The 71,816-nt window shown below is 44.5% G+C and overlaps 1 protein-coding gene and 1 non-coding gene across 2 annotated transcripts; one reads left to right on the forward strand and one right to left on the reverse strand.

The window, feature by feature from the left end:
- Window positions 1-6,236: 6,236 nt before the first annotated feature.
- Window positions 6,237-6,298, forward strand: LOC116457148 (U7 small nuclear RNA). Its single transcript, XR_004244920.1, has one exon. It is a non-coding gene; the product is annotated as a U7 small nuclear RNA (small nuclear RNA).
- Window positions 6,299-26,082: 19,784 nt separating this feature from the next.
- On the reverse strand, window positions 26,083-43,746 carry CHRNA9 (cholinergic receptor nicotinic alpha 9 subunit). The gene is made up of 5 exons (XM_032135860.2): window positions 43,548-43,746; window positions 43,107-43,252; window positions 41,712-41,866; window positions 32,293-32,825; window positions 26,083-27,321 (listed from the first exon to the last, which is right to left on the reverse strand). The coding sequence occupies exons 1-5, from the start codon at window positions 43,609-43,611 to the stop codon at window positions 26,780-26,782; spliced, it is 1,440 nt and encodes a 479-aa protein (XP_031991751.1). The 5' UTR covers window positions 43,612-43,746; the 3' UTR covers window positions 26,083-26,779.
- Between the last annotated feature and the right edge of the window lie 28,070 nt (window positions 43,747-71,816).

Below are 71,816 nucleotides of genomic sequence, written 5' to 3' on the forward strand. Positions count from 1 at the left end.
GCTGGGACTATAGTCTCATGCCACTACTCCTGGCTAATTTTCTTTTAAATTTTTTTAAAGGCCAGCCATGGTGGCTCACTCCTGTAATCCCAGCACTTTGGGAGGCCGAGGTGGGCAGGATCACGAGGTCAGGAGATCAAGACCATCCTGGATAACATGGTGAAACCCCGTTTCTACTAAAAATACAAAAAACTAGCCAGGCGTAGTGGCAGGTGCCTGTAGTCCCAGCTACTCGGGAGGCTGAGGCAGGAGAATGGTGTGAACCTGGGAGGCAGAGCTTGCAGTGAGCCGAGATTGTGCTCCTGCACTCCAGCCTGGGCAACAGAGCGAGACTCCGTCTCAAAAAAAAGAAAAAATTTTTTTAGAGATGGGGATTTTGTTATGTTCCTCAGGCTGCTCTTGAACTCATGGCCTCAAGTAATTCTCCCACCTTGGCCTCCCAAAGTACTGGGATTACAGGTATGAGCCACTGCACCCAGTCTTACTTGGGTTTTTATTCTGTATATGTGAGTATTTAAAAATTATTTTTAACTTTAATTTTTTTATTTTTGTAGGTACATAGTAGGCATATATATTTATGAGGGTACATGAAATATTCTGATATAGGCATGTAATTTACAATAATCACATTAGGGTAAATGGGATATCCATCACCGCAAGCATTTATCCTTTCTTTGTGTTACAAGCAATCCAATTATACTCTTTTGGCTGTTTTCAAATGTACAATAAATTGATGTATTATCAAATACTAGATCTTATTAATTCTATGTAACTATATTTGTGTATCCATTAACCACCCCACTTCCCTCTTCCTTCTATCCCCACTACCCTTCCCAGCCTCTGGGAATCATCACTCTACTCTCTATCTCCCTGAGTTCAATTGTTTTAATTTTTTTTTTTTTTTTGAGACAGAGTCTCGCTCTGTTGCCCAGGCTGGAGTGCAGTGGCATGATCTCAGCTCGCTGCAACCTCTGCCTCCCAGGTTCAAACCATTCTCCTGCCTTAGCCTCCTGAGTAGCCAGGATTACAGGTGCCTGCCACCACACCCGGTTAATTTTTTGTATTTTTAGTAGAGACGGGGTTTCACCATGTTAGCCAGGATGGTCTCAGTCTCCTGACCTTGTGATCCGCCCACCTTGGCCTCCCAAAGTGCTGGGATTACAGGCGTGAGCCACTGCGCCCAGCCTGATGTTTCTCTGTGGCTTTTTCTGTCTGGATGATCTGTCCAATGCTGAAGGTGGAGTGCCGAAATCTCCAGCTATTATTGTATTGGGACCTATTTCTCTCTTTAGGTCTGATAATAATTTGCTTTATATCTGAGTGCTCCAGTTTTGGGTGCATATATAATTATTATATCCGCTTGCTGAACTGACCCTTTAATCGTTATATAACAAACTTCTTTGTCTCTTTGAATAGTTTTGTCTTGAAATCTACTTTGTCTGGTGTAAGTGTAGCCACTCCTGCTCTTTTTGGTTTTCATTTGCGTAGAATATCTTTTTCCATTCCTTTATTTTCAGTCTACATGTGTCATTATAGGTGAAGTGTGTTTCTTACAGGCAACACATCGTTGGGTCTTGTTTTTGTTTTAATCTCTGCAGCCACTCTATGTCTTTTGATTAAAGAGTTTAGTCCATTTACTGTCAATGTTACTATTGATAAGTAAGGACTTACTCTTGTCATTTTGCTGTTTTCTGGTTGTCCTGTGGTTTCTTTTCTTCCTTCTTTCCATTCTTCCTGTCTACTTTTTGGTGAAGGTGATTTTCTCAAGTGGTATGTTTTAGTTTATTGGGTTTTTTTTTTTTTCTGTTTGTTTTTGTTTTTGTTGCTCAGGCTGGAGTGCAGTGGCACAATCTCGGCTCACTGCAACCTCCACCTCCCAGGTTCAAGCAATTCTTGTGCCTCAGCCTCCCAAGTAGCTGGGATTACAGGCACCTACCACCACGCCTGGCTAATTTTTGTATTTTTAGTAGAGACAGGGTTTCACCATGTTGGCCAGGCTGGTCTTGAACTTCTGACCTCAAGTGATCCACCCGTCTCAGCCTCCGAAAGTGCTGGAATTACAGGCATGAGCCAACGCTCCAGGCCTATTGCTTTTTATTGTATGTTTTTTGATTTGAGGTTACCATGAGGCTTGCAAATAAATAATATCTTATAACCCATTATTTTAAACTGATGACAACTTAACACTGACTGCATAAACAAACTATTTATACTCTATCCCCCACTTTTTTTGTTTGTTTGTTTGTTTGTTTGTTTTGTTTTTGAGACAGAGTCTCGCTCTTTCACCCGGGCTGGAGTGCAGTGGCGCGATCTCGGCTCACTGCAGGCTCCGCCCCCCGGGGTTCACGCCATTCTCCTGCCTCAGCCTCCCGCGTAGCTGGGACTACAGGCGCCTGCCACCTCGCCCGGCTAATTTTTTTGTATTTTTAGTAGAGACGGGGTTTCACCGTGTTAGCCAGGATGGTCTCGATCTCCTGACCTCATGATCCGCCCGCCTCGGCCTCCCAAAGTGCTGGGATTACAGGCGTGAGCCACCACGCCTGGCCTCCCCCACTTTTTAACTTTTTGTTCCTTCTATTTATATCTTGTTATACTGTCTAATTCTTGAAAAGTTGTTGTAGTTATTATTTTTTATGGGTTCACCTGTCAGTCTTTCTACTCAAGATAGGAGTAGTTTTTACACACCACAATTACAGTGTTATACTGTTTTTCTGTGTACTTGCTATTACCAGTGAGTTTTCTACTTTTAGATGATTTCTTATTCTCATGAACATCATCCTTTTCTTTCATATTGAAGAATTCCTTGTAGCATGTCTTGTAGGACAGGTTTGGTGTTGATGAAATTCCTCAGCTTTTGTTTGTCTAGGAAAATCGTTATTTGTTCTTCATGTTTAAAGGATATTTTTTCTGGATATACTATTCCAGGATAAAAGTTTTTGTTTTTGTTTTTCCCTTCAGCACTTTATTTATTTATTTATTTATTTACTTTTTTTTTTTTTTTTTTTTTTTGAGACAGAGTCTTGCTCTGTCACCCAGACTGAAGTGCAATGGCACGATCTCAGGTCACTGCAATCTCTGCCTCCTGGGTTCAAGTGGTTCTCCTGCCTCAGCCTTCCAAGTATCTGGTATTACAAGTATGCACACCACACCTGGCTGATTTTTGTATTTTTAGTAAAGACAGGGTTTCACCATGTTGGCCAGGCTGGTCTCGAACACCCGACCTCAGGTGATTTGCCCGTCTCAGCCTCCCAAAGTGTTGGGATTACAGGTGTGAGCCACCATGCCTGGCCAGCCCAAGAGTTCTTTAGGCAGCTTGTGGTGAATGCTGCAAGTCCTGAGTCTCTCCTTTCAGTTCAGTGGGTTCCCCTCTGGCCCAAGGCAGGTCCGTAAGTGCTACCCAGGAGCCAAGGCCTGGAACTGGGGCCTAGAAGCACCTACTTGGTGCTCTATTCTACTGTGGCCGAGCTGGTACTTAAGCTTCAAGACAAAGTCACTTTTACATTTCCCTCTCCTTTCCTGAAGCAGAAGGGGTCTCTCCCTGTGGCCACCACAGTTGGGAATGAGCTGGGTCTCACCTGAAGCCAGAATGGCTCTGAGTCTCCCCGCAGGCTTGTGATGAGTCCTGTCTGGCTACCATTGCTGAGTACTCAGGGCCCAAGGGCTCTGTAGCCAGCAGGTGATGAATTCTGCCAGAATTGAGTCCTTCCATTCAAGGTAGTGGGTTCCCTTCTGGCCCAGGGTGTGTCTAGAAATGTTGTCCGGGGGCTAGGGCCTGGAATGGCGGCCTCAGGACTCTGCCTGGTGTCCTACTGGACTGTGGCTGAGCTGGTATCCAACTGGCGAGATGAAGTCCTCTTTACTCTCCCCTCTCCTCAAGCAAGGGGAAGGATCCCTCTTGAATCTGTGAGCTGTGCTACTGGGGTTGAGGGAGGGGTGATGGAAGCGTTACCTTGGCTGCCCCAGCTGGTGTCTCACTAGGTCACGTGCATCCCAAGTTCACTGGTTCCAAGCCCTGCACAGCAGGAGGACTTGCCCAGGAATTGCAGTCCCTGTGGCCTGCACTGCAAGTTTATTTAGGACCCCAGGGCACTTTAGCCCAGGGTGGCAGGGTTTGCTGGAGCTCAGGTTCCTGCCGCTGGGATAGATGATTTGCCTCTGCCTAGGGCTAGTCTAAATGCTCCCCTGCGGGCACCAGCAGAGTTCTGCCCCTTGTTTCTTTTTGCTGTGACAGGGCAGCAATGAGTGCCAATGCAATGTCCCATAATCACTGCCCTGTCTTCCCCCAAGCACAGATTCTCTGCACCAAGCAGCTGCTGCCAGCGGATGGGGGTGTGTGGTGTAAGTGATTCAAGAATGTCTTTCCTACCCTCTTCAGTGCCTCTTTCCTTAACATGATGTGATTTCCTTAACATATGATTGCTCACCTGATTTTTGGGTCTTATGAAGGTACTTTTCTGTGTGGATAGTTGTTCAATTTGGTGTTCCTGCCAAGGGGATGATCACTGGAAGCTTCTTTTTGGCCACTTTGCTGCAAGGTTCATTTTGTGAGTACATTTTTAGGCACTTAAGAATGCTTCAGAGATCATGATGATGATGATGACGGTAGTGATGTCATTGCTTTGTGCAGCAGTGCCCAACATTGACTGAACATTCCATTCACTGTGCCCAGCCACTGGACACACATGTTATTCTTGTTAGCCCTCACAGCTAGCCTATGGGAGTAGACACCACTATTATACCCATTGTACAGATTAAGGAGATTTATGGGAGGAGGCTTGATTTGGGTCACTTAATTTGTAAATGTCAGAGCCACATCTAGAGGTCTGTCTGACTCTGAAGATGATGTTCTTAAACCTTCCCCAGTCTTTTCAATGTGTGTGTGCTAAGCATGCCTAACATTTTACTCTTCCAGGCTCACCCATTCCTTTATTTATTTTATTTTTTTTGAGACGGAGTCTCGCTCTGTCACCCAGGCTGGAGGGCAGTGGCGCAGTCTCGGCTCACTGCAAGCTCCGCCTCCGGGGTTCATGCCATTCTCCTGCCTCAGCCTCTCCGAGTAGCTGGGACTACAGGTGCCCGCCACCACGCCCGGCTAATTTTTTGCATTTTTAGTAGAGACGGGGTTTCACCGAGGTCTCCATCTCCTGACCTCGTGATCCGCCCGCCTCAGCCTCCCAAAGTGCTGGGATTACAAGCGTGAGCCACCGCGCCCGGCCTCCATTCCTTTAATAACATAATAATAATAGTAATATCTTGAAACCACATTCTATATATTTGCCGGAAATCTATTTTCCTAACACAGATTTCTCGAGCTCTTGGGGAATGCTGAATTACTGTGACTCCTTGTATAAATGGTGGTTCCCCGTTGCTTCGTGGATTGGTCTTGCCTTCTCATAACTTTTCTCCAGGTGGCAGATTACCCTAAATGCCCCTAGCACTGCATCTTTTCAATGTGTGTGCCCAGCTTCACTCTTCCCTCTCACCTTCATGACTCTGCTATACACAGAGGTGAGTATCAACCTTTCAACCTGTGCTGAGTCATTTATTTCAGCTTTGCTGAAGGCTTAGGAGGAACAGGAAGAGATTCCTCAATGGCACAGGAGAGCTTGAAATTGGCTATCAGGCTTCTCTGATGTGAAGTCTAGTGATGAGACAGTATAGGGGGATGCATTCAAGAATAGAGGCTGCCAGGCTCCTGGAATAAAGCCTGTTCTTGGTAGCGAGACCATACTTGTCATTCACAGCTGGCCTCTGTTCTGACTGGTTAGAGTTCATACTGGTGTCTGTTCTGATTGGTCAGGCTTTTTTCTTTTTGCTGTGTGTATGTGTGTGTGTCTATTCTGTTTCCTAGCAACATCTTGCTAGTTTTAAATGTTTTGAATATTGCTCTCTTACTCAGTATGTAAATTTTAGAACATTGCTTAAACATTTTTGTGCCTGAGTTTCCTCGTCTTGTTGCCAAAGGCCAGGAGGCCCTGTGGGACTGGAGTACAGGAGGCTACTAATTTGGCGACTGGCATAGGAGGATGGATGGGAGGCAGCATAGGAAATTAGACAGCCCTGTACATTGCTGCTGAAATAGACCATCAGCCATATAACCCAAGGCCAATCCAGTGGGACTGGGCCCTGGATGGCACCAATAAAAAAATCCTAAACGCACATGACTGTTTGCTGACAATTACAATTTCATGAGGGTAAAATCCATGTGTGGTTTCCGCTATAAAAACTCACACTCTTTGTGTTACAGCTGTTTTAGAATTTGTCTAGCAGGCTTTCCTGTTCTTACCAGAAAGTCCCCCCCAAAATTCTTTAAAAATAAATAAATAAATAAATTGCACTCCGTATAGAAAAACAACTTACTGTCACCTGTCCCAAGTGAGTGAGTTTCAGATGAATGAGCATCAGAGGAGTCTCTGGAAATAAAATACCAGGAGATTTCTTGGGAAATTGACAGAATTTTTAAAAGCTGCTGTTTTAAGACCAACCTTACCTCAGAAAAAGTACTCACAGTAAATTTAACTACATAAAAAATATAAATTATTTTGTTGTAAAAAATCATGAAAAGGCTAACCACAAACCGAAAATATTATGTTATAAAATATGGCAGAGAGAGGGTTTAATCTTTTTAATACATAACTCATACTAGTTAGTAATGTTCGAAGGAGAGGCAGTAGCAATATAGAGAAAGCATTATCTTTGGACCCTAACTTTTTTTTTTTTTTAAGAGACAGGGTCTTGCTCTGCTATCCAGCCTGGAGTGCAGTGGTGCAACTAAACTCCTGGATTCAATCAATGCTCCCGCCTCAGCCTCCCAAATAGGATTAACAGGCACATGCCACCACGCTTGGCCAATTTTCTACATTTTTTTGTAGAGATGGGGTCTCACTTTGTTGCCCAGGCTAATCTCTGACTGTTGGCGTCAAGCGATCCTCCCATCTCAGTCTCCCAAAATGCTAGGATTACAGGCGTGAACCACCATGCTTAGCTTGGACCCTAACTTTTAAAATAACTGAAGAACATGAATAGACAAAACCTAGAGTAAAATTACTGAAACATTTTTGGAAGAAGTGGTCTGCATCATTGATAACTAAATAAATTTAAATTTGCCTGTCAAATCATATATTCATTTATGCAAAAAAACTTCAAAGAATTTATTAAAGAACTTCAGCATTAACAAGGAGTGAAGTGAGAAGCCACGGAGGGTTTTTGAGAGACGATGGTGTAATCTAATGTGTTGGTTTGCTCTGGCTGCCATAACAAAATACCACATGCTGGGTGGCTTAAACAAGAGATATTTATTTTTTCACAGTTCTGAAATCAAGGTTTCAGAAGGGTCCATTTCTCTGAGGCCTCTCTCTTTGACTTGCAGACTTTATGTGCTTTGTGCAAGACACTGTTCAGACCCTGGGACATCTGCAGTGAAAAAGCAGACACAAATCCCACCCTCTTGGACAGGTCATTCTAGTGCAAGAGGCAGACAGTGAAAAATAAATAGTAAAATACATTGTATGTTAGACGGGTGATCGGTGCTAAAAAAAAATAATAATAACCAGCCTGGACAACATAGTGAAACCCCATCTTTACAAAAAAGAATTAGCCGGGCATGGTGGCACAGGCCTGTAGTCTCAGCTACTTAGGGGCTGAGGTGGGAAGATCACTTGAGCCCAAAAGGTCGAGGCTGCAGTGAGCCATGATTGTGCCACTGGGCCCAATCCAGCCTGGGCAACAAAGTGAGATCCTGCCTCAAAAAAAAAAAAAAAAAAAAAAAAGCCAGAGAGAGGAAGGCATTAGGGTTGGGGAATGGGGGTGCTCTTTTAGATAGGGTGCCCAGGAATGAGTGAGTGCCTGAAAGAGGTGAGAGAGTGAACCAGGTGGGTATTTGGGAAAATGGCTTCTCAGCAGAGACGCCAGTGCAAAGGCCCTGAGGCAAACATGTGGAGGTTGTGTAAACCAAAAAGTATCTGAGATGGGTCTCAGTCATTTAGAAATTTATTTTGCCAGGATTAAGGACACGCCTGAAAAAAAGGAACACAAAATCACAGGCACAGTCTGTGGTCCATGCCTTTTTCCAGAGATGATTTTGAGGGCTTCCTATTTAAAGGGAAAAAGTGGGCTGGAGGGGAAAGAGGATGAGTATGGTCATGTTACTGAAGCCATATGTTGCAAGAGAAAAGAAGGCAGGGGAATGGCCATTGTGTATTCATCTCGCCCTCAGTAAATTGGCACTTCAAGGTAAAGTGAGCATACCTGTGGAGATACCTGGCCTTTTATCTGTCGCTATCTGCTTAGGAACAACAGGAAAGGCAGCTTCTTGCATGATTCAACTTTCAGTTTAATTTTTTTCTTTTGGTAGAGTGAGTTGGCGTCCTAAGTTTTATTTTCCTTTCACAGTTGCATGGCTAGCACCGAATGATCCAGAGCAGCAGGAGATAAGGTTAGGGGAAGGGAGTGGGGCTAGAAGGCCTAGCACCCTGAAGGTCATTCAACTTTAACTTCAAAGAACTTATTAAAGAACTTCAAGTTTAGCAAGGAATAAAATGGGAAACCACTGAGGGTTTTTGAGAGAGGATGGTGTAATCTAATGTAGTAGTTTGCTCTGGCTGCCATAACAAAATACCACATGCTGCGTGGCTTAAACAACAGAAATGTATTTTTCTCGCAGTTCTAAAGTCTAAGATCAAGATGTCAGAAGGGTCCATTTCTTCTGAGGCCTCTCTCTTTGACTTGCAGACTTTATTTGCCTCCTTGCTGTTCCCTTGAATGGCCTTTCCTCAGTGCACATGAATCCCTGGTGTCCCTTCCTCTTCTTATAAGGACACAAGTCCTGTTGGATTAGGGCCCAACTGCTAGGACCTCATTTAATTTTTTTTTTTTTTTTTGAGACAGAATCTCACTCTGTCACCCAGACTGGAGTGCAGTGGCGTGATCTTGGCTCATTGCTACTTCCGCCTTCAGGGTTCAAGCGATTCTCCTGCCTCGGCCTCCTGAGTAGCTGGGACTACAGGTGCCCGCCACCACACCTGGCTATTTTTTTTTTTTTTTTTTTTTTTTTAGTAGAGACAGGGTTTCACCATGTTGGTCAGGCTGGTCTCAAACTCCTGACCTCAAGGGATCCACCTGCCTCTGCCTCCCAAAGTGCTGGTATTACAGGCATGAGCCACCACACCTGGCCCATTTTAACCATTTTTAAGTGTACAATTCAGTAGCATTAGGTACATTCACATGGTTGTGCAGCTGTCACCACCATCCATCTCCAGAACTGTTTTCATCTTTTCAAGCTGAAACTCTGCACCCATTAAGCACTAACTCCCCATCCTCCATTCCCCCAAATCCCAGCAACAACCACTTTACTTTCTGTCTCTATGAAGTTTACTCTAGGTACCACACATAAGTGGAATCATGCAGTATTTATCCTTTCAATGAATTACCTCTTAAATTAAAAACAAATTAGTATTTAAAAAGTAAGATTAAACTAATGAGAACCAATTCAGCCTTGTTAAATCCCATGATGCACAACAATAAACAGTTCAGACGTGATTTAAGCAGCTCACTGGATGTCTCAACATGACAAGACTTAGCGATGTCTTGGCAAAGACTTACTTTTTTACTTCTTACCATTCCCAGGTTTCCTCAAACCAGTTTGGGTGGGAGTAGAGCAGAAGCTAGAGAACAGGAAGAAGGTTTAGGGATGTCAAAACATCATTCCAGGTGTGCCCGCCACCTCACCCCACTAGCCTTTGCCTGGGAAATGTTTATAGCAGAACAAGAACGGCAATGAAACTACTAACGATTAATTATACCAGCTGTCATCTATTAAACACCTTCGGTGGGCTAGGTCCCATTTAAAGTCCATTATGTGTATTATCTCATTCAATCCTCATAGCAGTTCTATGAGTTAGATTTAACTATTAGCCTCATTGGGCAGGTGGGGAAATTGAGGCAGGGGGAAGTTGGATAACTTGCTCAAGTTCACACAGAGAGTGGGAAGGCAAGATGATTTGAACGCTTGGCGGTCTGGTTTATTGCCCATGTTCCTCACCAGTAATTCTCAAACCTGAGTACATGTCAGAATCCCAGGAGGGCCTGTGAAAGCTCTCCCCTCCAGGGTCTCTGACGCAGCGGTCTGGGGTGGAGCCCCAGAATGTGCAGCAGAGCATTCTCGCTGTGCTGATGCTGCTGGTCCAGGGACCACACATTCAAAACCACTGCTCCTAACAAAGGTAACTACCATGTCTTGAGGACCTACTACAAATCAAGAACAGAAGGACTCTGAGAGAGGTTGCTTCCATTTTGCAACGAGGATTTGAGAATTAACAAGACTGAGGACTCGTTCAAGTTCACAGCCTGTATTCCAGGCCAGCTTCCTGAATGCCAAAGCCCCTGTCTCTTGCACCCCATTGCCACACTGATAGAACGAGGCTAGGTGCTCTAGGCAGGGTAGTAATAGGGCACCTCTCTAAAGCAGTGTTCAGTAAATATTTGTTGTTTATTTTAGTGGAGGCAAGAGAAATTGAATTTCTGTTAAGAAAATTATACATCTCACACATGTATCTTTATGTTCAAAAATAGAATTAGCTGGGAGCGGTGGCACATGCTTGTAGTCCCAGCTACTTGGGAGGCTGAGCAGGGGAGGAATGCTTGAGCCCAGGAGTTTGAGGCCAGCCTGGACAGCATAGTGAGACCCCGTCTGTTAAAAAAAAAAAAAAGACAATAGAACTACTCACCAGCATTCAGCCTAACTTGTTAACCTCTGTAGCAGTGTCTTTTGCTTTATTTCTGTCACTCATAGTTGAGTAGCATTTGGCCATTCACAGTCATTAAGTTTCAAAGTTTTGTTCAACATTTACTAAGTTTGCTTTGTCCTTTCTGATTCTGATGTTGGCATAATAGCTCCTTTTTCTTTTTTTTTCTTTTAGACAGATTCTCTCTCTGCCTCCCAGGCTCGAGTGTAGTGGCGCGATCTTGGCTCATTGCAACATCTGCCTCCTGGGTCCAAGAAATTCTGATGCCTCAACCTCCCAAGAAGCTGGGATTACAGGCGCCCACCACCATGCCCAGCTAATTTTTGTATTTTTTGTAAAGGCGGAGGTTCGCCATGTTTGCCAGGCAGGTCTCAAACTCCTGGCCTCAAGCAATCTGCCTACCTCAGCTTCCCAAAGTGCTGGGATTACAGGCGTGAGCCACTGTACCCGCCAACATCTCCTTAATTTCTAAAGTTCTTTTTCTGCCTTCTGTGCTATTTTACAGTTTATCAAACCAGACAAATTCTGAGAAAAACTAGTAAAGGATTTAAGTTTGAGACTTTCAGCCAGCTCTAGGAACCAGCCTTATGTTACTGTTGGCCGCTTGACCTCAGAGATGATGATGGGGCCTATAATTGTGCTACTTGCAGCATACATGGACCTAGAGAAGAGTTTTTACTCCCCATTCAAGGTTGATGTCTACTTTGGCAAGATAGGGACAAATTTCTATTTGTCCTGTTACATAAAGAGTCAGGTACAGAGACCTGAATTAAATGGTCCCCTATTTTCTGCTTTTTTTTTTTCGGTGTTATTGCGGTCCATTCCGTTGCTACCCATCCAAAGTCTTCCTTGCCTACAGAACCCTGCTGTTATTCAGGTACTGTGAGTGCAGCAATGTGATAAGGGAAAGCAGAACCCTTCCCCAACTCCAGGGAATCAATTTGATTGTTCTCAAGCGAGTCATGGTAGTCTACACCTTTGTCAGTGATTGATCTAGGAGTGCACATGTGACCAAACTCTGGCCAATGAGATATAGAAGGAATACTGCTGGGGCCTCTGGGGAAGACTTTGTGCCCTGATAAAAGTAACAACAGTTATTCTACTTCTTTTTTTTTTGAGATGGAGTCTCTCTCTGTCGCCCAGGCTGGAGTGCAGTGGCGCGATCTCAGCTCACTTCAAGCTCCGCCTCTGGGGTTCACACCATTCTCCTGCCTCAGCCTCCCGAGCAGCTGGGACTACAGGTGCCCGCCACCACGCCTGGCTAATTTTTTGTATTTTTAATATAGACGGGGTTTCACTGTGTTAGCCAGGATGATCTCAATCTCCTGACCTCGTGATCCGCCCGCCTCGGCCTTCCAAAGTACTAGGATTACAGGCGTGAGCCACCGTGCCCGGCCCTATTCTACTTCTTAATTTTTCCTTATTGCTGATCTTTTTTTTTATAGCACTTGTTTCTTTTGCAGAACATTTTTCAGGATACTGTAAGTTACTACCTAATTCTCCTAGAAAAGGATTGAAACAAATGTTAGAACTGGTTCCCGTGAAAAGAAAAAACTCCTGTAGCTTTGACCCTATAGCAGTTGCCCAAGATGGGACCAGAATTGGAATGCTCAGAGTCCATTCTTGGGGACAAAGAACACCTGGATGTCAGCCATCTCTCTCCTACGAGCTGGTCTCTGGACTTTGGCCCAGTTATCTAATGTGAGAATCTCAATTGCTATATGTTCTACAGCTATATTACCTATGAAGGCTCAGATAGTCTTACAGCTTAAATTACTTCCTGCAAAACCACCCATTCAGAATTCAATATAGCTGGTGCAGAACAAGACAAATCCCTTTCTGTCGGTAGGGATTTTCTGGGTTACAGGGACACCTGTGGGCTGTATCTGAGCCTTTGCAACTGTCCAATTATTACCAGTCATGTACCACTTATTAATTGAATTAATTAACAAAACATGGATGATGGCATCAACTTTGGTCTGGAATTCATTTCAACCTGGCCCAAGACTCTCATGGGTAGAGATAGACAGCCCTGCTTCAAATCTCCAAGATCAGAAACCAAGGCCATTTACTCACTTTGGGTTTCTGTATCAACCTTCGAACCTTGGGGCCTGCAATAGAGTCACTATTCTGTAAATGACTAAACCCAGAGGGCTCTAACCATAGTCTTTGGGCCAGAGACGGAGTAAAGAAAATCCTTTTTTGGTTTGTAGCCAGAAAGGGGACCCTCCCACCTCCCAGCCAGTATTTGTCAAAATGCTGTGTTTCCAGACCCAAAGAAGAATCAGCCTTTCATTCTTTCTATGAAAATATGGAATTGTTTTACAGTTCACATTTCTGAATTACACCATTGTCTCTTCTTCTTGACTAGAATTTCTCAATTTTTTTAAAAACTCAAGTTCCCTTCAAAGCTTTCTTGTACTAAGGTCTATATATTCCTAACAGTCAAGATTGACGCAGCTTCATTTCCTGCGGTTTGGTTAATGAAAACAATCACTATGTGGAATTTATTTTTTGAACCAAAGGCACTTCTCTGGTCTGCCGGGTCCCCAAGACATAGTGACCTTTCCGTGAGTTGAGAATGTGTGTTCTAGTCCTGAATAATCCTCATCTTTTTGCACTTTCAACCTGTGGTGAGCCATTTATTTCTAAATGTAATTAAGGTACAAACCATGTAAAGCAGGAATTTTATTTTATTTGAGTTTCTGTAACCTGGATAAGGAAATGTAAAAAGGAATGAGATCTTCTATTACATCTCTCATAACACCCATATTTACTTATTTTATTTATTTATTTATTTATTTATTTATTTATTTATTTATTATTTATTTATTTATTTATTTTGAGACAGAGTCTCAGTCTGTCGCCCAGGCTGGAGTGCAGTGGCGTGATCTCGGCTCACCTCAACCTCCGCCTCTCGGGTTCAAGCGATTCTCCTGCCTCAGCCTCCCAAGTAGCTGGGATTACAAGTGCCTGCCACTATGCCCAGCTAATTTTTTGTGTTTTTAGTAGTGACAGGGTTTCACCATGTTGTCCAGGCTGGTCGCAAACCCCTGAGCTCAGGTGATCCACCCGTCTCGGCCTCCCAAAGTGCTAGGATTACAGGCATGAGCCACCGGGCCCAGCCTACTTATTTTATTATTGTTACTTCACTCCCTGCAATTATGAATTGTTGGCTACATATCAGTGTACATTTTGTTTTTAGTATACTTTCTCTTAGATCACTAAAATTTTATAGCTTGTTACAAGTTCTATAAATTTTTCTTTTTTCTTTTCTTTCTTTTTTTTTAATTTTTTTTTGATACAGGGTCTCCCTCTGTCACTCAGGCTGAGTGCAGTGGCACAGTCATGGCTCATTGCAGCCTCAACCTCCCCAGACTCAGGGGATCCTCCCACCTCAGCGTCCCAAGTGGCTGGAACTACAGGCTCGCGCCATCACATCCCGCTGATTTTTGTATTTTTTGTAGAGACAAGGCTTTGCCATGTTGCCCAGACTGGTCTCACACCCCTGGGCTCAAGCAATCCACCCACCTTGGCCTCTCAAAGTGCTGGAATTACAGGCATGAGCCACCATGCCTGACCTTAAATTTGCAGGTGTATTCAAGTTAAAATGAGATCATGCTGTATTAGGGTGGGCCTTATTCAATCCTAATTAGGATTGTTCAGGACTAGAACATGCAGTCTCAAATCAGGGAAGAGGCGCTACATCTAGGGGACCCGGCAGACCAGAGAAGCATCTTTAGTACAAAAAGTAATATTCCGCATGGTGATTGTTTTCATTACCAAACTGCAGGAAATGAAGCTTAGTCAATCTTGACTGGTAGAAATATACAGACTTATGAGAAGAGAGAAATTTGAACACATAGAGAGATGCACACATAGGGAAACCCCATGTGGAGACAGAGGCAGAGATTAGAATGTGGAGGAACACCAAGGATTTCAGGCGTCCCCTAGAAGCTGGAAAAGGCAAGGAGGGATTCTCTCCTAGAACCTTTAGAAAGAACACGTCCCTCCCAACAACTTCATTTTGGATTTCTAGACTCTAGAACTGTGAGGCAATATGCTTCGGTTGTTTCAGGCTACCTTGTTTGTGGTACTTGGTTGCTACAGCCCTTGGACAATGTCCACCGTGATGACGGAATGTGAAGATAAATAAGATACAATTCCTGTCATCACAGTGGCCACAATCTAGAAGGCACAGCTGTGGACATTTTTAAATTACAGATTTTTAGTGTGTCGTAAGTGTGAATATAAAACTCTGTCCACACTATAGAGACAATGCAAAAAAGGGGGTAACTAACACACTGGAAGAATACAGGAGAAGCTTTGCGAAAAAAGATTTTTTTTTTTTTTTTTTTAAGACGGAGTCTCACTGTCGCCCAGGCTGGACTACAATAACCCAATCTTGGCTCACTGCAACCTCTGCCTCCCGGGTTCAAGAGATTCTCCTGCCTCAGCCTCCTGAGGAGCTGGGACTATAGGAGTACGCCACCACACCCGGCTAATTTTTGTATTTTTAGTAACCCGGGGTTTCACCATGTTGGCCAGGCTGGTCTCGAACTGCTGACCTCAGCTGATCCACCTGCCTCGGCCTCCCAAAGTGTTGGAATTATAGGCATGAGCCAACGCGCCTGGTCAAAAGATGAATTTTTCCAATTCTTTAATGTTTTTTTCTTTTATTTTTTTTTTAAGAAACAGGGTCTCACTCTGTCACCCAGGCTGGAGTGCAGTAGTGCCATCATAGCTCACTGTAATCTTGAACTCCTGGGCTCAAGTGATTGGAACTACAGGCATGTGCCATCATGCCCAGCTAACTTTTTAAAATTTTTTTGTAGAGACGAGGTCTCACTATGTTGCCCAGACTGGTCTTGAACTACTGGCCTCAAGTGATTCTTCCTCCTCAGCCTCCGGAAGTGCTGGGATTACAGGCATGAACCTTTGTCTCATTGTGAACCACCTTTTTATACTGTTTGCTAATTATTCTTGATGGGGTTGTTTACTCTTTTGGATCAGTTTGTAAGAGTGTTTTGAATATTAGCAGTATTTATGGTATTTTTAAGTCTATCAATTTTCATTTGGCTTTTTCATTGACTTTTTTTTTTTTTAAAGAGACAGGGTCTCACCATGTTGGCCAGGCTGGTCTCAAACTCCTGGCCTCAAATAATCCTCCCACCTCAGCCTCCCAAATTGCTGGGATTACAGGCGTGAGCCACCAGACCCAACTGACCATTTTTAATTATATCTTTTGTCACATGACATTTTGGGGTTTTATGTAGTCAAATATGTCTATCTCTTTTTTTAATAGCGTCTGGTTTCCAGTATTTGATAAGGGAATCTCCTCTGCCTCTTACATGTAGTTTCCTAGATTTTCTCATAGAATTTATATATTATTATTTTGTTTTTTACATTTAAGTTTTGATCTATCTTGAATTAATTTTTACATCTTATATAAAACAGGGGCCTGAAATTATTTTATTTTTTAATAGCCTTTCCTCACTGATTTCAGCTACTCTCAAGACCATATATTAAATTCTCACATGCACTGTGAGCCATTTCTGGATTCTCTGTTTTCTCTATTCATTTCCACTGTTTTTTTCTCTTTTTTCCTTTTCTTTCTTTCTTTTTTTTTCTTTTGGTGGTAATGGTGAGTCCATTCCTAGCCCAGTCCCAACTTGATTTGTTTACCATGACTTCCAATTTCCTGTCAAGCAAGAACCCCTCACAGCCTTCTTTTGCATATTTTTCTTGGCTATTGGCATTTGGTATTCATCTTTCCATATAAGCCATATAAGGCTTAGGGTCTCAGGTGAAGGTCCATGTCTAGCTCAGCAGGAGTTGAGTCACATGCTCAGAGAGGCAAGTCAGCTTTGCTTCTCCTTTTTAAACCATTAAACACCAAAGTTCTTATTTCCATACCCCCTTCCATGCTGAAGACCCTGACTGCTCTCAGGGCGTCTCAGACCCTCGCAACAGAACAGGTCTGATTACTTCGCCTGAAAGAGATTGAAGGGTGATTACTCTCTAAGCCAAGAACATGATTTACACTCCTGGGGTGAACAGGGAGTGAAATATGCAAAGCCATCCTAGAACAGCAGAAAAGAAAACACACACACACACACACACACACATTTTTAATCTCTGCTGTATCATATTAAGGAAGTTGGATTTCATCCTGTAGGTATTTAGCCATTTAAAAGCTTTAGGCAAAGGAGTCACAGGATCAGTTTGACTAGGATGGAGTCAAGGGGGAAGCAGCTGGAGGCCCAGTTAGCCTGGCGCTGCAACAGGCCAGGCAAAGAGGATAAAGATCTAGAATAAGGCAATTGTCAGAGAGAAAAGCAGACAGATTTGAAAACCTCTTAGCAAGTAAAATTGTCAGGATCGGTGAGAGGTTTGATTTTAGGTTAGATAATAATCTAGGAAGACTACCCGATTTCTAGGCTGGTTGATGGAGGTGACAGTAACACAGCTAAATGACACGGAAAACACAGGAGGAGGAGGAGACCTGGGTGGCGATATAGATCATAAACTTAGTTTGGGATGTGTTGAGTTTGAAGGCCTGTGAGAAGTGGAGATACTCAGAGGACATGAAGATTCTATTGGGTTTGGAGCTAAGGGGAGCTCAAGATTCGACAAGCGGTTTGGAGAAACTTCAGGACATACATAATCATCAGGAGAGCTGAGGATGCAACACGGAGGGACACCAACCTTGACCAGAAGAGGAGGAGTCGGAGCCAGCCAAGGGTTCTGAGAACGTGCCACTTAAGAAGCAGAAAGGGGTAACACAGGCCGGGCGAGTGGCTCCTGCCTATGCCTCTGCGGTGGCAGAGGTGGGTGGAACACTGGAGGTCAGGAGTTTGAGACCATCCTGGCCAACATGGTGAAACCCCATCTTTACTAAAAATACAAAAATTAGCCAGACGTGGTGGCAGGCACCTGTAATCCCAGCTACTCGGGAGGCTAAGGCAGGAGAATTGCTTGAACCCAGGAGGCGGAGATTGCAGTGAGCCAAGATCGCGTCACTGTATTCCAGCCTGGGGGACAGAGTGAGACTCTGTCTCAAACAAAAAAAAAAGTGGGGAGGGGGTTACACAGAAGATAAGACAGAAGTGTTCAGGAAAGAGAAAGCAGTTAGCTGTGCTGAAGACAGCAGAGAGGCCTCAGAGGTATCCAGTGGATTTGCAGTTACCAAGTCCATGGTGAACTTGGTCAGAGCAGTTCCAGTTGACTGTGGAGAAAATAAATCAGGTTTTAAACACAGAGTGAGAACAAAGAATGAAGGAATGTGACAGATGTCTCCCTTTTGTCCTTCCAGATTCATACACAATGCTTTGCCACTCTGCTGTCTGTCCTGGGTACACAGGCAGTACCAACAGATTCCCATGACTGTTGAGTTTGGCCAACGGCGAGCCCTAGGAGGAGACTGGAGGGAAGGAGGGTGAGATGGGGAGATATATATATATATATATATCCCCCAACTCCTTCCCTAAGGCTTCTGCTACATTTGCTCAACCAGAAGTCATGGCTGTCCTCCTGGGTCCAGGTAGCCACTCCCTCCCACATCTTCTCAGGCCTAGAGTGGTAACAGCTGTTTTGCTAGGCCTGGGATTTTCTACCGCCCCTGGTGTTTCTCTGCAACCTGCCCACACCTTTGCAGACAGTCCTTTATTACACCTTCCTCAAATTATCTTCATGTGAACACACCATCTGTGTCCTGCTGGAACCCTGAATGATCCAGGAGGGAAATTTGACTGACAAGAGTAGAGAGACAGAAATACACAAAGGCAAAAGAGGTTTTGTCATGGGGTTTTATTTTTTAAGGGTTGGACTGGTTTGGATATATTGATAAGCTCATGAAGTTTTAACAGTCAGGTCTTATTTCAAAGGCGAAATCTGAGAGGAAGGAAGAAATAGGCAGAGAGCTCTTTGCTCTCTGGAGTTGGTGACATGTCAAGTGGCCTCACCACAATTGCTTCAGATGTTCTAGAACTTGTGTTTCCAGTTTGTCCAAGACAGTCCAGTTGCCAGGTTTGCCGCTGGCTGCATTGGTAAAGCGTTGGTCTGAGCCCTAAGCTGATGGAAAAGGAGACTCAGAGGCTAAAGAAGGAGAAAGAACAAAGGTCAGGACCTCAACAAACCCGGACACACCTCAGCGCACTGAGGCAGTCAGACAATAAACAAAGTAGTTGGTGTTTTCTTAAACTTTGCAAGGCTCTGGATCACTCAGCCCTGCTCACCTTGCCAATCTCGACTCTCGTCTCTTGGGTCATTGATTTGATTTCACTGCTCTGCCTCGGGGGCCTCCTCTCCCTTTCTCCAACATCAGGAGCCCTGTTCTGCCCTTGAGTCTGAGCTCCTACCTGCAACCTGGCACTTTACCCACCTCTAACCCCGGCCAGCTCCTTATCACCCTCAGGTCTTATCTGAAACACCACTTTTTCCGCAGGCTGCCCACCCAACCCAAAGTAGTCCCTTGCTTTATCTCCAGAGCACCCTGACTCCTCTTCCATAGTGGCTACCACTTCTTAAAATGCATGGAAGTGAAGAATTTTATTTAGAAAGTCTAATTTTCGGCCAGACGTGGTGGCTCACACCTGTAATCCCAGCACTTTGGGAGGGCGAGGCAGGCGGATCACCTGAGGTCCAGAGTTCAAGCCTAGCCTGACCAACATGGATAAACCCCATGTCTACTAAACATACAAAATTAGCCGGGCGTGGTGGCGCATGTCTGTAATCCCAGCTACTTGGGAGGCTGAGGCAGGAGAATTGCTTGAATCTGGCGGGAGGCGGAGGTGGCGGTGAGCCGAGATCATGCCATTGCACTGCAGCCTGGGCAACAAGAGCGAAACTCCATCTCAAAAAAAAAGAAAGTCTAATTTTCTTACAAGCCTTTTTTGTTTGTTTGTTTCTTTTTGTTTTGACTTCTATGTCTTTAATCTGTCTGAAACTTATTTTTGTATACAGTAGTCTGATTGTCTCAATAGCTATACAACATTTACCTTCCCGCTTTGCTGTACTATTTTGTATTTTGCTTGTATTTTTACTTGCATTGCTTATCCAGGGAACTCCGTACCAAAGCATGGCTAAGAGCAGTTGAATGAAGCATCTCTTCTATTTTTCCCCTTTTCTGTCTTCTTTTGTGTTGGAAATAGTTTACCTTTCCTTGTGTTTCCTTTTTCAATTTAGAAGACACAACTAATATTTCTATACTTAAGGCCGTTCCTTAAATTTTTGGCATCTATTCAAATATGATATCTTTTACTAATATTAAAAGTAATTTGTGGCTGGGCATAATGGCTCATGCCTGTAATCCCAGCACTTTGGGAGGCTGAGGCAGGCAGATCACTTGAGGTCAGGAGTTCGAGACCAGTCTGGCCAACATGCCAAAACCCCATCTCTAGGAAAAATACAAAAATTAGCCAGGGATAATGGCGGGCACCTATAATCCCAGCTACTAAGGAGGCTGAGGCATGAGAATTTCTTTTTTTTTTTTTTTTTTGAGACGGAGTCTCGCTCTGTCGCCCAGGCTGGAGTGCAGTGGCGCAATCTCGGCTCACTGCAAGCTCCGCCTCCCGGGTTCACGCTATTCTCCTGCCTCAGCCTCTCCGAGTAGCTGGGACTACAGGCGCCCGCCACCACGCCCGGCTAATTTTTTTGTATTTTTAGTAGAGACAGGGTTTCACCGTGGTCTCGATCTCCTGACCTCATGATCCGCCCGCCTCCGCCTCCCAAAGTGCTGGGATTACAAGCGTGAGCCACCGCGCCCGGCCGAGAATTTCTTAAACCCAAGCGGCAGAGGTTGCAGTGAGCCAAGATTGCACCACTGCACTCTAGCCTGGGTGACAGAGTAAGACCCTATCTCAAAAAAAAAAAAAAAAAACAGTAATTTGTTCTCTAGACAAAGACCTTAGTGTGGTTTAGGTTCCATCTTACCTTCCCCTTCTTAATTTCCACATCATTACATAGAGTTTTTGTTCTACCTTATATGAAACATTTTTGTATTATTAATAATACTATTGCAATAATTACACTATATACAATCTAGGCTCACTGCAGCCTCCACCTCCCGGGTTCAAGCAATTCTCCCACCTCGGCCTCTCGGGTAGCTGGGATTACAGGGGCACTCCACCATGCCTAGTTACTTTTTGCATTTTTAGTAGAGACAAGGTTTCATCATGTTGGCCAGGCTGGTCTCAAACACCTGACCTCAGCTGATCCACCCGCCTTGGCCTCCCAAAGTGCTCGGATTACAGGCATGAGCCACCGTGCCCTGCCACAAATTATATTTTATTGACGTTTTTCTCATTGTTGCTTTCTGTATTTTTCTTCCTTCCATTAAGTTCACTTTTGTTCTTGTTGAAGTTATTTAAATTAAGGGTCAAGGGTGAAGGCAAGGTAAGTATTGTTATTTTTTTGTACGTCTACATTTTTTCTGCAACTGCGAATAGTTCAGCTGAGTGTTCAAATTTTATGTTGACAGTCACTTTTCTTTGGCATTTTGAAGATATTACTCCATGTTTCTTGGCTTCTATAGTTGCAGATGAGAAGTCTGTTGCCAACTCAGTTGCTGTTATTTTGAAGGCAGTCTGTTGCATAATATAGGAGCCTTTTCATGGTCAGCATTTCTGTAGTGATTTGTTGGACTCTCTAACAGCTCTTCCTTTCACCCGGTCATTCATTTAACAATTGTTTACTGGCTAATGATTGTGTACTCGGCCTGTTATTGTGTACAATGACGGAGAGAATAATGACAGAGCTTCTGCGCCGCAGGCCTGGAGAGGGTCTGAATATACTTGGGGAAGTAGACGTGAAAATAAAGAAATGACCGCGTAACAAGATAAAGCTTTAATGATGCAGGCTGATTGTGAGTTTCTAGAATTCTGGCAAGGAATGTGTTTTTATTCTATTCTAGTTTCTCACAGTTTGTAGCACCATATCTTACCCACTGAAATCACTTAAAAATACTTTAACAATTAACCTGAGTATAACATCTCTTTAATATTTTTCTTTTTCTTTTTTTTTTTTTTAATTGAGACGGAGTCTTGCTCTGTCACCCAGGCTGGAGTGTAGTGGCACGATCTTGGCTCACTGCAAGCTCCGCTTCCTGGGTTCACGCCATTCTCCTGCCTCAGCCTCCAGAGTAGCTGGGACTACAGGCGCCCGCCACCACGCCCAGCTAATTTTTTTGTATTTTTAGTAGAGGTGGGGTTTCACCGTGTTAGCAAGGATGGTCTCGATCTCCCAACCTCATGATCCGCCTGCCTCAGCCTCCCAAAGTGATGGGATTACAGGCATGGGCCACCACACCCCGCCTAATATTTTTCATTTTAAAATTATTTTGGCTTTCACTTTTCCCCAGTTTCAAATGCATGGTCGACTACTTACTAGCTATCTCTGCCAGGATTTCCTATGAGAATTTCCAACTCAAGATGCCCTACAAAGAATTCTTTCCTCCAATACCTGGTTCTCTTTTACTCTTCACCTTGATTGTCTGCATTATTCTCAGTGCTATCCTCTCCCTAAGCCTGTATCCAACTAGCCTGTCTATTCTAGGTCATAAATATTTTGTGATCTGTAATCTTATCCATTTTCTTATTCCCACCATCTTGGGTCAAACATTATCACTTCCCTAAACGAGTAAAAAAAAAAAAAAAAAAAAAATCCCAATAGATCTCCCTGCCTCTTATCACTTTTCTCTACAGTCTTTTAATTGCCACCACGGTCTTATTTCTTAAACATTGGATACTGAATTGGTTTTCTATTGCTGCTGTAACAAATTACCATCCATTTAGTGTCTTAACCCACATTTGTTATCTTAGAGTTTGGGAGGGTCAGAAGTCTGGAATGGATCTCACTGAGCTAAAATTAAGATTTCAGCAGGGCTGCTTTCCTTTTGGAGGCTCTAGGGGACAATCTGTTGCTTTGACTTTTCCGATTTCTAGAGGCTGCTTCTCACACTGTTGGTTCATAGCTCTTTTCCTCCAGTTTTCGAAGTCAGCGACATTGGCTGAGTCCTTCTCATGATACCATCTCTTTGGTTCTCTCTCTTCTGCCTCCCGTTTCTACTTAAAAGGATCTTTATCCAGCTGGATAATTTAAAATTATCTCCCCACCTGTGGGATTATAGGCGTGAGCCACTGCGCCCAGCCTAGAATTTTTAAAAATTGTTATTATTCGGTGGCTCACGCTTGTTATCCCAGCACTTTGGGAGGCCGAGGCGGGCGGATCACGAGGTCAGGAGATCGAGACCACGGTGAAACCCCGTCTCTACTAAAAAATACAAAAAATTAGCCAGGCGTGGTGGCGGGCCCCTGTAGTCCCAGCTACTCGGAGAGGCTGAGGCAGGAGAATGGCGTGAACCCGGGAGGCGGAGCTTGCAGTGAGCCGAGATTGCGCCACTGCACTCCAGCCTGGGTGACAGAGCGAGACTCCGTCTCAAAAAAAAAAAAAAAAAATTGTTATTATTATTATTTTTTTTTTAAGAGGGAAGTTCGGCCGGTATGTTTCTGGCCTTCCATTCTTTTTTCTTCCCGTTTGGAATGTGACTGCAAAGCCTACAGATGCAACCGCCTTTCTGTGACTGCGAAGCACCAAGCCACAGGCTTTTGGGCTTCACTTCCAAATGGAGGAGAGGAAAGATGGAAAGATCCCTGGGCTTTGCAGCTCTGGATTTATTTTTGTGTGAGATGAGTAACCTCTGTTTGCTTAAGTTATGGCTTATTGGGTTTTCTGTTATTCACAGCCAAATACAACTCTAACTGATAAAATTACTTCTATAATTAAAATAAAATTAAAGAAGAAAAGTTGTCTGATTCCATTCCGTTACTAAACAAGGTTTTTGTTCTTCCTTTTTTGTTTTTGTTTGTTTGTTTGTTTTGAGATGGAGTTTAGCTCTTGTTGCCCAGGCTGGAGTGCAATGACGCGATCTTGGCCACTGCAACCTCCACCTCCCAGGTCCAAGCTATTCTCCCAGCTAATTTTGTATTTTTAGTAGAGACGAGGTTTCTCCATGTTAGTCAGGCTGGTCTCAAACTCCTGACCTCAGGTGATCTACCTGCCTCAGCCTCCCAAAGGGCTGGGATTACAGGTGTGAGCCACCGCACCTAGCCTGGTTTCTGTTCTTTTAAGCTCTGCCCACACTCGTCTTTCACCAATCCCTTCTAATCCTTACCCTCATTTCTTTCTTTGTCTAGCAAATTCCTACTCAACCTTCAAAACTCAGTTTAAGACCGGAAACAGAGGCTCACGCCGGTAATCCCAGCGCTTTGGGAGGCCGAGACGGGCAGATCATCTGAGGTCAGGAGTTCGAGACCAGCCTGGGCAACAGGGCGAAACTTCATCTCTACAAAAATACAAAAATTAGCCAGGCGAGGTGGTGCATGCCTGTAGTCCCAGCTACTCAGGAGGTTGAGGCAGGAGAATTGCTTGAACCCAAGAGGTGGAGGTTGCGGTGAGCCGAGATTGCACAGCCTGGGTGATAGAGTGAGACTCCATCTCAAAAGCAAAAGACAACAACAAAAAACCTCAACTCAAATGTTAATGTTATACCCTGCAAAGTCTCTCCTAAGCTTTCCCTCAAACAGATTCATCATCATTGTGCCCATGGTGTTTTGTCCTTGATTCTGTGATAGCACGTTTTACACTTGACTATGTTTGCCTATTTCCTTGGTATCTCCCCCACTGAACTGTGAGCAACATGTGAGCAACTGGAGGGTAGAAGCCACGTATCATACTTGCTCCCTCCAAGGCAGCTGGCATACATATCACTAAGTATATAGTAGGTGCACAACAAATGTTTTCTGGAATGAGTAAACACAAGAATTAAAAAACAATGCTGGCCAGGCGCGTTGGCTCACACCTGTAATCCCAGCACTGTGGGAGGCTGAGGCGGGCGGATCACGAGGTTAGGAGTTCTAGACCAGCCTGGCCAATATGGAGAAACCCCGTCTCTACTAAAAATACAAAAAATTAGCCGAGCATGGTGGCATGCATCTGTAGTCTCAGCTACTCAGGAGGCTGAAGCAGGAGAATCACTTGAAACCAGGAAGCGGAGGTTGCAGTGAGCCGAGATCACGCCACTGAACTCCAGCCTGCGTGACAGAGTGAAACTCTGTCTCAAAAAAAAAAAAAAAAAACAATGTCTATATGTTTAAACCAAACATCCTCCTCTTCCTAAGTTGACTCCTGTTTTCTCTCCACCTCTGTTTAACTGGAAAAAGAATAGTTAACAAGTTGGCAGTTAGGGAATGTCTCACACTGTCACCCAGGCTGGAGTGTAGTGGTGCAATCACAGCTCACTGCAGCCTCAATCTCCTGGGTTCAAGTGATGCTCCCACCTCAGCCTCCCAAGTAGCTGGGACCACAGTTGTCTGTCACCATGCCCGGCTAATTTTTAACTTTTTTGTAGAGACAGGTTCTCTGCATGTTGCCCAGGCTGCTCTGGAACTCCTGGGCTCAGGCAATCTTCCACCTCAGTCTCCCAAAATATTGAGACTATAGGGCTGGGCATGGTGTCATGCCTGTAATCCCAGCACTTTGGGAGGCCAAGGTGGGCAGATCACTTGAGGCCGGGAGTTCCATACCAGCCTGGACAACATGGCAAAACCCCGTCTCTACAAAAAATACCAAAAAAATTAGCCAGGTGTGGTGGCACACGCCTGTAGTCCCAGCTACTAGGGAGGCTGAAGCAAGATAATTGCTTAAACCTGGGAGGCAGAGATTGCAGTGAGCCGAGATCGTGCCACTGCACTCCAGCCTGGGTGACAGAGTGAGACTCCCTCTCAAACAAACAAACAAACAAACAAAACAAAAAAACAGGATTACAGATGTGAGCCACTGCACCCAGCCTTGGATCATTTTAATCTAGGTGGGAATGGGGGGTGGATTTGAAGTCACATTTTATTGAAAGTAGGAAAGAAGTTGAGACATATAGGAAGTAAATTAGGGCAGAAAGTTCAGAATTAAGAAAAAGAATCTCTCAGTCTCTCCTATGCTAAATCATAATTTGTCACGGCCAAAAGCAAGGTGACTTTAGCAGACACAGCCCAACTCCAAGTCCCAGTGCTGAGGGGTGAGTCCCAGTTCCACTTACACCTTGTTGGATGTTGAGGAGGTCACTTACACCCACCTTTTAAGCCACAGTTTCTTTCTCTGAGAAAGAATAGTAACACTCGCCTCCCTAACTCACAGAGTTGTTGTGGGGATCAAAGCGATCAGGCTTGTGCATAAGAATTGCTGTGACACCCAATGCAAATGTGAATCATATCACTTTTATTACATGTAGGAAAAAACGTGATCCATGTTTGGTGAAAAGTTCAGTGAATGAATGGATGAGCCCAGCTTGCTAATCACCTTATTTTAATACAAGACTAAATGCAGGAACAACTTCATCTATCGTATTTTAATCAAAGGGTAAATGCAGGAATGACTTCATCTTTTGGGTTTATAGAAAACATAACCAACATATACGACATCACCATTATGAAGAGAGCTCTTTTCCCCGTTAAACAGCTGATGCTTAGACTTTCTTTACATGGGACAAAACCTTTTATTCCACTATTTGAGATATGACTTCAAATGCACTATGCCTGAATAAGGTACCATTGAGACTTAAATCACACTAACATATATATGACTATTTCATTTTTCAAAAGCATGTGTTAATGGGAACTAAGGGGAAAATGAGCTTGGTTTGTTTTGCCTTTTTTGTTTTAAATTTTACCAGTAAAGTGTATTTTGTTATCTGTACTGTCAAAGAGGTGAATAATTGTATAAACTAGAGGCCAGTCACCCACCACTATGGAGGGCTATAAAAGGGCTCTTTCCCTATTTCTTCCATCTTTCTACCCTTGAAATTTTGGATCTCCTGCTTAATTTAACAGAGCAGATAGCTTCGACATTGACTTGAAGTTAAAAATAAAAAGCACAGACAACATAACCCCTAAATTATAGATAAACAAAAATCTTGGAAGAATATTGGAATAGATCACAGGGAATTCTATTAATTTCTACCCAGATAGCAAAGCCAATATCTGTGACTAATCCGCTCTTGCTATGATCAAAATAGTCATCACAAACACCATAATGAAAAAAATCCACATGAAGAATCGGTCTATGACTTTCGCCACCTTCTTCCATTCACTCCCCTTGGAATTGGTGGCCTTGTGGTCTTTGAGGCACTTGGCGATGTACTCAATATTCCTCATCAGCACTTTGTACTGTGCACAGTAACTCTCAGCCTCCTGAGGGTTGTTACCCTGGCAGCCCAGGTCGTTCTTTAAGCGTTTGTTCATGTCCTTCTTTCTGGAAAGGTCTTTGTTCCTGGCTGTTTTCAGGTTAGACTCTGGGAGTTTGCTATAAACTTTCGTGAGGTGTTCCAGCTCTCTACCGTGGTGCGGGCTGAGGCAGCTTTCACCCACATCATAGACAAACAAGACCCTGGACATGTATTTCAGGATGACCACCCTGGCCCAGTGTGGCACCGGCCGGGCCTCGGCCCCACAGAAGTGGAGATTCATCACCATGATGGTCAAGGCAGTGGAGGCTGTGATCAGGGCCATCGTGGCTATATAGTATTTACCTGGAATTAAAATAACGACAGTAACTGAATTGGCTTTAAAATGGTCCTCATACAGCCATGAGTCACTTAACAACAGGGATACATTCTGAGAAAGGCATTAGTCATTAGGTGATTTTGCTGTTGTGTGAACATCATAGAGTGTATGTACACAAACCTAGATGGTCTAGCCTTCTACACACCTAGGTTGAATGGTATAGCCTGTTGCTTCTAGGCTACAAACCTGTGCAGCATGTTACTGTATTGAATACCCCAGACAATTGTACACATGATTATCAAACGGTAAATATTTGTGTATCTAAACATATCTAAACATAGAAAAGATAAAGTAAAAATTGACATTATAATCTTATGGGACCATTGTTGTATACACGGTCTGTCATTTACCAAAACATTGTTATGAGGCACCTGACTGTATTTGGCTTAAAAAGAAACAAACACCCTTTCTAAAGAGGTGTTATACCCTAGTGGTTACTGGTATAGACTTGTTTTTTTTTTTTGAGACAGAGTCTCGCTCTGTCGCCCACACTGGAGTGCAGTGGTGCAATCTCAGCTCACTGCAACCTCTGGCTCCCAGGTTCAAGCGATTCTCCTGCCTCAGCCTCCCAAGTAGCTGGGATTACAGGTGCCCAACACTATGCCTGGCTAATTTTTGTATTTTTAGTAGGGAGTTTTGCCACCTTGGCCAGGCTGGTCTCGAACTCCTGACCTCGAGTGATCTGCCTACCCTGGCCTCCCAAAATGCTAGCATTACAGGCGTGAGCCACCATGCCAGGCTATAGTATAGACTTTTGAATCTGACTTCCTGGATTCAAATCCCAGCTTTATCACTCCCTAGACTTTCGGCCTTCAGCAAGGCATATAATCCTGCTAAGCCTCAGTTTCCTACTCTGTAAAGTGGTGGGTGTAATAATAATATCTAACTCGCAGGAATATGAGGAGGCTTAATTGAGATGATACATGTGAAGTTCTCAGCACTGTTCCTGGCTCGAAATTAAAAAGTTTGGAAATGAGGCTGGGCGCGGTGGCTCACGCTTGTAATCCCACCGAGTTCCGGAGATCGGGCCGAGGTGAAACCCTCCTACTGTCAAAAAAAGGCCGAACTGGTGGCGGATGATGGCCTGTATCCACACCACTCACCTCAAAAAAAAAAAAAAAAAAAAAGTTTGGAAATGTTTGCTGAGATCATGAGGTGAAAAATTTTTCCACACTCAACGAACAAACAATTAATGAACTTGACCAGTTCTTGGAATTGTCTTCAGACCTTATTAATATGAAAGCCAATTGCTATTAGGTAAGAAAGGAGACTGTATCACTATTAGTCTTCAAAATGTGATTATATAAAGCACACGTTGGTGAAAAAGTGAAATTAAGGAAGGAAACAATTGATAAGGCTACAAATTTATGAAATATAGAACAAAAAGCCAAGAAGATGAATAAAACCAAAAGCAAACTTTTGAAAAGAGTAATAAAATTGATAAACCTTTGATAAGACCACTTACAGGATAGAGAGAGAAAAAGAGAAAGGGAGAGAGAGAGAAGATGGAAAAGACTTATAAAGTAGTACAATATTATAAATAACTGTATAGTTGGGCGCGGTGGCTCACACCTGTAATCCCAGCACTTTGGGAGGTCGAGGTGGGTGGATCACTTGAGGTCAGGAGTTGGAGACCAGCCTGGCCAACATGGTGAAACCCCGTCTCTACTAAAAATATAAAAAACATTAGCCGGGTGTGGTGGTACGTGCCTGTAATCCCAGCTACTCAGGAGGCTGAGGCAGGAGAATCACTTGAATCCAGGAGGCAGAGGTTGCAGTGAGCCAAGATTACGCCACTGTACTCCAGTCTGGGCACCAGAGCTAGACTATGTCTCAAAAAATAAAAATAGCTGTATAATAACATATTTGATAATCTAGATGAAACTGCTGGAAAAATGTTAGATGTCAAAATTAGTGCAAGAATAAAGAACACTTTAATAGAAATGGGAATCAATCAAATACCATCCCCCTACCAAAGGTTCCAGGCCCAAAAATAACTTATAGGTGAGTTTTACCAAACTTTCAAGGAACAAATAGTTCCCATCTTATGCGACTGGTTCCAGAAATAGAAAAAGAGGGAAAACTGCCCAGTTCATTTTGTGAAGTCAATTTGACCTTGATTCCAAAAGTGACAAGAAAAGAAATATTAAAGCCATTTCACTAATCGACATATTTGAGAAAGCTCTACAAAATATTAGCTAACTGAATCCAACAGTGTCTTAAAAGGATAATGTATCATAAGAAAGGAGTTTGGTCCAGTTATACAAAAGAGTTCAACATCAGAAAACTTATTGATGTAATTCACGACATTGATGAGTAAAAGAAAACTCACATGATTATCTTAATAGATGAAGACAAAGTATTTGATAATGTTTATCATCTATTATTTGTCAAAAACTCTGAGTTAATATATGAGATCTTTCTTTTTTTTTTTTTTTTTTTTTTTTGGAGAATGGCGTGAACCCGGGAGGCGGAGCTTGCAGTGAGCCGAGATTGCGCCATTCTCCTGCCTCAGCCTCTCCGAGTAGCTGGGACTACAGGCGCCCGCCACCTCGCCCGGCTAATTTTTTGTATTTTTAGTAGAGACGGGGTTTCACCGTGGTCTCGATCTCCTGACCTCGTGATCCGCCCGCCTCGGCCTCCCAAAGTGCTGGGATTACAAGCGTGAGCCACCGCGCCCGGCCTATGAGATCTTTCTTAAAATGGTAAAGGCCATGGGCCAGAAACCTATATCAAGGGCTACATTTGATGCAGAAAACTTAAACATATTTCTATAATATTGTGAGCACACTCCATGGGTGCTATGAATAACAAATTTTAATTGTTAAATAAATGTTCTCAAGATCTGTGTGCACTTTTCCTAAAAAGATAAATTTCAGCCAGTTGCAGTGGCTCACACCTGTAATCCCAGCACTTTGGGAGGCTGAGGTGGGAGGATCACTTGAGCCCAGGAGTTCAAGACCAGCCTAGCCAACATAGTGAGACCCTATCTTTCTTTTTTTTTTTTTTCAATTTTTTTTTTTGAGACGAAGTCTCACACTGTCCCCCAGGTTGGAGTGCAGTGGCGCAATCTTGGCTCACTGCAACCTTCACTTCCTGGGTTCAAGTGATTCTCCTGTCTCAGCCTCCCAAGTAGCTAGGATTACAGGCACACGCCACCATGCCCAGCTAATTCTTTTATAGAGATGGGGTCTCACCATGTTGGCCAGGCTGGTCTTGAACTCCTGACCTCAGGTGATCTGCTTGCCTCGGCCTCCCAAAGTGCTAGGATTACAGGCGTGAGCTACCATGCCCAGCCTTCATTTTTAAATAACAAAAATAAATTAAAATAAAATTTAAAAATACAAATTTAATTTAATTTTAAAAAGATAAATTTCATATTATCATAAAAACAGAACAAGCAATTCCTGTGAGACATCTGTCTTTAGAAATTGTGCCAGCTTGCTGTATAATGTCACTACCCAAGAAGAGAGTGGGACCACCCCATGATCTTTCCTCAAACAGGGCTATGATTGGATGTCATCACTGCCAATCATTTCTGCCTCAGGAGAGGTAATAAAATGCCAATACATCTCCTTTTTATTAGAGGGGAAAAAGCCTTCTGTGTTTAATTCTGAAAAAGAGGGGTGTGTGTGTGTGTGTGTGTGTGTGTATGTATTTTGCAAAGACAGATATAAAAAGGAAGATATCTCCAAATGGAGAAGCCACTGTAGTATCATCTCAATATTGGGTAATTGGACTCAGTAAAGAGTAAAAGGGCAAGGCAACATCTCTTGATATTGGACTCTAAGTTCATTGGTGTTCTAAAATTTCTCCTTATTGCTTACTTTAAGGAACTCAAACTTAGATCTAGCTTGATTCTGGTAAGCATCTGTTACAACAGCAAGTCCTTGAGATGGAGGTGTTGGATCTCAAGGGTATCCTTGGAGGCAGAAAGTAGATGTTAAAGGGGATAGGAAAGACCTCAGAACAAGCTAGGCAAGGATAAGGGAGGCAGGGGTGGTACCCTCAGTCTGCACTCCAGCCCTTGGAGGGACATTCCATTATTGCAGATTTTTGAAAATGTAGTCTGCTTTGGAATCACCTCAGATTCCCAAATCTTGGCCAAGTTGCTAAATCAAACTCTCTGGGTATAGGAACTTGTATTTTAATACGCTCTCCCACTGCTATTATACCCAGTGACGATGAGATTTTTCTGCTAAGCGTAGACGTCAGGCTTAAAAAGCACATCTTTCTGCCATGTTTGCCACTCTTCCCAAGAAGAAAGCCCTTGTCACGTGAAGTGATAACAGTAGTCACTGTTTACTCAGTACTTACCATATGCCAGGGTGTGCACTAAGCAATGACACAGAAGGAAGCAATCACACAAATTTTCCAGATGATGAAGCAGAGACTAACAGAACAAGTAACTTGCCTAAGTTTGATCAAGGAGTGAACCGTGAAGTCAGCGTTCAAATGCGGGTTTCTTTGACTTCAAAATCAGGTCTTAACCTCTGGGTCAGTGGATTTTAGACTTCAACAGAAAATGCATCAGAATCACCCAGAAGGCTTATAAAAACAGGACGCCAGGGCCTTCTCTCCAGAATGTCTGATTCAGTAGGCTTCGGGTGGGCCCTGAGGTTTTGCGTTTCTATAAGTTCCCAGGTGATGCCGATGCTGTGCATCTGGGGACCACGACTTTGAGAACTACTGCTCTAAAGTATAATGCCTTTCATTGCTCTTTTGTGTAAACCCAGAGACCGTAAGACCAGTTTTGATTCCAAAAGCCTTATCTATATTGAAAGATGCTAACTGCAACCACCAGAAAAATTTGAGACAGTCTGTATTGAGTCGAAATTGGCTCCATTGTTTCAAGTTTAAAGGCACACACACAACCTTAAAGGCATGACCCCAGGCACTACAAAGCTGGGCTTGAAGTGGAAGACACTTGAACTCACCTATCAGGGGCACATTTTCTGAGGCCGGCATGATTTCTGCCACCATTAGCTGAAATACAGTCATGGCCAACAGGATGGTCACTCCCAGGGAGACCTTTTCTCCGGAGGCTGCTGGGAGATAAAAACTCAGAGGAGCCAGAAAAGATATGAGGACACATGGGATGAGGAGGTTGACGATATAGAACGAGGACCTCCTCTTCAGAAGGAGGGTGAATGTGACATCCGGGTAAGGCTCAGAGCAGCAGCCATAGGAGATCACATTCTTCACAGCAGGCATGCCGTGGACCTCCCATTCCACATCTTCAATGAAGTCAGAGAGATCTCCGCTGTCCAAGGCGTTGAATATGTCCACCTGATTGCCATTGTAGGTCCAGGAACCAAAAGTCAGGTTGCACTGCTGGTTGTCAAAAGGGAAGTAGGTGACATCCACCACACAGGAGCTTTTGGTGATGGCCGGTGCATCCCAGGTGATCAGCCCATCATACCGAAGGACCACATTGGTGTTCACAGGCTCTGAAGATTCATCGTCAGCCCTGGAGATCAGATGAGGAAAATGAAAGCTGCATGCTAGGAGAACTTGCCACCTTCCTTACCCCAGATAGCTCACTGTGCCCATCACTTTAGTGTTTTGGCAATGGACCACCATTTTCCCTGTCACTGTGGCTTGGGAGTCTGGAATCAACTCTAATTTGTCCTTCTCCTGCATCTCCTGTAACTAGTCAGGGCGAAGTTCTCTTGGATTCTTCCTTTAAAGCATCTCTGCTCTCTATCCGTTCCTGTCTATTCCCACTGCCACTTTCTTGGTCCAGGTGTAATGATTTGAACATGCAGACAAAAAGTAAGCCTGTCGATACTAAAATCTGCTTACTTGATTTGTTAACTTTAGGTACTAGAATATTAAAATAAGCTTTTATTGCTACTATAAAAGCCGTAGATGTTTATTTGTAACATTCGGAAAACTCAGAGAAAAAAAAAGTCGTTCACCCATAACTTTAGAGATAGTCACTTATTCCAGATATATCTTCTTTTGCTTTATCAATATTTATCCCTTGTATTTTTGGGGTACAGAGTTTCTATTTTTCTCTAGGGAATTACTCTTTCTCCATTGCCATTGCAAGGCAGAGGAAATGTTGGTCAAGGTGCCCCAGTGTCCCTGGCCAAAGGCCAGCTGGGTGGCCCAGGCTTGGTCCAACAGATTCACCGTCTCCAGAGTTTAGACCTTAAGCAGAGTGATCCAGAGGCCAAAAGCATCACCCTAGTGATGGCTCCCTATTCAGAAAAAAACAGACAGTCCCTCCTGTCTTGAACGCTGGAGCAGCTTTGGTTCTGTCCTTTCCAAGAGCTGGTTGTTTACTTTTTCCTTTAATTCAATGAGATGTTCCACATCCTTCTAACAAATTCCTATTTCACAAGGTTTCCAAAGTCAGTTTCTGATGCTTACAACCAAAGAGCCTTAATTGGTACATTTATGTTAACATTTGGATGCATATTTTTGCAGTCTTCCTTACAATTTTTTCCCCGCAAAGTATATTTTGGCTAAATATAATGTGGTATTCTGGACTGGATCCTGGAACAGAAAAAGTACATTCGTGGAAAAACTGGTGAAATCTGAATAAAGTAATTTAGTCAATAACATTGTATTAATTTTGGTAAGTATATTATGGTTATGTAAGAGGTAACATCAGGGGAAACTGGGTGAAGGGTATAAGGGAATTCTGCACTATCTTTGCAACTTTTCTATAAATCTAAAAATTATCCACAAATTTAAAGTTAACTTGCAAAAAAAAAAAGGAAAAAAAAGATGAGACAAAATTTTTAAAAATACGTGCTCATCTATTCATACTCTTCTACAACATTCTTTTCATGTCTAAATAGCATTCTATTATATTCCACTGTATTAGGTACACTATCGTTATTTAACCAATCTACTGAGGCTTGACATTATGGTTGGTTCCAGTTTTTGTATTTATAAGCAATGCTGCAGTGGACATCTCTGTAGCTGAGTCTTTACATTTATCCACTGACCCTTTCCTTAGGTTAAATTGCTGAAAAAGGATGTGCTGGGTCAGAACAGGCACATTTTAGAAAGGGGTAAGTGATAAAAAACTACATATTGGGCACAGTGTACACCACTTGGTGACAAGCACACTAAAATCTCAGATTTCACCACTATACAATTCGTCTATGTAACTAAAAAAGACTTGTACCTCAAAAGCTATTAAAATAAAAAATATATTGACTGGGAGTGGTGGCTCACACCTCTAATCCCAGCACTTTGGGAGGCCAAAGAGGGCAGATCACTTGAGGCCAGGAGTTTCAGACCTGCCTGGTCGACATGGCAAAACCCCATCTCTACTAAAAAAATACAAAAATTAGCCTGGCATAGCGGCACGCGCCTGTAGTCCCAGCTACTCGGGAGGCTGAGGCAAGAGAATGGCTTGAACCCAGGAGGCAGAGGTTGCAGTGAGTTGAGATCGCACCCTGCACTCCAGCCTCGGTGACAGAGCGAGACTCCATCTCAACAACAACAAAATAATAAAATAAAATAATATATGTCTACACATATTTTTTAAAGAACAGGCATGTTTTTAAGGTTTTTATTTTTTCCACTCATTAGAAATTGGGCGCCACAATATTAACTGTAATGGTCTGACTGAGTTCACTCCATACCCAAGGGGATCTTTAATGTGAGTGTTTGTGAAGATAACAAAATGAATTTTTTGAAAATGCCTGAAGCTTCCTCCTGTAACAGTGATAAATGTGTACAGTTAGCTATCTGAGAAGTGAGAACTAGACGTGAACTGAGAACACTGCTCACCCATCCTACTTCCTTGGTGCAAGAGGAGAGATCTGGGGATCAGAGAGAATCTGTTTGGGGCTAGGACAATTGCACTCTGCAGGATCCCTGTAGGAAATAGATGGCCTACTCCAATTAGATAACCTGAGGAGAGTTTAAGAAAGGGACTGTTCACAAAGGTATGGATACAATGCAGAGAAACCATTCCTGGACATGAAGAGGTGAGGAGAAAGTGCAGTTACCAGAACCTGGAAGGAAAGATTTGCATGAAGAGGGTCACCATGATAGGAGTGATGACTTTCTTTCAGTGGACACATCCAGCCAAAGATAACCTCCCAGGAAGACAGCGAGGGAATACACACGCTAACCTCACTCGCTCTTCTCCCTGCAATTGCCCACTGGTGCTCCACATTGGCCAAACCCAACCCCAAGCCAAAGGGCAAGGGAACCTGCTGACCAAAAACATCCCCCCAGCTACTTTGGAGTAGGTTGTGGGGATTTTGTTTTTGTCGTTGTTGTTGTTGTTTGTTTGAGACGGAGTCTCGCTCTTGTCACCCAGGCTGGAGTACAGTGGCGCCATCTCAGTTAACTGCAACCTCTGCCTCCTGGGTTCAAGCGATTCTCCTGCCTTAGCCTCCTGAGTAGCTGGGATTACAGGTGCCAGCCACCATGCCTGGCTAATTTTTGTACTTTTAGTAGAAACAGGGTTTCGCCATGTTGGCCAGGCTGGTCTCGAACTCCTGACCTCAGGTGATCCACCCGCCTCAGCCTCCCAGAGTGCTGGGATTACAGGCTTGAGCCACCGTGCCCGGCCATTTTGTTTGTTTGTTTGTTTGTTTGTTTGTTTGTTTTTTGAGATGGAGTATCACCCTGTTGCCCAGGCTTTAGTGCAGTGACACAATCTTGGTTCACTGCAACTTCCACCTCCCAGGTTTAAGCAATTCTCCTGCCCCAGCCTCCCAAGGTGCTGGGATTATAGGCACGCACCACCACGCCCAACTAATTTTTGTATTTTTAGTAGAAACAGTGTTTCACCATTTTTACCAGGCTGATCTCGAACTCCTGACCTAAGGTAATCCGCCTGCCTGGGCCTCCCAAAGTGCTGGGATCATCTTCTTCAACTTTTCCCAAACATTGGGATTATGGGTTATTCCTAGACATCCTCTCTTCCCTTGGTTTTCATGACATGACTCTCTCGCTTCTCCTTCTATCTCTTTAACCACCAATTCTAAGTTTCATCTGTAAATTCCTTAAATGTAGAGGTTTTTTCAACTTTATCCTCAGCCATTTTCTTTCCTTCCATGAGTAGTTCTATAGGACTTTAAGGGCTTTTGGCATCAGTATTAGCCCTGACCGTTTCTCCAGGTTTCAGATTTGCCTTTGCAATCTCACTATTGGACATTTCCGTGAGGATGTTTCTTTGGTTCCCCAAACTGAACATCAAATTCATCCTCTTTTTTTCCAAACCTGTTTCTCCTCTCCCTCCTTTATTTCCAGTCTCTTCTGGAAGTCTTGCCATTCTCTAAATCACCTTATATGGCTAAGGATGATACATAAGCTTGCCTTAAAGCTAAATTCTAGACAAATTCTTTTGAATACAATAGGGCACCCAGTTCCTCATCAGGTCTAAAATCCAACCATTAAAACTGCTCATTAAAATCCAATCACTGGGGCCAGGCATGGTGGCTCATGCCTGTAATCCCAGCACTTTAGAAGGCCAAGGCAAGAGGATTGCTTGAGCCCAGGAATTCAAGACCAGCCTGGGCAACAGGCAATATTGTGAGACATCATCTCTATAAAAATTTTTGTAAAAATTAGCTGGGTGTGGTAGTGCATACCTGTAGTCCCAGCTCCTCGGGAGACTGAAGTGAGAGGATCACTTTGTTACCCACGGAGGGCGTCGACTACAGGTCGTCCACGTTCTTGACATTTTGAACAAAGAATTGGACAAAATGCACAAATAAAGCAATGAAAGTACAGAACAATGAAAGAAACAATAAATGCTCACATTTATTGAAACGAAACTACACTCCACAGAGTGGGTGTGGGCTCGAGTAGGCAGCTCAAGCCCACCGGTTACAAAATCTTCTGGGGTTTAAGTACCCTCTAGATGTTTCCCATTGGTTGCATCCTATGTAAATAAAAACTTGGCCGGCAACCAATTGGAGGCTGAAGTGAAGTTACACCCTATGCAAATGAAGATGCAACCTACAACCAATCAGAGGCTGAAGTGAAGTTACACCTCATGCAATGAAGACTTGATCTGTGACTAGCTGGAAGCTGAAGTGAAGGCTCCCTGTCTCCAGACCCTATTGAGGAGAATACTGTCTCAACTTGAGCCCAGGAGGTCAAGGCTGCAGTAAGCTACGATCACAACCACTGCACTCTAGCCTAGGTGACAGAGCAAACCACCAACCCCCACTGCCAAAAAAAAAAAAAAAAAAAAAAAACCTGACCATGAAAACCCTGCCATAATGAATTCAAATTTAAAATTTCTGTAATCTGCATTTTACCTAATCTAAAAATGTCAGGAATCCTTGTAGCCTCTTATACCAGCCACTATACTAACCATATACCAATACTAAACATTCCCGCCAGAACTTTGAGCCCCAATTCATTTATTTCTCTACTGATTTACTGAAAGAGCCAGTTTTACTTGAACTGTTACATTGCTAAAAAGGTCACTATTTCAGGCCTGGCGCGGTGGCTCACGCTTGTAATCTCAGCACTTTGGGAGGCCGAGGCGGGCGGATCACGAGGTCAGGAGATCGAGACCACGGTGAAACCCTGTCTCTATTAAAAAATACAAAAAATTAGCCGGGCGTGGTGGCGGGCGCCTGTAGTCCCAGCTACTCGGAGAGGCTGAGGCAGGAGAATGGCATGAACCTGGGAGGCGGAGCTTGCAGTGAGCCGAGCCTGGGGACACAATCCGTCTCAAAAAAAAAAAAAAAAAAAGGTCATTTTTTGGGCAATTTGGTTTGGTTTTGGAGAGCTTATCTTCCCTTTGGCTTCTACTGATTATCTTGGGTTTTGTCTTCTGGAACATTGTTCTCCTTTTTCCACCTTACTTTCTCTCTAATTGCCTAAGGTAACCATCATCAAGTCTTCAAGCTCTTTCTCTCTTCCAAACTAAGCATCAGCAAATTCAACTGTTCTGTGAAGCGGCATCCAGGCCCATCTCCTTCCTGATCACTCCCTAACTAGTCTAGCCCCATGGATTTGGGCACCAGTGGTGACTCTAGATGCTAAGCATCTTCCTGCCTGAGTGTCTTTATCACACTGGACTGACTCACCTACCCCTTACCCCTATTTCTCCTGCTTGACACAACTCAGGAAGCCCATTGTGTTGCCTATGATGTTCTGTACCTGCTTCTGAGAGGCAATGATATTGTATCTGTCATCAGAAGATTCTACAGAGTCAGGGATTCAGCAACAAGGACTGAGCTCAGGGAATAGCCATGACTAAGGGCCCTTCTTTGCCTGATCCTGTAACACTCTTCCATTTTCATTTCAATTTGTTAAAGGCATGAAGATGTCATCCAACCATAGCTCCATTTAGAGGTTCCTGTACACAGCAAAACTCTGAGAAGTTTCACTGAGAAGGAGAAGGCAAAGGAGAAGAGAGGAGCAGAAACAGAATTGTCCATGACAAGAGCACAGAGATGACTAAAGAGTCAACCAGAGGAACAAAAAGGAGATGATGAATCAGTGTGGTGAAAGGCTCTGTGTAAAGGGGTGGGGAAGGGAGAATGAGGGCAGAACCGACCAAAGACACAGTAGGCTTGTGTGAGCTCATGAGTACATAACTGGCTTCTCCAATAAGGGAGCAGAGGGGTCAGCTTAACTTAGGGTGCCTTGTAAGCTTGCAAAGAAGTATTTCAGTAAGACAAGGTCACCGCCTCAGCCAATCAAAACAGGAGGAAGAGGAGGACCACCATTCTGTCTGACTTCCGGAGAGAATTTTTAGAACTTACAGAATGCTAGCCGGGCACAGCAGCTCATGCCTGTAATCCCAGCACTTTGGGAGGCTGAGCTGGGTGGATCGCTTGAGCCCAGGAGTTCGAAACCAGCCTGGGCAACATGATGAGACTCTGTCTCTACTAAAAATTTAAAAAAAAAAAAAATAGCTGGGCATGGTGGCATGCACCTGTAGTCCCAGCTACTCGGGAGGCTGAGGTGGGAGAATAACCTGAGCCCGGGAAGTTGAGGCTGTAGTGAGCCGTGATCACACCCCTGCACTCTAGCGTGGGCAATAGGAGAGAGACCCCACCTTTTTTTTTTTTTTTTTTAATTTTTTTTTTTTTTTTTAGTAGAGAGGGTTTCACCGTGGTCTCGATCTCCTGACCTCGTGATCCGCCCCTCGGCCTCCCAAAGGCCACCACGCCCGGCCTTTTTTTTTTTTTTTTTTTTATTTTGAGACAGAGTCTAGCTCTGTCACCCAGGCTGGAGTGCAGTGGCGCGATCTCAGCTCACTGCAAGCTCCGCCTCCCGGGTTCATGCCATTCTCCTTCCTCAGCCTCTAGGCACCCGCCACCACACCTAGCTAATTTTTTTGTATTTTTAGTAGAGACGGGGTTTCACCATGTTAACTAGGATGGTCTCAATCTCCTGACCTCGTGATCCACCCTCCTTGGCCTCCCAAAGTGCTGGGATTACAGGCGTGAGCCACCATGCCCAGCTCCCAGACCCCGTCTTAAAAAAGAAAAAAAAAGAACTTACAGAATGCTATAAGAGATCATCTGTGTCAATGAAATTATCTTTCTTTTTCTTTTCTTTTCTTTGGTGAAATTGGCTCACTGCAACCCTGCCTCCAGGTTTAATGATTTCCTGCCTCAGCCTCCCCAATACTGGTTACAGGTCCCACACCACATTAGTAAAGACGGGATTTCACCATGTTAGCAAGGCTGGTCTTGAACTCCTGACCTCAGGTGATCCACCTGCCTTGGCCTCCCAAAGTGCTGGGATTACAGGGGTGAGTCCTCACGCCCTGCCTGTGTCAATGAAATTATCAGATATTACTCTCCTGCACTCTGTAGATGAGAGTGTGGTAATGGACAATGTAGCTTGTTTTCTTGCTCTGTGTGTGTGTGTGTGTGTGTGTGTGTGTGTGTGAGAGAGAGAGAGAGAGAGAGAGAGAGAGACAGAGACAGAGAGAGTGAGCACGGGGGGTGCGGGTAAACTGGAGGAATAAAGCCCAGTATTTGAATGTTATCTTCCAGTTATCTTCCTTGGGAAGAGATACAGACAATTCCTCTGGCCACTCAGAGTGGGGAATGGACAGAAAGAACAGGGCTATGATTCCAGAGGTCATGACCCTTAGATGAGCTCTCTGAGTAAGGAGTGAGACTAAAATCCAGGCTGCAACCCACCCGTGTTGCTTCCTTAAAGGAAATCCATGCCCACTGGAAGCCTCCACCCAAGGAAGCCCCCTGAGCTGCCCCTCATTCACATAGTTCTGAGCCACAGAGGAACTTTTCCCACTCCACAGAAACTTGGGTTCCAGAATAAAAAGAGAGAGAAGCTCTTTCAACAACAGGCGGGGCCACTGAGCTTGAACTGTGACCAGAGATCTGGTATTTTTCTCAAAATGCAGCCCATGGACCCACAGTGCCCACATCTTCCGGAGCTTGTAGAAATGCAGAATCACAGGCCCGCCCCACACCCATGGAATCACAATCTTTATTTTAACAAACTCCCTGGGCGATTCATATGCACCTTACAGCTTGCGAAACGTAAATCTCACCTACCCATTATACAAGGCCCCTTGCTCTGAGACCGGGAAAAGGTCACTTTGTATCCTGTAAACTGGTTCATCCTCCACTCCACACAAAGCTCCAAATCCACAGGTCAGTTTCTAGATGGCCCATTCCGGTTTAATTAATTATCGATACATGATCTTGGATGGTGAGTGTCACTGTTAAGGGTTGGATTGTGTCCCTGAAAAACTCACATACTGAAGTCTTAGCCCCCAACACTCAGAATGTGACTTGATTTGAGAATAGCATCATGGAAGATGTAATTAGTTAGGTTAAGATGAAGTCACGCTGGAGTAGGGTGGGCATCTAATCCAATATGGCTGGTGTCCTTATAGAAAGGGGAAATTTGGACGCAGGGAACACACAGGAGAACGCCATGTGAAGATGAAGGCAGAGCTCAGAGTGACGCTTCTACAATGCTAAGAACACCAAAGACTGCCAGCAAACCACCATTAGCTAGAAGAGAGGCCTGGTACAGATCCTTCCTCACAACCTCAGAGGAAACCACGCTGTCAGCACCTTCATCTCAGGCGTCTCAACTCCAGAACTGTGAGATAACACGTTTTTGTTAAGTCATCTAATTTGTGCTACTCTGTTATGGCAAAGTTAGCCCTAGCAAACTAATGCAGCCTCCACTTTCCCACCTGAAAAGGGGGCATGTAGATTGATGGTTTCCTTCCAGCTCTAAGCTTTTATGACATTATTTCCTGATCCAAGATTCCACGACTGTTATTTCAGTAAGTCCTAGGAACATGGACTAATATTTAATTTCATGCATGTTTTAAACACTCCTTTTCCATTATGTTTAAATTCTATGAAATCAACAAGTTCATGCCTGAAAAGCCTCAGTTCTGAGCTGCACTTACTTGTTATATAAGACGATGTCCGGCCTCCACACGAGGTCACTGGGGATCCTGACGGAGTCTAGGCCATCGTACTGATCTCGCTCCCACGTGAGATAGGCATCATGCCAGATTTGGCGGATCCACAAATAGGCAGTCAGAATTTGGTTTCGTTCATCCTACACGATGAATCCAGATGTCACTTTACCTCACAGACACTTGAAATGTCTTCCATTGATAGGACACTTGTTCTTCACAATAGGAATTGCACAAACACTCACCAATTTTCAGTAAGTAAAGTGAGAGCTTTATTCTTTATTTATTCTATCCCCTTGATTGACTGCCAAGATCATAATTTTTTTCCTCCTAGATTTAGTGTTCAGAATGTAAAGTGGACAAATATTTTAGTCTTGATATCTTTGCATGGATCAACTGCCTATATTTCCTGAAAATTGATCAATGAATGATGTACTTAAAAGCAAAAGTCAGGAAATAACAATGTGCAGAAGGAAAATCTTTCAAGTTTCATAACATTGTGTAATTAAACATAGATAAGCACTAATAAGCTATGCCATCTTAAAACACTACCTTTTTTAAAAAATTGAGATTGGCCGGGCACGGTGGCTCATGCCTGTAATCCCAGCACTCTGGGAGGCCGAGGCGAGCGAATCATGAGGTCAGGAGATTGAGACCATCCTGGCTAACACGGTAAAACCCCGTCTCTACTAAAAATACAAAAAAAAATTAGCCGGGTGTGGTGGTGGGCGCCTGTAGTCTCAGTTACTCAGGAGTCTGAGGCAGGAGAATGGCATGAACCCAGGAGGCAGAGCTTGCAGTGAGCGGAGATCGTGCCACTGCACTCCAGCCTGGGTGACAGAGCAAGACTCCGTCTCAAAAAAAAAAAATTAAGATCAAATTCACATTAAAACTCACCATTTTAATCATTTTCGAAGGGAACAATGCACTGGCTTCCAATATATTCACAATGCTGTGCAACCATCACCACTGCCTAATTCCAGATCATTTCTTCCCCCCGCAAAGAAACGCCGTAATCATTAAGAACTCACTGGCTATTTTCCCCTTCCTCCCCACAGACTCTGGCAACATCTATGCCGTTTTCTGTCTCTACGGATTTACCTATTTTGGACATTTTATATAAATGGCTGCATACAGTATGTAACCCCATCTTTCTTTAGATTATCTAAGACTGTTACAGTTAATGACCAGGATTAGGTAACATTTCGTGAAATTAATAAGTTTTGTAGAAAGCTTCCTTTTCCCGGCGTTCTCTTCTCCCACCAGCTTGCTTACGGAGCTATCATTCCCTCTCAAATTCCCAGTTAAGACATTCTCTTCAGAAAGCATGGTTGTTTATCCTCTAAGAATCATTCCACAGAGTCAGCACCATGTGTTACTCACCATATCCTTAATCTGAGAGAGCGTAATCTGCAGGGTGACATTCAGGACTTTGTCTGTATCTTCCACTGGACGAAGAGCATTGGAATAATCTTCAAAAAGGTCATTAAACAACTTCTGAGCATATTTTCCATCTGCCGTCTCTGCAGCTACTCAACAAGAGGGATCTGGATCAGCATTCAGAGTGTTGTGTGTATTTCAAGACAAACAACACGAGACTGAGGTCTAAAATGGGGGATGGCCCAACACTGGCAAGGGACAAGCTTTGGGTGGATGGATGAGTTGTTTTTCTGGCATGCCCTACCAAGATCAGAGTCAGTAGGAAGCACAGAACACTTCCATGTGGTTGAATCATCTGTTTTGTCTTCCCTGCCCTGCCCCACCTCCCACCAAAGCAATAGCCCCAAATGAGACAAGATGGGTTACATGTCACCAGCCTCTCACCTCTCAGTCTGGAAGCAGCAAAGTAAATCCAGCAAAAGGAGATGCAGGAATGGGACCAGTTCATCTTTTTCCTGAGCCTCTATAATAAAGTCTCAGTCAGGCAGCGTGGTCTTCCACTTCCCCCTATGAATACGAAGGATCTGGGCACAAGGAGCCCACACCGCCGCAGCCTTACGGCGGGAGAGCTCAGGCTTGCATTGCATGCAGGACTGAGATCCTGAGATCCAAGCCTGCCCTCCCTCCCCTCCGGTAATTTGAGACTGGCAGCTCCAGTGGCTGAGATGCTGGGAACCCAGGGTGTGTTAGGTCCAACAGTGCTGTTGTGGGGGGCCATCTCGGTTGAGGGTCCCTAGCCACCCTTAGCAGAAACAACTAGACAGAAGAGGAGGTAGATGCGGGCAGCAACGGTGTGCCTGACACCCCAGAGACTCCATCTAAGCAGAATGAGAGCTTTCTACACCCACCGTGAGCAGATTCAGCCTGAGTCCAGGGACTAAGGGAAGCCTAAAAGATTGAGCCATGGGACAGCTGTCCAGAAAGACTCTACGTGCTTTTAGCAGCATTTGAAGAGGGAAAGAGACATGGTTCTATGATCTCCAGAATATATTGGCATTTCGGTTTTTTCTCTGCCTCAGCTTCTGATCCCTCTTGCCGCTGTCCCACAGGGCACAGATCTTGCATAGTAAATGTTTGTGAGTATATGTGTGAGGGGGTGTGCTGGATGGGTGGATATTCACTTGCTTAAGAAGCAGCAACACTGTGAGTTGGATTTGGACTTGACCACCTGGGTTTTTCTGCCAGCCCAAACCCTGACGAGCTCTATTATTCTGGGTAAGTCACCTAACCTCTCTGAGCCTTCCAGAACTACAGACTGGGGAAAATAATATTTCCTCTCTCTAGAGCTTCCGAGATAACTGTATGTGAAAGCACTTTCTAAATATCAGTAATTTTCATCTTTGATCAGCTTTGCAGATCCAGAATTTCTATACTTACCAAGTCACCCAGCATTTACCAGCTCAAAAAAAAAAAAATGAGAAACTAGTTCGAAGGCTGACCAAATCAGCATGAGAATAATAACCAATGGTGATATTACTAATGATGACACCCTTTGCATTTGAATGCTACTTCATATAAAATTTCAGTCATTTCTCGTATGTGATATAATTTTACTCCTATAAAAAAATGTCAATTTTCAATTGCTGCTTAGTCTGGAAACTCATGTCTGTCCCTCCTCTTCCCTGGGGAAGCTGCTTTGGAAAACTATATTAAGATAATTTGGTTGCCTGGAATCGGAGCGAGGAAATTGGATAGCTCTGTTTCATTAGGTTACAGCCGCCTGATGAGTCACCCCATCCCTCTTCAGGAATGTATCCTCTGAGTGGAACAGACACTCAAGCCATCAGCAAAGTGTTTCTTAATTGCCTATCCCATTGTGTTGATTGTGAAGACATTATTTTTCTGACGCCCCTAGTCTGACTCATTCATCAAATGACACAATTCCGGGTGCCCACTCTCAGTCCTCCTTCAACAAACCATCCACTCCGGAATCTCAGAGGCGGAAGGTCCTTTTGAAATTGACTTTAATGCCTCACTTCCGTATGAGGAAACTGAGGCCCAGGGATGCAGAGTGGCTTCCCTCCAGCAGTGATCGGCCAGAGACAGGATCCAGGCCACCTGCCCCAATCCACCGTGCTCCCCGCAACACTAATAATGCATCTCTTCCTTCTCGTTGTCTTTCATCAATATGGCTTTTGATGCCAGCTGGGTGGTGACTTCCTCGTGTGTAGAGGATCTTTACCTCATATGTCTTTGATTCCTTACAGCACTCATAGGGTTGAATTGTAGGTGACACAGGGCCTACCTTGAATGGTGTCCCTTCCCTTCCTATCCCACTCCCCTCCCTTCAGGGTCCCTTCTCCCCTCAGGGGCCTCTTTTAGGTTGAAGCTGCTGAGAACCTTTGCCCATTGGGGTCCAGTGTCCTGGGGGGCATCCCTGACTCCATTCCAGGAGGATGATGGCAGTGCGCCCATTACTTAGAATAGAGTCCTGTCTGACAAAGAATCCTAGTGAATTCTATGGCTAAAATATCCTCTGTCCAGCAGCAGAGTGGGGATGGGAAGAAAAAATACCTTCATTCTGCTACATGTGTTTTTTAAAACAAAAATTACAAGAGTCAAACATCATGTTTTGCAAAGTATTTTTTCCCCACAAGTGAATATGGCATGAATATTTTCTCCATTTCATTAAATACAGGATCAGAGCATTTCTAACCTGTAAAGAGCTCTTTGAGGACCATCTAGCTAAGGTCACTCATGTTACAGATAAAGAAACTGAGGACTAGAGAGGTCAGAAGCTTTCGCAAGGACATAACCCATCGTCCTGACTCTCAATACAGTGCTCCTTACACAACACCAGTTCATCTGGTGAGGAAGCTGAGAGGAAATCAAGGTCAAGTCTGCCTTTAGGAGGTTTGGGAATGTGCTTCCTTTCAGCCAAGGACAGGTGGGACCTCGATCTGCCCCAAAGGAGGATGGGTAAAGGATGCTGACTCTCCACCAAGAACCATACCAGAGACCCTCAGCCTCTCTAGGAGCCTGGGCTCTTCGCAGAGGAGTGCTGTCCTAGGTACTCAGAGCCATGACGCCTGCTAACCAATGCTTCACAACTCCCTGAAATGGCAGGAGATACCTCAATGGGATGCCATCCCCAAGGGCCTATTTCACTGCTACTTTCTAAGTTTGCTGGATTTATCCTAGATATGTGTCTTGAAAAAAACACAAACAAACAAACCAACAAGCAAAAAACCTCAAAGCTCCTTTAAAAGAGAGCTACATGAATTCCTTCACCTTGCACCAAAGTTTAGGATAAGGTTGGTAGTTAGGACGCAAAGTCATGCCAAAAGGGCTGCCCATGGCACCACTCTCCAAACAATTTAGGGTTTACTTCTGTCTTTGTTTTCTTATTCTTCTTTTTTTTTTTTGAGATGGAGTCTTGCTCTGTTGCCCAGGCTGGAGTACAGTGGCGCTATCTCAGCTCACTGCAACCTCCACGTCCTGGGTTCAAGCAATTCTCTGCCTCAGCCTCCCAAGTAGCTGGGATTAGAGGCACCTGCCATCAAGCCCGGCTTTTTTTTTTTCTTTTCTTTGTATTTTTAATAGAGACGGGGTTTCACCATCTTGGCCAGGCTGGTCTTGAACTCCTGACCTCGTGATTCACCTGCCTCAGCCTCCCAAAGTGCTGGGATTACAGGTATGAGTCACCATGCCCAGCCACTTTGTTTTCTTGATCAAAAGCAGTATAATGTAGAGTTTAAGAGCACAGACCCTGGAGTCGAACTGCTTGGATTCAAGTCCAGCCCCACCACTTACTAGCTGTGTAAGCTCAGCCAGATTATTTGACCTCAGTTTCTTCATTTATAAAATAGGGACAATTACAAATAGTGCCTACCTCTTGGGGTTGTTTTGAGGACTGAATCAGTTAATGCATGTGGAACCCTAAAAATAGTGCTTGACCATAAAATTGCTGGATAAATGATCATTAAAGGGGAAAATGACATGCTAAGCATGTCATTTGTAGCTCAGTGCCACTATTTGTTTATTTATATATTTACTTATTTAATTTATTTATTTTTCCTCCCCTCTTCCTCTCCCCCTTCCATCTCTCTCACTCACCCAATCTCTCTCCCAACTTCTTGATAGACCTGGTTAGAGGATAATTGTTTTATGTGACAAGCAGCTTGTACTGTGGGTGGAGGAATATCAGTCCTACGGTTTTCTTGTTGTCCTTTTTTATTGTGATGTTAATATTATTGTCAGTCCACCGTGGATTTATTTATTTACTTACTTATTTCTGCAGTAGTCTTTTTAATCCTCTTATCCATTTTGTGAGAGTTATCCAATCTAACTCCGTCATTGAGATTGGCAAACTCTCTGCAAAGAGCTAGATAGTAAATATTTTCATCTTGGCAGGCCATATGGTCTCTGTACCAACTACTCTTCTCTGCCACTGTACTATGAATGCAGCCTATGGCAAAATGAATGTGTGGCTGTGTTCCAATAAAACTTTATTTACGAAAATAGGTGGCAGGGCATAGTTTGTTGACCCTTGACATAGATAAACAGATCCATAAATCCACTTTGTTCATGAAAATTGCAATAGGGAACAGTGTTCCAGATGAAGAAGGGGCAAAGCCTGCAGGGAAAAGAGCTTGACGTGCGCAGATGCATGGCAGGGCCAGGGCTGACTCTGACTGCAGCTCAGCCAGTGAGACTCAAACTGCCTTCCAGCGGAGGCTCTGGCCATGGAAGAACCCTTTCTAATAAGGAGTCAGAAATATAAGAGCACTGGAAAGAGTAGGAAGCAACCCTGTTGGATGTCTGGAGGCTGGGCAAGCCTCCTCACTTCCACAGGGTGACCGTGATAGTGTCGTGGACGAGGGATTAGAGTTTCCAGATATAGGTGATGGTGGGAACTGTGGCTACAGCCAGGCCAGGGGCTGGCAGGGTGAGCAGCAGGGGGATGGGTCAGAAGTTCAAGTGAGTCTCTCTGGGGTCCCCATGAATAAGGACAGGCTTGGAGGGCAGAGCTCTGGCAGTTTCACTGAGAAGTACAGAGTCCCAGAGCACTGTTTTGTTTCTCGATTGCTAGAAATCCTAGCAACTCCCTTCCCCAGCTGTACTCAAATCCACTGGCCTGGGGGAGTGCAGGTTAGATCAGAACAAAAGGGATTCAGGAAGGGGAGGAAGCAGGACCTCTGGGCCAACAGGAACGTCAGCCCAGAGCTCATCATTGTGTGGGCACCAAAAGGTGATCACACTGGGGGTGGAGCCAATTCTCCTTTTGTGACTGCTCGTGCCTGTGTCTCACTCTTGTCCCACTGTGCTCTGGCTCTGTCAGTGGTGTGTAGTGCACTGGAAAACTCTTCTGAGTGAAACGCAGCGGGACAATCTCTCTTGGTGCTTCTGGGCATTGTGAAGGAAATGAACTTTCCTAACCATGACTTCAAACAGATCCAACTCCTGCACATCATGCTCGCTTCTTCTCTCCAAACCCCATGTATTAGTCTACTTGGATTCCCACAACAAAATACCATAGACCAGGTGAATTAAAAACGAAATTTATTTTCTCACAGTCCTGCCTCCGCGCCTAAGGACCACCTCATCCAAGAATCAGCTGGAAGTCCAGACCAAGGTGTGGGCAGGGCTGGTTTCTCCCAAGGCTTTTCTTCTTGGCTTGTAGATGGCTGTCTTCTCCTTGTGTCCTTACAGGGTCTCCTCTGTGCATGTCTGGGTCCTAATCTCTTCTTCTCTGATCCCCATGAATAAGGACAGGCCTGGAGGGCAGGGCTCTGGCAATTTCCCTAAGAGATACAGAGTCCCAGAGTTCTGTTTGGTTTCTAGGTTGTGACCCCATTCCCCGATTGTATCCAAACCCATTGTCTCCTCAGATGAAATTAGTCCCACCCCAGTGACCTCACTTAACCTTAATTACCTCTTTAAAGACCATATCTCCAAATATGGTCACATTCTTCAGTACTGGGGGTTAGGACTTCAGCGTGTGAATTCTGTAGGATGCAATTCAACCTGGAACACCCCACATCCAATCTGTGAACGAATCCCGGCAGCTCCACCTTCACAACATATCAGGAATCCAGCCACCTCTCCCCACCTTCCCTACTGTCTTCCTGGTCCAAGCCATTGCTGACTGCCATCTGCACCAACCGCACTTGCCTCCTAGCAGCCAACGGTGCCCCTGAATTCCCTTCTCCAGGTAAGAGCCAGACGGTCATTTTATTTCATTTCATCTATTTTTTATTTCTATTTTTATTTTTTATTTTAATTTTTTTTTTTTTTGAGATGGAGTCTCACTCTGTCGCAGTGGCACGTTCTCAGCTCACTGCCTCCCAGGTTCAAGCAATTCTCCTGCCTCAGCCTCCCAAGTAGCTGGGATTACAGGCGCCTGCCACCAGGACTGGCTAATTTTTGTATTTTTAGTAGAGACAGGGTTTCACCATGTTGGCCAAGCTGGTCACAAACTCCTGACCTCAGGCGATCCACCTGCCTCAGAGTCCCAAAGTGCTGGGATTACAGGAATGAGCCACTGTGCCCGGCCTATTTTTAAATAATTTATAAGATGGAGGTCTCACTGTGTTGCCCAGGTTGGGGTGCAGTGGCTATTCACTGCACTCCCTCATTATCATTGTGCACTGTGGCCTCCAATTCCTGGGCTCAAGAGATCCTCCCGTCTCAGCCTCCCAGATAGCTGGGACTACAAGTGCATGCCACCAAGCCCAGCCAGGTGGTCATCTTAAAACACAAATCTCATCATGTCACCCCTCTGCCCAGTGGATTCTCTCCAGCGGCTTCTCACCTTATTTGGAATAAAAGCCAAAATCCTTACTGGCAACTACAAGGCCATACGTGATGTCTCCTCTGACTTTCCTTCTCCAACACTCTCCCCCTCGCTCACGTAGCTCCAGCCATGCTGGCCTTCTTGCATTCCACACACACACTGCGCCCCTCCTTCTGTTCCCTCTGCCTGGGACACCATTAGCATCTCCTCCTGACTCCCCTTCTTCTTCCTGGGTTCTGCCCAGTGCCTCCTTATCAGAAGCCCTTCCCTGATGACGCTGCATAGAGTAACATCCCAGCCCTCTCTCCATCTCTGGGATCCACCCTTCCCCGCACTTAGGACCAGCTGACCTGCATGTATGCATTGCACTTGGTAGTTACCGTCTGTCTCCCTACTAGAAATTAAGTTCCACAAAAGTGGGGGCTTTGTCATGTTCTGTGCTGTTCTCCCAGATACAGAGAGGATATTAGAGGACATTTGTTGATTGCATAAATGAGTAATATCTAGAATGAGAAATCTAAGGAATTAAAAAGTAAGGGAAAGGCCAGCTTTCAGACAAAGAACGGTGGGTATATTTCCTACGATTCATAAGCTTACCTGATTTTTTTAGCACTCATGGCCAGGGTGTTATTTACAGCCTTACATTGTCAGTCTACTACTGTGTTATATTTTAACCTACGTCAAAGCAAAATTCCTTGAGAACATGGACCATAATTTCTCCCTTATACATAGTCCTAGCTCAAGGGAAACAACCACCAAGTCCAGTTAGCAGCATCTGCCACGGATGCAGGGGGAGGGTGTGGAGGCATCTCCCCATGTCTCTGCTGACCTAATGCAACAGGAAGAACCTAAGGACACAGGAGGAGTCCTATGCCCCGGTTCAGGTCCTAGGACCACCACTTACTAGTCATGTGAGTAGTAATTATTTCTCACAGTCTCATTTTCTCATTTGTATAAATGAAGATTATAATATTTTACCCAAAAGGGTTGTTGTGAGGATTCAAGAGAAAGCAGATAAAGTACCAAGCACACACCTGGCACAAAGCAAGACTCTCAGTGAATGCCACTGTGATTCCCCTTGCCAAACCACACAGGCTACGGTAGTTAGAAAGCACCCACTGGTAAAAAGAAACTCATAAAGTTGCCAACAGAAGAGCCAAGTTCATGAAGAGACATGAGTGGTTGATAAGAGACACACAGTTTTCTGGGTCAGGAGAGCAGCTGATATATGATCCAGGGTATCCGGTATGCCCAAGTGAGCGATCTGCGGACTGTAGCGGGCTCTGATGTCTGTGTTTTGTCAGAGAGTGCAGGCTATTCTCCCTGAAATCCCCTGAGGGAATATATTTGAAAGCTATAAAACTGTACTGTGTGGTATACGGTGAGTATCTCCTGGCTTCCTCCTGTTTCTGGAGTCTTTCTTTGCTGCACAGAGGAGACCTTATCCATGGGAAATTTCTGTCCTCAACGGTAGCCCACTTGTTCCTTGGGACTTTTTGGACATTTTCCTTTGTTCTTGAGTTTCTGACCCCTTCTCATCCCAGGAGGTTCTCACCCCACTGACTCTGCTTCCTCTTCTCATAGCAGACCCTGCAGTCACAGTTGTGCAATATTTCCCTGCTTGTTGCAATCACCATCTCTCTGCTAATATTGTAAGAGTTAGGCAAATGACAAGCCTGGGAAAAGGCAGAAGGGGCACGCTCTGCTCTTCTGTTAACAGTAGCACGCTACTTCAAGGATGCAAGTCATAGAGAAGGGGAGCTCGGAGATTCAGAGACAACACCATGCAAACCCAGCGGATACCCTTCCCAGGCTATTCTGAGAGCTACCAGCCCCCAACCTCTCCCACAGCTTCTGCCTTCTGAGAAGCAGCATGGCCCCGTGGCCCCAGGACCTCACTCATCTCCCGCTCCCCCATCCTCTGCCCTGTCCTGGAAAGTGGGCACTAAAGGGACATGTTAAAACTGAAAAGAGACAAGGAGGTGCTTTCTCCCAGGAAGCAACGTGCTGCTCCATCTCCCACCCCACCTGCCCTCAGCGTCTCTTTAGCTAGGCCTACTTGGCTGAGAGCAGCTCCATGGGTATGAATGGCCTAGCTGCCTGCTTCTGGAAGCATGTTTGGAAGGAAGCAGGGAGGGTACTGAAAGGTAAAGCAGGAGAACTGGAAGATTGTATTCCCAAGTGTTTTCCTCGAAGACACTTTTTAACTTTCTCCGTTTCTTCTTCTCACTTACTTCACCACTGCCATTGACATGGGCTGTGTACACCAAGAAGCTGAAAGAGAGGAATCCAGGAGAGCCACAGAAAGGACAAGGGAAACTGGTGCAGGGGGGATGGATGCACATCCACTGACCACGTAAAAGCCAGGCCAGAAGCTAGGCCCTCAGATATGTTAGGTTTTCTCAGTGCCTTTCAGAGCTGTATGGGAGCCTGGAAAAAAAAAAAAAACAGATTGAGAGAAAACATTGGCAATACTAATCCTGTTTGTTGTTGTTGTTATTGGTTTGTTTGTTTGTGTTTTCAGACAGAACCTCTCGCTGTCTCCCAGGCTGGAGTGCAATGGCGTGATCTCAGCTCACTGCAACTTCCACCTCCCGGGTTCAAGCAATTCTCCTGCCTCAGCCTCACAAGTAGCTAGGACTACAGGCATGCATCACCACGCCCAGCTAATTTTTATATTTTTAGTAGAGACGGGGTTTCACCATGTTGGCCAGGCTGGTCTCGAACTCCTGACCCTAGGCGATCCACCTGCCTCAGCCTCCCAAAGTGCTGGGATTACAGGCGTGAGCCACCATGCCCAGCCACTAATCCTGTTTTTAAACTTTGGTATTTTTATTTATAATTAAATATTTTGCATTAATTTTGATGTTTAGAAATATTGTATTAAGGCCAAGCCTGGTGGCTTACACTTGTAATCCCAACACTTTGAGAGGTCCAGGTGGGAGGATCAGTTGAGGCCAGGACTTCAAGACTAGCCTGGGCAACAAAATGAGACCCCCATCTCTACCAAAAAAAAAAAAAAAAAGTTATTTTAAATTAGCCGGGCATGGTAACGTGTGCCTGCAGTCCCCCCTACATGGGGGAGGCTGAGGCGGGAGGATCACTTGAGCCCAGGAGTTTAAAGCTGTAGTAAGCTGTGATTACACCACTGCACTCTGGTCTGGGTGACAGATAGAGATCCTGTCTCAAAAAAAAATTATCTATATTCATTACTAATATTTTTGGCTCCCCCTTAAATGTGCACTGGAAGCAAGTGCCCCTCCTGTCTCACTCTGGTCCCGGCCCTGATGAGATTTAGCCCAGCTGATGGAACTGGTCAATTCACCTGGTTGATGATTTTTTTCAGAAAGAAAGAGTGAAAGCTCTAAAAATAATCTTTAAAAATCAAAGTCTATTTTTATAAATGTGCAATTCTACTAAAATAATTAAGAAAAGAGTGAAATTCTCAGCCACAAAAAGAAACCAAATTTAGACACAATTCAAATCCTTTATCTTCTGACAAAGCCAAGGTACTTCACCTTCTCAGCCACCAGGTGTCTCTGTAAACTCCCTGCAGGCCTCTGCACAGGGCACTGCAGATAACGTCATATGTGAAATCTGCTGTTTTTAACCAGCTCTAAAGAGACAGCACATACAAAGAAAAAAAAAACAGTTTGGGCTGGGCGCGGTGGCTCACGTTTGTAATCCCAGCACTTTGGGAGGCCGAGGCGGGCGGATCACGAGGTCAGGAGATCGAGACCACGGTGAAACCCCGTCTCTACTAAAAATACAAAAAATTAGCCGGGCATGGTGGTGGGCGCCTGTAGTCCCAGCTACTCGGAGAGGCTGAGGCAGGAGAATGGCGTGAACCCGGGAGGCGGAGCTTGCAGTGAGGCAAGACTGCGCCACTGCACTACAGCCTGGGCAACAAAACAAAACACACCCCCTCCGTCCAAAAAAAAAAAAAAAAAAAAAAAGGAAAAAAAAAAAGTTTGAAATGTAACAGCTTCAAATACCAAATTTACAGTGATCCTCCCATTTATCCAGGATTTCTGGCTAATAGCCAAGTGCTTATGATAAAATCTATTAACAGATTTAAGCTAAGAAATAGATTATTAGAGTCAAGTTGTCCTAATCAACACACTTTCTAGAATGTTCCTGCTTTATTTTTTTATTTTATTTTATTTTTCTTTTTAGACGGAGTCTCGCTCTGTCGCCCAGGCTGGAGTGCAGTGGCGCAATCTCGGCTCACTGCAAGCTCCGCCTCCCGGGTTCACGCCATTCTCCTGCCTCAGCCTCTCCGAGTAGCTGGGACTACAGGCGCCCACCACCATGCCCGGCTAATTTTTTGTATTTTTAGTAGAGACGGGGTTTCACCGTGGTCTCGATCTCCTGACCTCGTGATCCGCCTGCCTCGGCCTCCCAAAGTGCTGGGATTACAAGCGTGAGCCACCGCGCCCGGCCGTTCCTGCTTTATTGTTTTCTCGTATCTTATCTGGATTAATTTCTAACAGAGTATAATTCTGCAAGATCAAAATAGAGTATTCCAGGAATTAACTCTTCCCCTGGTTTGGAGGACTGGATTTTACCCAATTCTTTAGGGTAGAGAATTTGTTGTTGTTTTTGTTTTTGTTGAGGCAGAGTTTCACTCTGTTGCCCAGGCTGGAGTGCAGTGGCGCGATCTCGGCTCACTGCAACCTCCACCTCCTGGGTTCAAGCGATTCTCCTGCTTCAGCCTCCCGAGTAGCCGGGACTGCAGGCACGCACCACCACGCCGGGCTAATTTTTTTTATTTTTTGTATTTTTAGTAGAGACAAGGTTTCACCATGTTGGCCAGGCTGGTTTTGAACTCCTGACCTCAAGTGATCCATCCGCCTTGGCCTCCCAAAGTGCTGGGATTACAGGCGTGAGCCACCGTGCCCAGCCTAGGGTAGGGAATTTTGAAAACAATATTTAAACCATTTGTTTATGTTTTAAAAAAATCAATGCGTGAAGCGCTACGGGGGGCCCAGAAAACAAAGTAGTGGGAAGGTTGTACTATTCTTTCAAAGTAAGTTTACCTCGGCTTTTTGTCTTCCTTTCCCTTCACATCCTCACCTCACCCCTCAGAAGAAAATGTAACACTTCAGTGAACAGACCATTTCCTCTGAATGTAACTTTTTTGTGAGTTAATTCTGCAAATAAGCACTTCGTTCAACACCGTGGGGGACCATCGATCCTTCCTCCAAAGGTCCGGGAAAATGACTCTTGGGAGAGACCTGTGTGATGAGACTCCACTCTAGCTCATCTCAGATAGCATTTGTTCTTCATTTTAAAATTGCTGCTCATAACAATCACAATAGGAACATGGCTAATGTTCACAATGGGGTGCTCACTACTTATTTTAGTACAGTCATTTCTCTGGGTTTCCACGGCAGGAAAACTCCAGCTTTTCTCTTAACTTCCTAGGCAATTCCTCCTCATCTGCTTCTTCCCTCAATGTTGCATTTCTCAGGATTCAGTCCCAAGCTTTCTTTTCTTGGTCAAGGTAGAAGAAAATCTTAGCAGTTATAATGAAACCTCAAACTATAAGAAAAGAGGGAGTAATAGTGGGTTCCATGATGCCAAATTAGTTGCATGTCCTGAAGAGGATTGCCAGCCACAGGCTCCATCCCTCACATCTAGGTAGCTGCATCCTTTCTATGAGTCATCTGGGCTTTAAATGGCCATCAGATCACAGGGGATTTTGTTCAAATGCGGATTCTGAGTCAGCAGGCCTGACTGAGGCTGAGATTCTGCATCCCACGTGATATAGATGCTGCTGGCCCATGGACCACACTTTGAGTAGCAAGGTTTAGATGATCATATAATTCTAATGAGATACTGATAAAACATACCTAAATTATCAATCACACCAACAGACCAAATCAATATATAATAATGGCTGAACTGGGATAGGGAAGCTGATTTTGAAAAATTTAAAGAATACATGCTTCTGGTTTCCAAAACTCAAAATCTATTCGAAGAGAAAAGGGACCTAAAATTTCCATGACATGAGAAACAAGATTCTGTTTTTTCAAAGGGCCCAACCTAAAGATTGATTGTGGCTGGGCACGATGGCTCATGCCTGTAATCCCAGCACTTTGGGAGGCCAAGGCGGGCAGATCACCTGAGGTCAGGAGTTCGAGACCAGCCTCAACATGGAGAAACCCTGTCTCTACTAAAAATACAAATTTAGCCAGGCGTGGTAGTGCATGCCCGTAATCCCAGCTACTTGGGAGGCTGAGGCAGGAGAATTGCTTGAACCCGGGAGGCAGAGGTTGCGATAAGCCGAGATCACACCATTGCACTCTAGCTTGGGCAACAAGAGTGAAACTCTGTCTCAAAAAAAAAAAAAAAAGATCGATTGTGCAGATTTGAACGACTAGGTCCAGTACCAAGAATCAATTCTTTCGTAACTCAGCATCTGCAACTTAAGCCAGTCTGAATTTGGGAGAAGGGGCAGAGGTAGAAGGATGATCATATTATTTTTGCAATCCTAAACTGATATAGAAATAGGAAACCCAGAAAAGTATAAAATAAAATGAGAATTAAATGTATGCATATTTATTATCATCAATGTAGATGACGAACAATCTTAAATCCATGATATTAGCAATTTTAAAAATCAATGATGGGCCAGGTATGGTGGCTTCTGCCTGTAATCCCAGCACTTTGGGAGGCCTAGGTGAGCAGATCATCTGAGGTCAGGAGTTCGAGACCAGCCTGGCCAACATGGTGAAACCCCATATTTACTAAAAATACAAAAAATTAGCTGGGTTTGGTGGTGAACGCCTGTAATCCCAGTCACTCGGGAGGCTGAGACAGGAGAATCACCTGAACCCAGGAAGTGGAGGTTGCAGTGAGCTGAGATCACACCACTGCACTCTAGCCTGGGCTACAGAGCAAGACTCCATCTCAAAAAAAAAAACAAACAAATCCAAAAACAAATAACAAAATCAATGATGGGCCGAGTGCAGTGACTCATGCCTGTAATTCTGGCACTTTAGGAGGCTGAGGCAGGCAGATTGCTTGAGGCCAGAAGTTTCAGACCAGCCTGGCCAACATGGTGAAACCCCGTCTCTACTAAAAAATACAAAATTAACTGGGCGTGGTGGCGCACACCAGTATTCCCAGCTACTTGGAGCCTGAGGCAGGAGAATCGCTTAAACCCAGGAGGCAGAGGCTGCAGTGAGCCGAGATTGCCCCACTGCACTCCAGCCTGGGCAACAGAGCAAGAATCTGTCTGAAAAAAAAAAAAAAAAAAAAGCAATGTTATGTCATAATTTCTGTAATCTTTGTGATAACTGGTATGTTTTGCCAGTTTTTAAAGGCTTTTAATGTATTTAAGATCCAATGGATTTGTGTTGTGATTTTAATTAAGCAAAAAAACAAAAAAAGAACTTAATTTAGGCATGCAATTAACACTTAAATGTTTGGGAAAAAATATTTTCTTAAAAGCATAAGTTTTACTTTATTAGTTATAAATATACTACATACATAGAGAAATGCTGACTATTGACTAAAAGAATGCTAATTGCTTCACAAATTTATGAGAAGGTCTTGCTGACCTTGTAGCATATCAAACGTGTCAAGTTCCTGCCAACGCAAGATTTCTGCAGTTCCTTTCTCCTAGAATGTGCTTCTCCAACCTTTGCTTGCCTATTTGTGTGTCTTTGTGCTTAATGACTCTTTTATATTGGAGTGTGAATTCTGTGACCATGGAAACAATTTACCATGGTAATCTTTATACCCCTGCAAAGGTTGCTGGTATTATCCCATTTACAGAAGGCAGTCTTGGAGAGTTTTAAGTAGCATATCCAAGTTGCAGTGCTGGGATAGAACCAAGGTCTCTCTTACTTGTGAGTCCATGAACATTACTGGGACACTGAGTTCAATAAACAGTGATCACTGATTGAATGCTGCTCAGGTCATCTGCTGTGTTCTGCAAACGCAAAGTCACAGAATTATGGGACCTTCCAGAGCTCTCCTTGAAAAGAACATTTGGGACAAAACTTTAAACACTACTCCCTTGAAGAGCCAATCATAGAGAACACAATGAAAATATACACCTACCATTTAGGCCTTAATATAAATGATGCCCCTTGCTCTTTACAAAAATCCATGGGCTGATAAGAAAATGAAGTCTGTGCAAAGTGATATTTCCTAGCTTTTTGCATGGAAAGGCAGCACAGCATAGTTAGGAGTAGTGAAGAGTCCCTGAAAGGATTCTGGGTTCAGGCTGTCTGGGTTCAGATCTTCGAACTGCCACATTTTAGCTGGTAGCCTGGGGAAAGTTGTTTAAACTCTCTGCGTTCAGTTTACTCATCTCTAAAGGGGGCAGAACAAAGGCTGTACCATGAGGTTGTTCTGAGGATTGAATGAGGCGATACACATAAAAAGCTACAACATTGACGACATCTCTAAAAGTAGATAGCAAACATTTGCTTCATGTCTGATACCCTATGACAGACGCTCAACTCATACTTGAACCCAGGACATTAGACTTGCGTTTCTTTTCCACCGGATCAGACTGTACTTCCCCATCCATTTTGGCTAGAACGTGCTAACATTTTCGCCCTGCAGGCACGATCTGCCCTCTGCGTAGCTCTCTTCCTCGTTTCCATGGCTGCATTTCTTTTTCCTGCGTAATAGAAAACCCCAACTGCAGAGGCAGGTTTATTTATAGCTGAAAAATTAGTGTTATTTAGCTTGAGCTTTTCTGCAACCATCAGTCCATTACTGTAAGAGCATCCACATTTACACTGCAACATCCTTCTGTTTTCCCAGTGCCCTGTAATTCTTAATTAGCTACTCAAAACAATGTTTATTGAATGTCTATAGAGAGAGAAACCTGATCCAGCCTTTTTACATCCGAAACCAGTATCTACCCAGAGCTCAGACTCTCACATACCAACCACTTCCTAGACAACTCTGCTTGGAGATTCCATAGCATTTCAGATGTGGCCAAAATGGAACTCACTGTCTTCCCCTGGCCTGCCATGGGTTCCTGGTTTTGATGAAGGAAGCCACCATTTCCCAGTCCCCCATGCCAGATACTAGGAGTTGTCCCAGATTCCCCTCACATACTACTACATCCCATCCGCCACCAGGCTCCATCAATCCTGTCTGCTAAACCCACGCCATCCCTCTCATCACCCCAACCCCCTATAAAGTAGTATTTCCTGGACTATTGAAAACCATCTTGGGGCTGGTCCTTCTTCCTTCAGTCTCCTTTTCCTCTAGTCCCCACTCACATTGCTGTTACTTCGATGTTTTGGAGTCTGACCATATTACACTCCCCTGCCTGTCTGAACTCCTCCTATGTCCCCCATCACCCACAGGATGAAGGCCCTGCTCTAAATCATGGCATAGGAGACCCTTCACACTCTCTTCCCCACCTTCCTCACCAGATGCATCGCCTGCCATCCCACATAGCTTTTTTTCTTTTTTCTTTTCTTTTTTTTCCTATTTATTTATTTATTTATTTATTTAAGATGGAGTCTGGCTCTGTCGCCCAAGCTGGAGTATAGTGGCACAATCTCGGCTCACTGCAACCTCCGCTTCCCGGGTTCAAGTGATTCTCCTGCCTCATCCTCCTGAGTAGCTGGGATTACAGGCATGCATCACCACACCCGGTTAATTTTTGTATTTTCAGTAGAGACGGTGTTTCCCTATGTTGGCCGGGCTAGTCTCGAACTCCTGACCTCAGGTGATCTGCCCACCTAGGCCTCCCAAAGTGCTGGGATTACAGGCATGAGCCACTGCACCTGGCCCCCCACATAGCTCTAATAGCAAGGTGATTTGCTGCACTCTCTCAGGCCTCCATGCTGTTTCCATGTTGTCCCTCAGCCTGGAATAGTTGTCCCCTCCATGCCCAGCCAGTGAACAGCTTCTCTTTCAAGTCTCATCTTGAAAATCACCTAATCTGCCGGGCGCGGTGGCTCATGCCTGTAATCCCAGCACTTTGGAAGGCCGAGGCGGGCAGATCACGAGGTCAGGAGATCGAGACCATCCTGGCTAACACGGTGAAACCCCGTCTCTACTAAAAATACAAAAATTAGCCGGGCGTGGTGGCGGGCGCCTGTAGTCCCAGCTACTCGGAGAGGCTGAGGCAGGAGAATGGCGTGAACCCGGGAGGTGGAGCTTGCAGTGAGCGGAGATCGCGCCACTGCACTCCAGCCTGGGTGATGGCGAGACTCCGTCTCAAAAAAAAAAAGAAAAAGAAAATCACCTAATCAAGAAAGCCCTTTCCAACCTCCCAGGCAGAATTCTGTGCTTCCTCTCCTATGTTCTTGTGGTTTCTGGTACATAATTCTATCATAGCGCCCATCCCATTACTCAACTGTTTACCTATTGTCTCCCCGGCCAGACTGAGCATCTCTCAGATGCTCCATTTGTCTTGGTATCCCCAGTATTTGATATACACGAGGTGTCCAATAAATGCTCATGAAATACATGATTGTAGTGGTGACAGCCAGGCCTGACAGAGATCTCTTGATTGGCAGTCACCCTCCTCCCATGCCACACTTCCCCAGGCAGTCTTGGCTGGCCTTCCCTGGGCAGTGACACTTCTGGTGTCCACGGTGAGAGGATGGTGGCAGCTGAGTGTCTTAACCTTACTGTGCACACACCTGTGCCAGGCATGGCTCCCTAGAGGGCAGCCTTAAAAGCAAGATGAAACAACCCTGGAAGTAAATGCGCCTGGCAGAGAAACTAGCCCCACTGAGACCTAGCTTGTCAGAGTGGATCCCCGTTGCAGAAGGGATGTGCTGTGTTTGGGAGCTGACAGATTCCAGTCAAAATGGAAGGATCTAAATGAATTTAGATTCCACCTTTGACCTAGCCTGGATGCAGTGGCTCATGCCTGTAATCCCAGCACTTTGGGAGGCCGAGGCAGGCAGATCACTTGAGATCAGGAGTTCGAGACCAGCCTGACCAACATGGCGAAACCCCACTTCTACTAAAAATATAAAAATTAGCCAGGCATGGTGGCAGGCGCCTGTAATCCCAGATTCTTGGGAGGCTGAGGCAGGAGAATCACTTGAACCCGGGAGGTGGAGGTTGCAGTGAGCCGAGATCGCACCACTGCACTCCAGCCTGGGCGACAGAGGGAGAATCTGTCTCGAAAAAAAAAAAATTCTACCTTTGACCTAAATCCAGCGTAGTAATAGCCAAGATGAGTAAGATAAGTACAAGCTCAAAAGTTAAGCTTCTGGAGAAAAGAGAACTGTATTTAACTTACCTTAGGTTGTAAGCCCCTCAGCAGAGGGGAGTGGATCACCTTTTTGATGAGAATACATGTTTTAAGATAAATATTAAAACCACTTCCAGCTGGGCATGGTGGCTCATGCCTGTAATCCCAGCACTTTGGGAGGCCAAGGCAGGTGGATCACAAGATCAGGAGTTCGAGACCAGCCTGGCCAATATGGTGAAACCCCGTCTCTACTAAAAATACAAACATCAGCCGGGCATGGTGGCGGGCGCCTGTAGTCCCAGCTACTTGGGAAACTGAGACAGGAGAATCATTTGAACCCGGGAGGCAGAGGTTGCAGTGAGCCAAGATCTGGCCACTGCACTCCAGCCTGGGTGACAGAGCGAGACTCCGTCTCAAACAACACAAAACAAAACAAAACAAAAAAACATTTTCTATTTTCCCAGTAGAAACAGGCACTGAGAGGTGAGTTTTGATCAGAATAGTGCTGCAAAATCCACTCATACTGCAAATATTTACTGAATGCTGGGCAGAGAGTTCACAAGAATTAACTACACATCATCTTGTCCTTCAAGGTGATTATGGAATATTTAGAGGAAAAAGACAAATTTCTAAGAAAAGCTGAATAACAATAAAAGTTAAATAAGTAATGCAAGCAAGAAGACTTTTTTTTTTTTTTGAGAGAAGTCTCGCTCTTGTCCCCCAGGCTGGAGTTCAAGGGCACAATCTCAGCTCACTGTACCCTTCATCTCCCGGGTTCAAACGATTCTCCTGCCTCAGCCTCCTAAGTAGCTGGGATTACAGGCACCTGCCACCAGGCCCGGCTAATTTTTTTGTATTTTTAGTAGAGACAGGGTTTCACCATGTTGGCCAAGCTGGTCTCAAACTCCTGGCCTCAGGTGATCCAACCGCCTCGGCCTCCCAAAGTGCTGGGATTACAGGTGTGAGCCACCGCCACCACGCCTGGCCTTTTTTTTTTTTTTTTTTTTTTTTTTTTTGACAGGGTCTTGCTTTGTCGCCCACTGGAGTGTAATGGTGCAAATCTAAGCTCATTGCAACCTCTGCCTCCTGGACTCAAGCGATCCTCCCACCTCAGCCTCCAGAGAGCTGGGACCACAGCCACTGCCACCACATCCAGCTACTTTTTTTTTTTTATTTTTAGTGGAGACAGGGATTTCACTATGAGATCCTAAGCTCAAGCGATCTTCCCACATCAGCCTCCCACAGTGCTGGGATTATAGGCATGAGCCACTGCACCCTGCCAACTATTCCTTAAAGGCGTGACTCACTGCTAAATAAGAGGTTTGAACCAGAAGTTCAGAGAAAGGAAAGAAGTTTGCGCCTCCAGGATGGACCGATCCATAGGAGGCAGAGACCAAAAACGAGGCTCTCACTTGGCGGACTGGACGAGCAAGATGGAGTGCATGGTGGAGGCATGGGGGTGCACCTTGGTAGAAAAAAAGCCTTTGGGATTTGGGACTGGAGTTTCTGTTCTGTCATTTATTAGGGAGAGATCTCAGGCATTTTTTAAAAATCTTCTCTGCACATCAGTTTCCTCATGGGTGAAAGGAATAATATTATCTACCCCACTGGGCTCCACATACCATTCAGACCACAAGCATCTGTGGAGTCTACTTATACTAAGCCCTTCTGATAAGCCCTGGAGTACAAGATGAAAAGAGAAGGGCCTGCCCTCAAGAGCTACCAGATAAGGAGGGGCAGTCACTGTGGTCCCTCTCTTCATTTACCTTCCAGGGGTCTGTCTTTTTTGTTTGTTTGTTTGTTTGTTTGTTTGTTTGTTTTGTAAGATGGAGTCTCGCTCTGTCGCCCAGGCTGGAGTGCAGTGGCACGATCTCGGCTCACTGCAAGCTTCGCCTCCTGGGTTCAAGCAATTCTACTGCCTCAGCCTCCGGAGCAGCTGGGACTGGGACTACAGGCACCCGCCACCACGCCTGGCTAATTTTTTTTTTTTTTTTTTTGTATTTTTAGTAGAGACAGGGGTTTCACCGTGTTAGCCAGGATGGTCTCCATCTCCTGAGCTCGTGATCCGCCTGCCTCGGCCTCCCAAAGTGCTGGGATTACAGGCGTGAGCCACCGTGCCCGGCCCAGGGGTCTGTCATTTTAAAGCAGCAGTGGTCAGAACCATGAGCCACATACATGGAATGCAGGACCTTGGTTCAGAAGTTTGAAGACAGAACAAGCGAAGGTTCCTGCCTTCCTGTCCCACGTTCTGTGAGGAAATGCGTCTGTCCTCTGGAGCTCCTGATTTTCAAGGCTTCTCCCCTGAGCTTTGATGAAGTCTGGGGGAGCCAGCGTCAGAGGCAGCACATCCTAGTCACCTGCGATCGTTACCCAAAGAGCCTGCTGTTGACTTCAAGTCACTTCGTTTTTTTAATTGCAAAAGACAACCACTAGGGGGCCTAGGAGCAAGATGCTGAGCTCCGATTCCATTTATCAGGAAAAATGCCTTTCCTTCTTGTTGAAAAACGCAGTCAAGGTCAACAAAACACACACTGTGGGCTGAGAACAATACCTTCTGCACCTTCTGCACACCCTTAGTGAAGAGCGCATCTCTCTTGAGGCTAAAAAATATTCTTAACTCAGCCCATCCTCTACAGCCCATCTGGCTGGGCCAAGCGTTTCTTAGCCCTGATTCCATTTTTCAGTGTTTCCTTCTGATTAAAAGCCCTTTGGCACAGCAGGATTGTCTATAATAATGGCAAATGACTCACATGATGATGAGGCAATCTTTTCGCATCCTGAGCTACAATCCATCTTGTAAAGCCTTGCAACGGCCTGAATTACAGCCCTGGATTCTCAGCAAGGGCACGGAGTGGGGGTTTTTGCTTGATGCTCTCTCCCCTCTCAGTTTCCCACACCTTATGCAGAGGCTTGAATGTCTAATGTACTGTACGTACCTATAGCAATCCTCATGAAATCAATCACTCATTTAGAAAAAAAAAGCAAGCAAGAAAAAGGAAGAAAGAAAGAAAAGAAAAGATGGAGGAAGAAAGAAAGAAAGAAAAAAAATGATCAGGCCCCTAGGGGCCTCTGAGATCACAGTAACTCAAGTCCCCATGACCAAAACTGGGTGGCAAAGCTTGTTTTTCCTTAGCAAGAGTCTGCTTTTGCAAAGGTTCGTCTCTTACATTTTCTTTGAGACACTCACGCACACTCCAGCAACAATGGAAATGAACATAATTTCCCAAGCAGGTTGCCTAGAAACCACCCTGTGTTTCTGAAACTAATTTAAACATGAAAATTCAGCTCCTGACTCATGCCAGGAATGCATGTCATAATTTTCTCAGTATTTTACTTTCTTTTTCTCTCACATTACAAAATAATGCATGCTTATTGCAGAAAAAAGTGAAAAGAATATGAAAATATAGAGGTTCAGAAAGTAAAGAATCTCCTTAATCTCACTATCAGAGGCAACTTCTGTTGTCATTTGGGAATATTTTCTTCTAGGCCTTTTATTTTTCTATGTATTTTTAATATCATGGAGATTAACACCGATTTTACATTGAGATTAATACTGAATTTAATTAGCATATTGTCAGCATTTCTCCATCTGGTGAAATTTTCAGAAACTTGATTTTTAAAAGACTGCATTATATTACAGTTCATTTTCCCAATTTTTTTTTTGAGACGGAGTCTTGCTCTGTCACCCAGGCTGGAGTGCAGTGGCCCGACCTCGGCTCACTGCAAGCTCCGCCTCCCGGGTTCATGCCATTCTCCTGCCTCAGCCTCTCCGAGTAGCTGGGACTACAGGCGCCCGCCACCACGCCCGGCTAATTTTTTTGTATTTTTAGTAGAGACGGGGTTTCACTGTGGTCTCGATCTCCTGACCTCGTGATCCACCCACCTCGGCCTCCCAAAGTGCTGGGATTACAAGCGTGAGCCACTGCGCCCGGCCTCATTTTCCCAATATTAACCATTCTCTAAATGCTAGATGTTTAGGTTATTTCCAATTTTTCACCATTATAATGTCGCAATTATCAACTTAGTACAAAATAGTTATTATATCTTTATTTCTTCAGGATAACATCATAAAACGAGTTTCAAAGAGGATAAACATTTTAAAACTTTTTAAATATTGAACTAATACATGTTTATGTTTTTTTAATTAAACAGTATATTGAAAACAAATTTCCTTCTCCACTCTCTACAGGTAACCCCTGTTTCTGTGAATACAGAGCACGTGTATCACTTGAACCCAGGAAGCGGAGGTTGGAGTGAGCAGTGATCGTGCCACTGCACTCCAGCCTAGGCAACAGAGAGAGACTCTATATTTTTTAAAAAAACAAATTGATATAGTAATTTTATCTAGCCTACCATCTGTTTTCTCATTATCTAGTTGACCCAATGATGTCCTATATATCATTTTTTCCCTTTTAGTATAGAATACAGTCTAAGATCAAGGTTACATGTTGTATTTAGCTGCCACAACTGTTGTCTACGTTAATTTGGAAGATTTAACACTGCCTTTCTTTGTCTTTTACAATACTATCATTTTTGGAGAATACTAATCCCCTCTTTTCTATTTTTAAATAGAATTTTCTCATTTGGGGATTTTTGATGTTTCCCATTATTAAATTCAGGTTATGCATTCCTGAACAGAACATTAAATAAGTGATACTGTGTCCTTTTTGGAGCATCACATCTGGAGGCACACAAGGTCCATCTTCCCCTTAGTGGTGACATAAATTTTGATCACCCAATCAAAGTGTTGTTTGACTTCTCCACTGCAGAATTACTATTTTTTCTCTTGTAACCAATAAGCAATCTGTGAAGAGGTACTTTAAAAATCATGCAAATATCCTGCTCCTCATCAGAATTTCCACTTAAATTTAGCAACTATTAATGATCCTTGCCTGAGCCAGTTTTCACTTGGATGGTGGCAAATGATGATTTTCTAACTCCAGCTCACCCTGCACATTTACCAGTTAGCACTTTGCAGCATTCTACTGTAAGCAAGATCCTCCCACCTCCTCCTTATCTGTTATCAGTATGCACATGTAGATTTCCATTTTTCTTCCCCCACCCCCCTTTTTTTTTTGAGACAGAGTCTCCCTCTGTCACCTAGGCTGGAGTGCAGTAGCACAATCACAGCTCACTGCAGCCTTGACCTCCCAGGCTCAAGTGATCCCCCCACCTCAGCCCCCCAAGTAGCTGGGACTACAAGCATGCACCACAACACCTGGCTAATTTCTTACATTTTTTGTAGAGATGGGGTCTAGTGATATAGCCCAGGAGGGGATTACTATTTTTCAATAGTTCACATCCCACTGCTGTCCTTAATTACTTTGGTGCTCAAATTGTGTCCGATTTGGCCAGGGGTAGCCCCTTCACACGGGCTCTTGTGTCCTTGCTTTAAAATCAGATCACATAACTTTCTGGATCCCTTCTCCTTTGATTCAGGCTTGGTCTGCCTGAAGCTGAAAGTCATCCTAGGAAGAGGGAAGATGGTACCCCAGATGCTGCAACCGGGCATAGCTGTCCTCCTTGTCACGAGGCCAGTCTTCGGGGAGTCTCTGTCAAAACAAGGCTCAGCTTGGGATGGAGACGTGCCACCCAGTGCCCTGTTTCCTAGTTGGATGTTTGATTTGTCCTCTTCCTGCCACCACCCTGCTCAGCCACTGTATCACACAGAACTAGAAAAGTCACATCTTGTAACCATGGTGACCAACTAGCACACAGGTTCGCTCTCTGGCCGCAAGAAGCAGACAAGGTAGCTTTTCTGTTTGCAGTTTCGCTCTTTATTAAGGCCCACATGCTAGGGTTTGCTGGCTATCTGTAAGGAATTGAGCAATTGCAAGTTATGTTTTTCTTTCTTGGGTGTGGTTGGGGGTGTTTTTTCAAACATAGCGTGTCTTAGCAACTGAAAGGAAATGTAAGAGGGCTCCTTTGGTTTGTGGATAATCCAGGTGCCTTTGGGATCCCCATTTCCTCGAGATTAGTGTGCTCACAGCTGATACCCTCTTTATCAACTGGCTCCATATGCTTCCTGTGCCCGCAGTTTGAGACGGGCAAAGGCAGCCACTACTGCTCGGTATGAACAGAGACTTCACAACGGAGAGGGTCTTTGTCGGTCCCTTCAGACCTTCTGCTTCCAAAGCTCGATAGGAACATAAAGTGGATCTCCCAGCCAAAGACTCCACTTCTAGCCAAAAGGAAGGAGTTCTGCAAGGTTTAAAGGATAACTGGGGGCCAGAAATTGTTTATCTATATTCTTTTTTTTTTTTTTGCGATGGAGTTTCACTCTTGTTGCCCAGGCTGGAGTGCAGTGGCGCAATCTCAGCTCACTGCAACCTCCAGATTTAAGCAATTCTCCTGCCCCAGCCTCCCGAGTAGCTGGGACTACAGGTGTCCGCCACCACGCCCTCCTAATTTTTTTGTATTTTTAGTAGAGATGGGGTTTCACCACGTTAGCCAGGATGGTCTCTATCTTCTGACCTCGTAATCCGCCCCTGCCCGGCCTCCCAAAGTGCTGGGATTACAGGCGTGAGCCACCTCGCCACCTCGCCCAGCCGGTTATGTATATTCTTAATTATCCACAACATTTAATGTTCACGATTGAAAGGAAAAAAATATATATTCATTGTCTATTTAACTGCCTGATGCCATGACAGAAGTATATACAGTCATCATTGTAGAGCAGGAAGTCACCTCGTTTGAGAGAAACTGAGCTCTGGAATGCTAGGTAACCCTCTCAAGGCCATGACAGTGGCGAGAGGCAGAGCCAGACTACAATCTCCACGTCCCGGCCGAGGCTTAGAGTGTTAGCCCTTGTTCCAGCAGCATTTCCTCAATGGCAGGAGAGAAATGTTAGAGCTTCTTTTTAGTTCTGGGATCTGATCCTTCTCGGGTCTGAACATCTTTCACAACGCCAGCCATCGGCTTATAGAGGAGACTGCTGATTGTCTCCAAAATCCATTCTCTAATTCTTCAGTAATAAAATGTCAAATGTTACCAGGGCCCATGGTTGCTCTGCCTCATTCCCCAGTATACCTGACAGTGAACTCATGTCTGAGGACTGGTCAGCAGGATGTAAGGGAGAGTGGTGAGCACTTCTCTTTCTTTTCTTTTTTGTTTTATTTTATTTTATTTTATTTATTTATTTATTTATTTTTAACATAGAGTCTCACTTTATTGCTGGGGACTGGAGTATGGTGGTGCCATCTCAGCTCACCGCAACCTCCGTCTTCCAGGTTCAAGTAATTCTCCTGCCTCAGCTTCCTGAGTAGCTGGGACTGCAGGTATGTGTTACCACGCCTGGCTAATTTTTATATTTTTAGTACAGATGGGGTTTCACTGTGTTGTCCAGGCTGGTCTCGAACTCCTTCCTGACCTCTGGTGATCCTCCCACTTTGGCCTCCAAAAGTGCTGAGATTACAGGCATGTGCCACCGCACCTGGCCTGTGAGCACTTTAAAGAACTAGAATGTACCCTTCTCTGGTCCCTTCCTCCTGACCAGTGACTGAAACGCTGAACCAAGCTTGGAGCTGGAGCAGCCATTTTGGGCCACGAGGTAGAAGCCATGTGTTGAAGAGAATGAAACAAGATGGAAGAAACCTGGTGATCAGGGAGCCGCCATAACGGTCTTGGATTGTCTCTGTTTACATGAGAGGTAAATAAATTTTTATTATTTATTTATTTATTTATTTATTTATTTATTGAGATGCAGTATGGCTCTGTCACCCAGGCTGGAGTGCAGTGGCACGATCTCAGCTCATTACAACCTCCACCTAAGCGATTCACTTGCCTCAGCCTCCCAAGTAGCTGGGACTATGGGTACCTGTCACCAGGCCTGGCTAATTTTTGTATTTTGGGTAGAGATGGGCTTTCACCATGTTGACCAGGCTGGTCTCGAACTCCTGGCCTCAAGTGATCCACCCACCTTGGCCTCCCAAAGTGCTGGGATTGCAGGCATGAGCCATCGCACCCAGCCTTTATTATATCCAGTGGTTTAACAAAAACCACTGACATTTGGGGTTTTCAGTTGTAAGTATTATGTATAATAATGCCGTTCGAACACAGACAGTGAAACTATTTGAAAGTTTCTTGTAGAATTGGCTGGGAAGAAAGGCAATTCATTCCCTTTGAAGGATTTCATTCCCGGGATGTGGCTGCCTGCTTAAAGAACAGGTTCCATTCTGTAGAGGAAGCTGGGAGACAAGGAAAGACCCTCATCTCAAAAATATAGCCACTTCACATCCTGCTGACTTGAGTTTATTTGGTTTGTTAAACTGGTTTCTCTTTTAAAACAAATGTCCCCTTAGTAAGCTACGCTCATTGGTTGTTCACACCTGAGAACCAGAGCATCCTCTGCTGATTAGTAAGGAGTTTGGGGGAACGGGAGTTGCGACTAGGCTGCAGGAGGAAGTGACACTTGGGGGAGGATAGGCCAAGGTTGGTGGGATTGATGGGACTCGGAAAGTCCCTGAAAGCAGGGAAACAAAGAAGTAGGAGAAGGGCCAGACAGGGTGGCGCTCACGCTCTAAATCGCGCTGGCTCGGCTTTGACTTGCTCTCAAGACACTGGGAACAGCGCGTGACCACCAGAGGGCAGCAGCGCAAGATGAAATTACAGGGACTCTTCACAGGGCCCCTGGCTTCAGGTCCCAGGGAGACCCAGCCTTCCCATCCAACCCGGATCTGCCTGGTTTTCTTTGTCCAAAGTCAACCAGGGTGGAAGACTTCAACCAAAATGGGCAGGGCCCACTTTCATACACATTCGTTCAGAGATCCCTGGTGATGGTCCTTTCCCCTCTCTAGTCCACTGATGCCATCTCTATCACATATTTAACGTTGTATTAAAATAGTCTTTAACGTGGGTTATATATGCTTTTTACCTAGCCACACCCTAACCAATCAGACCTGTGAAATGATGATTTTGGTGTGCTGCTGTGTGTATGTTATAATTATTACATTAGAATATCTATATCACTAGAAAATCATCTCACTATCACCTACAGGATGTATATCACACTTGGAAAAACATTGCATTACTTCATTAAATTCCCCCCAATGACCCAATGAAGAAAGTGATATTATTCTCCCCATTTTCTAGATGAGGAAACTGAGGCTCAGAGAGGTTAAATATCTTCCTCAAGAATTTTCACCAGAGCTGGAATTTGAACCAAGGTCTGTTTGACTTAGAAGGCAGTGGTTCTTGCTTTCTCCCGAGGAGAAGGGAGCAGAGATACCTAAAGATGCCTGACTCCCAGCCCCACAGGAACATGCCCCCTGCAGCTCACTTCCTCTCTTCCTTGTCTTCAATTTCTAAGAATATCTTCTTTTCACTAAAACAAAACACTCCAGAATGCATTCTGCATGAATAAAGACTGCCAACTCCATGGCAGAAATAACATTCCTTTTGGGAATGTTTATCACTTCTAAAATGATGATAAAGAAATTCAACAGTTTGTATTTCTGGACGAACTAGGGGAGAAGAGGAAATAAAGTATCTACAGAGTATCACAACACACCTACAGGAAGCTGAGCAAAGTAGGCTAATCACACTGGGCCTGGAGGACGGCTGGTAACAGAGCTGGTAACAGAAAACTCGACGTTTATCTGAAGTGACTGCTCATCCCCGGGCACCACGGTGACAGGTGTGATAGAAAGATAAAACCCTAGACTCTGCCCCTCACCCGCTGTGGGGCCTTGGTCAAGCCACTTCTCTCTGAGCTTCAATTGCCCCGTCTGTAAGAGGATAACAATTCCGCCCTCAGGGGGTCATCATAGCAACAAATGAGGAACCTGTAAATTAGTGCCAAAACACCCCACTTATTACTACTGTTTTTAAATGACTGTGAGAGTAAAAAGGGCCTTGATGTTCAGAACCCAATCAGCTTGGAGTGAATTGTAGCACTTGGCAAATACTGCCTTTTCTGCTTGGAAACTTCACTTAAAAAGAAAAAAAATGAGGTCAAAGAGCGATTCCTAAAGCAAAAGAAAGTTGCTAAACTTTGAACTATTCCTGACCCGAAAGTCCTCCTTCAGACCATGTTTCCCCTTTTTCACTTACATGTAGCCCAACATTCATAAATCCTTGCTTCTACCCGAGGGCCACACAGAGGAATGGACAGACAGGAAGAGTCTTTGCCCAGTTAGTTCCACTTCCTCCTGGGCACCCCATGGTCACAGCCCTGGAGAATTGTTTTCTGCGGCGCTGAGGGCTACATTTTCGTTTTAACCAGTGCAAGGTAGGCAACAGACTTAAGTCAGAGAGCTTGATGATGTAATGAATTTGCCAGCTGCCAACGACACTAGGACCTCATCACATTTCTTTGTTTTCCTTTCCAACCCCAAATCTAGCAGGCATCCCTGTTCTCATTAACAAAGCCTCCTATTAGCACCATTGCTCCCTAACCACCATCGGACATCACAGGGAGAAGTTCTGTATCGAGAACAGTAGAGCAAAAAGTCAGGAAGAAAGCAAGTCCCCAACATCATGCAGCCCACATACCAGCTCTGGATGGCTTATGTATGATGAAATCTCCAAGATGCCTTCCGAAAACCAGATGTCCCTGTCCTTTCGGAACTACTGCCATCCCCTGTAACTCAATAAGCCTCATCTCCAACCTCATCCTGCTCTAACTCGAGCACAAACATAAGTCTGTAGAACCACAATGGCCTTGGGGGCATCATTCTCTTTGCCTTGTCAACATTTCTATTTTATATCCCTCCCTGCTCCCATC

Source organism: Hylobates moloch, unplaced genomic scaffold, assembly GCF_009828535.3.
Source record: "Hylobates moloch isolate HMO894 unplaced genomic scaffold, HMol_V3 SCAFFOLD_17, whole genome shotgun sequence".
Classification (NCBI taxonomy): Eukaryota; Metazoa; Chordata; class Mammalia; order Primates; family Hylobatidae; genus Hylobates; species Hylobates moloch.

Excerpts from the sequence above, each read along its gene's own strand:
- CHRNA9 (XM_032135860.2), bottom strand. The coding sequence starts at position 43,611 with ATGAACTGGTCCCATTCCTGCATCTCCTTTTGCTGGATTTACTTTGCT. Across the intron at positions 43,253-43,547 it reads TGCTGCTTCCAGACTGAGAG|CTGCAGAGACGGCAGATGGA; the intron begins GTGAGAGGCTGG and ends CTTGTTGAGTAG. Across the intron at positions 27,322-32,292 it reads AGAAAATGTGCCCCTGATAG|GTAAATACTATATAGCCACG; the intron begins GTGAGTTCAAGT and ends TTTTAATTCCAG.